This window comes from Cannabis sativa, chromosome 5, assembly GCF_029168945.1.
Source record: "Cannabis sativa cultivar Pink pepper isolate KNU-18-1 chromosome 5, ASM2916894v1, whole genome shotgun sequence".
Lineage (NCBI taxonomy): Eukaryota > Viridiplantae > Streptophyta > Magnoliopsida > Rosales > Cannabaceae > Cannabis > Cannabis sativa.
In genome coordinates, this window is record NC_083605.1 from 15417968 (window position 1) to 15490056 (window position 72089).

The 72089-nt window shown below is 34.5% G+C and overlaps 1 protein-coding gene across 1 annotated transcript; it reads left to right on the forward strand.

Annotated features, from left to right (window-relative positions):
• The first annotated feature begins 23240 nt into the window (after positions 1 to 23240).
• On the forward strand, positions 23241 to 28365 carry LOC115715967 (protein HOTHEAD-like). The gene is made up of 4 exons (XM_030644645.2): positions 23241 to 23926; positions 24411 to 24808; positions 27217 to 27713; positions 28190 to 28365. The coding sequence occupies exons 1-4, from the start codon at positions 23272 to 23274 to the stop codon at positions 28227 to 28229; spliced, it is 1590 nt and encodes a 529-aa protein (XP_030500505.2). The 5' UTR covers positions 23241 to 23271; the 3' UTR covers positions 28230 to 28365.
• The last annotated feature ends 43724 nt before the right edge of the window (positions 28366 to 72089 follow it).

The following is a 72089-nucleotide window of genomic DNA, read 5'->3' on the forward strand; positions in this document are numbered from 1 at the left end:
AAGAGTTAATATACCTATATCCACTGAAAGTAGTTCATCTCGTTCGCAGATGGATGTACATTCAGGGGTGGACATGAGATTTTCGTTGTATTCTTAAAACAATCACTCTAGATTATACCTTTTAGCAAGAAATTTGAAATGTTTGAAAAATTTCATTAATTTCTAGCAATGGTTAAAACTATTAAGGTACGTGGTTAAAGATCTTGCGAACTGATAGGGGTGGAGAAATAGTTAGTAGATATGCAGTTCAAAGATCATTAAATTGATTTTTGAATTATATCCAATCTTACCTCCCCAGAAATTTCGAGTTGCATGTTAATGATTAGTTACTAGTCGTTGCCTAATTCCTTCTATGGTAATACAATTTCAGAATGATGTAATGGTTGTATACTTAATGTAAAACATTACTAGATTCATGGATGACCTAATCAAAAATCTTAAGAAAAGCTAGAACTGTTAACCATGGTTTGTTAGCTATTCTAAGTGATTAGGGGTGGACCATCCCATTGTCAATAGATAAGAAAGTGTTTGTTCAAACAAATACTACTTTTCTAAGAAAATAGCTAAGTCTGAAAAACAAGTAGCAAATAAAGGAGATATTTATTCTTGATTCCAAAAGTGTTCTATCATCTTATATAACATATGATGATCCCACTGCCTCTGTTGTCTTGTCACAACCGAAGAGATCAATACATTTAGTTTTCTTAGACATAATTCACGGTGCCTTGTCGTAGTGGGAGAGTTTCTAGGAACTCACCTTCTTATGACTTGGGAGACACTAGTGATTAAAATCCATTGTGAGTTTAAACAAGTAATGGATTGTCAAGATAAGAAACTAAGAAGAAAGCCAATAGAACTATGGTTTAATCCATTCACATGGAGTAACCTAAAGTTTTCTATTACAAGGACATAAAAGGAAATTTTCGTTTATAAGTCCATTCAATGGACTTAACAAAACTTCCTGTTCCTAGTATTATAGGTTTGAGTTTATCTAAACCTATGGCTTGTGGTATACCTGGTAATTACTTACTCTAATGCAAGCAACTTATTTTAGTAAGATGCTGAAGCATTTTCTTTCTAATGGAAATCTATAGAAGCTTCATAACTTCTTAGGTATAGATTTTATTTATCTAAGGAAAAGTCTTAACTATCCCAGAAAAGATAAAGCCATGAAAGAATTTCTTATATCAACAGTGAGAGGTCTTAGATATGCTTTTGTATGCCTTAGACCAGACACCTGCTGTTGAGTGGGAGTAATGAGTAGGTATCAGATTAATCCAGGAGAAGAACATTGGAAGACAATCAAGTAAATCCTAAGATTAAGAAGAGGAACTATATGTTAGTCTATAAGAGTGTGTTTAAAACTCTTAGACTACACCACATCAGATTTCGAAATTTGCCTATGTGCTAGTAAATATTTCTGATAAGATGGTGGTTACTCTGGGGGTGGAATAGTGATTTTGGAGAAGTGTAAAAACCTATCTGAAGTCTCTAGGTCTACCAGAGAGGGACTGAATGTTAAGGTTGCAGGAAAGGTACTTATTCAGTCTAAGGAAAGTTCTATACATTTTTGGCATCATTCCAAATTGCCTTAAACTACTAGTGTTAATTTCCTGATTAACCAAAAGTAGTTGCCAAAGATATAGAATCCAGTATCCCAAGAGAGTAGACATATAGAGAGGAATTTCACATTATCAATGATTTTGTGATTAAAGGAAGAGTAATAGTGGAGAAAAGGTTGTGGTTAATTCAACCTTTCAGATCCTATTACGAGGAGTTTACTACTACTACACTTGATTTGTATATCAAGGTGTTGAGATTATTTGAAACGCACTTTTTGTTTTATATTAGTGCAAGTGGGAGTTTGTTGGGTTTTATGCCCTAAATAAAACTCATTTCAATATAATCAGATTTACTTATTAATATAGATCAGAAATAACATTTAATGTTGCATGGTTCACATGATTTATTTCATGATTATATGTACATAATGTATAAATTCATCTGAAACCCTTTTCACATACTTGATCCTGTTTATTGTGCCGTCAACACATTGGAAAGTAAACATGACTATGTGAATAAAGTTTCCTAGATTTATCAGACACAGGGTTTTACTGATATGATAATCTACAACAAGAGTTTACTTGTATTTGGAGAAATACTATGTTCTTTCCAGAACATTGGTTAAAGTAAAGCTCAGGTTGGATGCATGGAGTATGCATCGGAAGGGACCGATATTGAACTTTGACTTAGATTTAATTAAACTTACCGTAGAATCTATTCAAGTCAATATCGCCAAGTTGATCCTAGATCAAATGATCTTAATCCTGTTATGATTAGGCTCAATCTTGAAAGGCTATTCGTGTTCTTTGATTTGTTAGTTAAGCCTACTTTTAGGTCAGGGTGATACGTACATTTTGGGAACACGGTAGTGCAATTGAGTGGGAGCGCTAGCATAAACATGGAATCTATAGCTTCTATCTGGCGAATAGTAAGCAAAGGATGATCTTCTTCGAGCTTGACCAAACGAAATAAATGGTGGAGATCTCATTTCACATAAGCTGAAATATCATTTATACGGGGTCAAGTGTTTTAAGGATAAAATACATAGTAGGGTGTTACGGTAATTTAATCCCTTTACTGTGTAGATCATTCATATAGAGGATCATTGATCAAATTAGGATTATAACAATGGATAACTAATGATGTGTCTATATGGTGGAACATATAGAGCATTCTATATACTGAGAGTGCAATTCTAAGTTCTATGTGTGGATTCAACAAAGAATTAATAAGTTAGTGAATTTTAGTAATAAATTCTTGATCTACTTATTGGAAGCTCGGTTATATAGACCCATGGTCCCCCCACTAGTTGAGATAATATTTCTTGTAAGACTCATGTAATTGGTTTTGATTAATCAATTATAATTCTTAAACTAGACTATGTCTATTTGTGAATTTTTCACTAAGTAAGGGCGAAATTGTAAAGAAAGAGTTAATAGGGGCATATTTGTTAATTATGATACTTTGTATGGTTCAATTAATAAATATAATAAATGACAATATTATTTAATAATTATTTATTGTTATTAAATAGTTAGAATTGGCATTTAAATGGTTGAATTAGAAAATTGGCGTTTTTGAGAAAATCAGATGCAGAAAAGATAAAACTGCAAAATTGCAGAAAGTGAGGCCCAAATCCACTTGTATAGGGCCAGCCACTTTTGTAGGAAATTTAAACTGATTTTTTCATTATTTTAATGCCAAATAATTCAAACCTAACCCTAGTGGAATGCTATAAATAGATAGTGAAGGCTTCAGGAAAATTACACTAAAATTTCACACTTAAATTTTCTATTTTTCCTTCAGAGAAAAACTTGAGCCTTTCTCTCTCCCTATCTTTAGCTGCCACTTCTTCTTTCTCTTCCCTCTTGAATTTCGAAATCCTTAGTGTATGAGTAGTGCCCACACACAGCAAGTGATACCTCAATCATAGTGAGGAAGATCGTGAAGAAAGATCATCAGCAAAGGAGTTTCAGCATCAAAGATTCAGAGAAAGAGATCCAGGTTCAGATATTGATAATGCTCTGCTACAGAAAGGAATCAAGGGCTAGATATCTGAACGGAAGGAGTCATTTAATTCCGCTGCACCCAATGTAAGGTTTCCTAAACTTTATATGTGTTTATTTCATCGTTTTAGAAAGTTCATATTTAGGGTGTTAATAAACATACTTGTGAGTAGATCTAAGATCCTGGTAAAATAATTTCCAACAATGTATTGCAGTAAGTATAGAGTTAATGAGCAGAGCCCTACCAACAAATGATAAGTTTCTAGTGCGTTAAGTTCAAATTCGAGCTGTCATTTTTTTAGCAAGAATGTTTCATTCCTAGCTAGAGATCTTCTTGGTGCATATAGGAACACCCAAATATTTGAAGGGTGTGTGTTGTCTAGTAAAGCCTGATGCATCCAGGACCTTGCTAATATCTTGATTAGCCATATTGCTGCAATATGTAGCTGATTTTGCCTTGTTGGGTTGCAAGCCCGGTGTGTTAGAGAAATGTTTAAGGCCTTGGAGCAGTAGAATGATACTTTTATAGTCTCCTTAGCAAAAGTGAAATACATCATCTGCAAAGCTTAAATGGTTGAGCTTCATAGCTTGACATCTTTCATGAAATCTGAAATCTTTTATGCAACCTACTCTATTCATGATTTGGGTCATATATTCAATACCAATGACAAATAGAAGTGGTGAGAGGGGGTCACCTTGTCGTAATCCTCTCTTGGATTCAAAAAAACCATGTAAGGTGCCATTGAATAAGAGATAGAATTTTGGAGTTCGAACACAATTCATCACCAAGGTGGTGAACTTGTTTGAAAACAGTAAACCCCTAAGCACCTCTTCGATAAAGTCCTATTCAATTGTGTCATAAGACTTTTGCAGATCAAGCTTGATCATGCAATTGGCTTTTTTTTACTTTCTCCCATAGTGTCTGACCAAATCTTGGCAGATCATTATGTTATGGGCAATGAGTCTTCCTTTAATAAAACTGCCTTGGTTTTGTGCCACTAAATCAGGAAGTATGCCTTTGAGTCTAGAACATATAACTTTTGTAGCTGCCTTGTAGACCACATTGCAGCAGAAAATTGGTCTAAATCACCTGGTGTATTAAGGCATCTGATTTTGGGGATAATAGTTAGAGCTATAGAATTGATTTCCTTGAGAATTTTCCTTTTGTGAAGGAAGGATCTCATTGCATCACAAAGATCTCCTCCTATTAGATCCCAATTGTCTTGATAAAAATAGCTTGAATAGCCTTCGGGCCCTAGAGCTTTGGAACCGAGTATAGCAAAAATTGCTCTTTTTATTTCATCATTCGTAACAGGTGCTAAAAGGATTGTAGCCTGCTGATCAGTGACAGTTGGCCCATTTTTAATCACACTTGGTATTACCCTCCTCCTATTGTTTATTTTAGTTCCAAGTAGCTATTGGTAGTAGGTGAGAAATATCTCAATGATCATGCAAGGTTTATCAACTCTATTCTCCTGTGAATCCAAAATTGCTTTGATGCTGGAGTGAAACACTGCCGTATTATCATCACCATCATGAATCCAGATAATTTTAACTTTTTGGTGTAGGAATAGTTGGTAAATTTTGTGTGCCCGAGTGAAGGCCTTTCTAGCCTCCAATTTCTCTTTCTATAGGTTCTAATCGAGTGGATCATGACGCAGTTTGTCTTGACAGGTATCCATGGTCTCCTTTGCCTATATTACTGCTGCTTGTAAATCTGAGAATCCATTCTTGTTGATTTCCTTGAAAACACTCTTAAATGCTTTGAGTTTGGATATCACCTAATACATCTTGGTGCCAGAAAAGTTTTGTTTCCATGTGTACTACACCTTTGCTGCATAATCTGGATGTGAAATCCACATTTGAAAGTAACGAAAAGGCTTTTTACCACTCTGTGAGATATTATGAAAGGTAAGGAGTGCTGGGGAGTGGTCAAAAATGCCTTCGTTTAAAAAAAATAGCTTCAGTTCCAGGAAAGGTGTTTATCCATCTGGAATTTGCAAGCACTCTATCTATTTTTGAGTAAACTCTATCTCCATCTTGTTGTTTATTGCACAAAGTGAAGAAATTACCACTAAACTTCACATCTTCTAGTTGGCAGTAGGAGACACAATCCTTGAATTCATGAGAATTGTAATCTTTAACCCTATTGCCAACTCTTTCTTCTTGTTCTAGTATATCAATTAAATCTCTCATTACTGTCCAAGCATCTTGTACAACAATTTCTCTTAGATTCTGCCATAGTTCTTTCCTACCTTTTCATCATTAAAAGTATATACAAATGTGATAAGAAAATTCTTACCATCCGAATTGGAAACTTGTAGATGAATAAGTTGTTGGAAATTATTTTACCAGGATCTTAGATCTACTCACAAGTATGTTGATTAACACCCTAAATATGAACTTTCTAAAACGATGAAATAAACACATATAAAGTTTAGGAAACCTTACATTGGGTGAAGCAAAATTAAATGACTCCTTCCGTTCGGATCTCTAACCCTTGTATCCTTTCTGTCGCAGAGTATTATCAAGATCTGAACCTGGATCTCTTTCTCTGAATCTTTGATGCTGAAACTCCTTTTGCTGATGATCTTTCTTCACGATCTTCCTCACTATGATTGAGGTATTGCTTGCTGTGTGTAAAGCCCGCTTAGATAATTTGGAAATTAGCAGTTGTTTATGTTTAATTATGAAATTATTTATAGCTATTTAAATAATTTATTACTGTTATTTATGGAATTCAGAAATGCATGATTATGTCATCAGTAGTTTTTATATTTTGCATTTCCGGTGTCCGGTATTTTGGAACTCGGCGTTTGGCTCAGTAGAAATCACAACTTAGTATGTTAGTAATTTGGGGACGGGTTTTAGACATTGGGAATGTCGGGAATGGCCGGGAATTTAGAATGTCCCAAAAATACCCCTTTAGTATGATTTATGTGGTTTTAAGGTGGAGGGGCAAAATGGTCTTTTTGCCCCATTAGTATTTTGTCTTTTGTGAATTTATGAAATGGAAAATAAATGTTATTTGTTTATTTTAATGGCTGAAATAAAATGGTTTAAGTGGCTTATTCTTTTATTTTCTCTCATTTCACACTTAGTAAAAAAATTAGAAAAAACTTTGAAAAGAAATTTCTCTGAAGCCTTCTCTCTATTTCGGCTGAGGCTTTTGGGTGCATGAAGCTGATTTTTCTCTATGATTTCCAAGCAACTCTCATCCATTCAAAGCATTCTTCAAGCTAGGTTAGCCTCTCTTGATTTTCCTTCTTTGAAATTATGAAAAAAATGGTGAAAAGTGAGTAAAATGCATGCTTTTGTGGCTGTTATTATTGCTGTGTTTGGTTGTTAATTTCTGAGGTTCAAAGCATGTTTAATTGATGTTATTTGAGTTGTTTGAAGCATGTTAGTTAGGTTGTTCAAAGCTTGAAATTTTCTATGCAAAATGTGTGATTTTGATGAAATATTGTGTAATCTGTTTCTATGAAGTTGCTGGATGTTCTTGTGTGTTTTCTGAAGCTATTTCAAGCTTATTTGAGTAGAATTAACTAGGTTTGGATGCATGTTAGTGGATTTAACCAAGTTTGAGTTTTGGAACTCAAAGCTTGGTCTTTAATGGTGATTTTTGTATATGTGTTTTCTGGGTGGTTTTGAGGCCTTAGATTTGTTCTTTGGGGTGTTTAGAACAGGTCTGGAAAGTTTGGTACCAATTGGGGTTGAATTGGTCGAGTTATGAGAATTTTAGTTGGCTGCCTGCGAGGAACCGGAATTCCAGTTGTGCATCCGGAATTCCGGATGAGGGTTCTGAATTTTCCAGAACCGGAATTCCGGTTGGGGAAAATTCAGGGACCCTAGTTTTCCTCGTTTTTATGTTTTTAGGGGTATTGCCATGCTTTTTATCGATAGGGAAACTTTTAGTTCCAAGTTTTAGTCCCCGGGAAGTGATTTAGCGTGTCACTTATAGCGTTGTGATATTTATGGTTTAGGAGCCAGTAATCCGCCGCCCAGCTTCAGTTCCAGTCAGGTTGACCGGCACACCTGAAATCGGAATCCAGGTAAGATTTGTATAACAGTATGCATATGTAGATTACATGTTTAGCGTGCATGTAGGAAGCCTGCTAGATTACATTAGTTATGTATTTAGGCTTCGAACCATCCAACCCTGTCACGTCGGTACGAGCCGGAGTATGACCAATGCTGGAGTATGACCGGCTCGACCGATCAGCCGACATTTGGTTGGTGGTTCAGTTATTGACCTATCCCGTCGGTACGAGCCGAGTATGACCAGCAGCCGGAGTATGACCGGTTCGACCGATCAGGAGGAAATTTGTCAATAGTACCGTCCCTATGACCGTTCAAAACTCAGTACCATGTTGGACATGGCAAGAGTGGCTCGGCACCATGTTGGACATGGCAGTAGCGGGACCCAGTATCGTGTTGGACACGGCAGTTAGTATTATGTATGATATTATTATGCTTTTCTTACTGAGTCTGTCGACTCACAGTTTATGTTCATGTGTAGGTAAAGGCAAGGCTATAGCTGATGGACCGTGAGCGAGCTTATGAGATTGTACATGTCGGGGCGGTTAGGCCTGGAGCGTACGATCCTCGGGACAGCAAGGCAGATTTTTGTAACTGGTCGTTAGACGACCTTTATTTTATGTAATAGTTAAACAGTTAAAACTTTTGTAAATGATTTTATAATCGGGATCCCGAGTCTTTTGTAATATGGTTTATAAGTTTAATTAAAAAGCAAAATTTTAATTAATCACGTTTTTCCATAAACCTCGTTGATTAGCAACGAGCCGCACAAGACGTTTAAAAATCACGTAATACGCCTAAGGTAGTTAGGGTGTTACAATTTGGTATCGAGCCGCTTGTTGTCTTCCGAAGATCGTCACGACATGTACAATCATCATCAGCAGTTAGCTCGGTTCACGGTTCAGTAAGCCTTTATTGCTTTAGTAGTTTATTTTATTCAGTTATGAAAAAGAAAAGCCTGTTAGGAAGCATGTTAGTAGCCTGATAGTAGAATAGGCGCATGTTTCATTTCTAATTTCCAAATTAAGCGGCATTAGTAAGCTCGCCTTGAATACGACCTGATATGCCAACTCTTGGTTTCGCAGGCGGTTCTAACTAGATGGACGCCAGGCGGACTACCAGAGTCGGTGGCAACTCCGTAGGGTCGAACCAAGGACGGGAGCTCGGTTCCCCCACCGCTAGGGGCCGAGGTAGAGGTCCCCGAGGCGGGGCTCGTGGGCGGGGTGATGAGAACCCGCCACAGTCGCCCAGGCTCCCCCTGCCCGATCGTGGAGCCCCGAATCGGGAGTTACGGTTTGCGGAGATGCAAGCCCGGATCGAAGAAAAGACCTCGAGATTCGTAGGTTGAGACGAGCGGGGTGCTCCCGCAGCCGGTGCCTATAGTTCCAAAGGGCACCGCCCCCTCGCCGCCTGTGCCGAGATAGTAGTGGCGGCCCATAGATTGGAACCATTGTATGAGCGGTTCCGGAAGCAAGCACCTCCGGTTTTCCTGGGAGGTCCGGACGTGATGAAAGCCGAGCAGTGGCTGACGGTGATCACCAAGATTTTAAACTTCATGGGTGTCACCGGTAATGACAGAGTGGTGTGCGCCACGTTTCAGTTCCAGGAGGACGCCCTGGTATGGTGGGACATGGTGTCTCAGATTCATGATGTCACCACCATGACTCAGGAAAGGTTCCGGGAACTCTTCAACGCGAAATATTACAATGAGGCGGTCAGAAGCGCCAAGAGGAAAGAGTTCGTTCACCTGACCCAGCGGGAGAACATGAGCGTCACTGAGTATACTACTCAGTTTGATCGGTTGGCGAGGTTAGCCTCGGGAATTGTGCCGACCGACTTCAGCAAGAAGGAGAAGTATCTGGACGGGTTGAACCCCAAGATCAGGCATGACCTGATGATCACCACAGACGACAGCACCACCTATGCTCGGATGGTGGAGAAGGCACCGCGAGCCGAGGGCGCGGTGGGGTGTATGTCGGGACCGCCGGCACTCCGGTGAGTGGCGGAGCTCCTACCCCTCCTGCATCAGGCTATAGCAGGGGGAGTAGTGGTTCGGCCATTGATCAGAGGAAGAGGGCACCCACTGCTTCCGGCGGCTCGAGTCAGAACAAGAGGTTCCGGGGGAACCGAACCGAGGAGTCGTCCCGGTGGTAATGAGACCCGATTCTCCTACCCCGAGTGCCCTAGCTGCAAAGAGGCACCATCGGGGCGAGTGCAAAGGTCGTGATGCTTTCATTGTGGCATGCCCGGACACTTCAAGAGGGAATGTCCCCGGCTCCGACTCGGAGGCACCGCGAGCTCCGGCGATACCCACTCCGGCCAGGGGTGTTCGCTATCACGCAGCCGATGCGGATGCCAGCCCATCGGTTGTCACAGTCGGCTTTTATTAACAACTCGCTTTATTCGGTCGTTTGATTCTGGGGCTACACATTCTTATGTGGCGGCCAGAGTCTTTAGTAAGTTGGGTAGACCCTTTGATAGATATGAAGCAGGGTTTGGAACCCTGTTACCTGGCGGAGAATTGGTTATCTCCAATAGGTGGATTAGGTCTATGCCGATCAGGATAGATGGTAGAGAGTTAAGCGCTGATCTGATAGAGATGAGCTTAGTCGAATTCGATATTATTTTAGGAATGGATTTCCTATCTAAATATTCGGCGAGCATTGACTGTAAAAGGAAGATGGTGGTCTTCCAACCGGAAAGTGAAGAACTGTTTGTATTTGTGGGTTCAGTTCAGGGATCTCGGATCCCGGTGATCTCGGCTATGTCAGCGAGAGAATTGTTGCACGGCGGGTGCTTAGGGTTTCTGGCCGTGGTGGTGGACACCACTCGGCCAGACACCATTCGGCCAGAGGACATCAGAGTGGTTCGGGAATTTTTGGACGTTTTTCCCGAAGAACTTCCAGGGTTACCACCTCAGCGGGAGATTGATTTCGTGATTGACTTGGCACCAGGGGTGGAACCGGTTTCCAAAGCCCCGTATAGGATGGCTCCAGCTGAACTTAAGGAATTAAAGATTCAGCTCCAAGGGTTGCTTGACATAGGGTTCATTCGGCCCAGTGTGTCACCCTGGGGAGCCCCGGTTTTGTTCGTCAAGAAGAAGGATGGATCTATGAGGATGTGCATCGACTACAGGGAATTGAACAAGCTGACGGTGAAGAATAAATATCCATTACCTAGGATCGATGATTTGTTCGATCAGCTTCAGGGGAAGACGGTCTTTTCTAAGATTGATCTCCGTTCGGGTTATCATCAGTTGAGAATCCGAGAGGAGGACATTCCGAAGACGGCTTTCCGCACTAGGTAAGGACATTACGAGTTTCTGGTTATGTCATTCGGACTAACCAATGCTCCTGCAGCATTCATGGACCTGATGAATAGAGTATTCAAGGATTTCCTCGATATCTGTGTGATTGTGTTTATCGACGACATCCTCGTGTACTCTCAATCAGAAGAGAAGCACGAGTTACATCTTCAGATGGTACTACAACGGCTTCGAGAACATAGACTTTATGCCAAGTTCAAGAAATGCGAGTTCTGGCTATCTCAGGTGTCCTTCCTAGGGCACATTGTGAGTAAAGATGGGATCAAGGTGGATCCCGGGAAGATTGAATCCGTCAGGGATTGGCCGAGACCGAAGACAGTGACAGAGATCAGAAGCTTCTTGGGATTAGCTGGATACTACCGTAGGTTCGTGGAGGGGTTCTCCAAAATCTCAATGCCCCTAATCGAGCTTACAAAGAAGAATCAGCGATTGATCTGGTCAGATAAATGTGAAGCTAGCTTTCAGGAGCTGAAGCAAAGACTGATTACTGCTCCGGTGCTAGCTTTGCCTTCGGACAAGGAGAAGTTCGTAGTCTACTGTGACGCATCCAAACATGGTTTGGGGTGTGTATTGATGCAAGCCGATCGGGTTATCGCTTATGCCTCCCGTCAGTTAAAGGATTATGAACAGCGATACCCGACTCATGATTTAGAATTGGCCGCAGTGGTTTTTGCACTGAAGATTTGGCGGCATTACCTTTACGGGGAGAAGTGTGAGATCTATACCGACCATAAAAGTCTCAAGTATTTCTTTACTCAGAAAGATTTGAACATGAGACAAAGGCGTTGGTTGGAATTAGTGAAGGATTACGATTGCGAGATCCTCTATCATCCCGGAAAAGCCAATGTTGTGGCCGATGCCCTGAGCAGAAAGGGTCCCGGCCAAGTAGCTAGCATGGTTCAGATCTCACCTCAGCTAGCAGAGGATATGGTTAGATCCAGCATTGAGTTTGTGGTAGGTCAGCTTCACAACTTGACGCTGCAATCTGATCTATTAGAAAGGATAAAAGTCGCTCAGATGACAGATCCGGAGTTAGTGAAAATCCGAGATGAGGTATTGGCTGGTCAAGCCAAAGACTTTTCGATGTCAGATAGTGGGATGCTTTTGTATAAAGCCAGGGTTTGTGTTCCGAACAGTGTGGAACTTAGAAATGAGATCTTTGAGGAGGCTCATTCTACTCCATATTCTCTGCATCCCGGCACCACCAAGATGTACCAAGATTTGAAACCGTACTTCTGGTGGAACGGTATGAAGAAGAATTTGGTAGAATTCGTATCGAGATGCCTCACTTGTCAGCAGATCAAGGCTGAACATCAGAGACCAGCAGGGTTGTTGCAGCCTCTAACCCTACCAGAATGGAAATGGGAGGATATTACGATGGATTTTGTGGTCGGGTTACCTAGGACCACGGGTATGTATGATTCCATCTGGGTAGTGGTGGATCGATTTACGAAATCTGCTCATTTTCTGCCGGTTAGAACAACATTTTCAGTGGATCAGTTGGCAGAACTGTACGTCAGAGAGATAGTGAGACTTCACGGGGTACCGAAGTCTATAGTTTCGGATAGGGATCCGAAGTTCACCTCAAAATTTTGGCAAAGTTTGCAACGGGCAATGGGTACGAAGCTAAAATTCAGTACAGCATTCCATCCTCAGACAGATGGTCAGTCCGAAAGGACAATTCAGATATTGGAGGATATGTTTAGAGCCTGTGTTATGGACTTTGAGGGTTCATGGAGTAAATATCTACCGTTGATAGAATTTTCGTACAACAACAGTTATCAGAGTACGATAGGGATGGCTCCCTATGAACTGTTGTACAGTAGGAAATGTAGATCCCCTATCCACTGGGATGAGACAGGGGAGAGGAAATACCTAGGTCCAGAGTCAGTTCAGCGGACCAATGAGGCAATAGAAAAGATAAAAGCTAGAATGCTTGCCTCACAGAGCAGACAGAAGAGTTACGCAGATCCGAAACGCAGAGATATTGAGTTCCAAGTAGGGGAACATGTATTTTTACGGGTATCTCCAATGAAGGGGATTAAACGTTTCGGGAAAAGAGGCAAGTTATGCCCTAGATTTACAGGACCTTTCGAGATTCTCGAGAAGATAGGTCAAGTGGCATATCGGTTAGCATTGCCTCCCGGCCTTATCAAGAAGTGCACAACGTATTCCATGTCTCAATGTTGAGAAAATACGTTTCAGACCCCTCTCATATACTCAGTTATGAGAGTCTTCAGCTTCAGCCAGACATGTCATATGAGGAACAACCAGTGCAGATCCTGGATAGAAAGGATAAAGTCCTTCGGAATAAGACCATAGCATTGGTCAAGGTTCTCTGGAGAAACAGCAAGGTGGAGGAAGCCACCTGGGAGCTAGAGTCAGATATGCGAGCTCAATATCCAGAGTTATTCAGGTTAGATTTCGGGGACGAAATCCTTTTAAGGGGGGAATAGTTGTAAAGCCCGCTTAGTTAATTTGGAAATTAGCAGTTGTTTATGTTTAATTATGAAATTATTTATAGCTATGTAAATAATTTATTACTGTTATTTATGGAATTTAGAAATGCATGATTATGTCATCAGTAGTTTTTATATTTTGCATTTCCGGTGTCCGGTATTTTGGAACTCGGCGTTTGGCTCAGTAGAAATCACAACTTAGTATGTTAGTAATTTGGGGACGGGTTTTAGACATTGGGAATGTCGGGAAAGGCCGGGAATTTAGAATGTCCCAAAAATACCCCTTTAGTATGATTTATGTGGTTTTAAGGTGGAGGGGCAAAATGGTCTTTTTGCCCCATTAGTATTTTGTCTTTTGTGAATTTATGAAATGGAAAATAAATGTTATTTGTTTATTTTAATGGCTGAAATAAAATGGTTTAAGTGGCTTATTCTTTTATTTTCTCTCATTTCACACTTAGTAAAAAAATTAGAAAAAACTTTGAAAAGAAATTTCTCTCAAGCCTTCTCTCTATTTCGGCTGAGGCTTTTGGGTGCATGAAGCTGATTTTTCTCTTTGATTTCCAAGCAACTCTCATCCATTCAAAGCATTCTTCAAGCTAGGTTAGCCTCTCTTGATTTTCCTTCTTTGAAATTATGAAAAAAATGGTGAAAAGTGAGTAAAATGCATGCTTTTGTGGCTGTTATTATTGCTGTGTTTGGTTGTTAATTTCTGAGGTTCAAAGCATGTTTAATTGATGCTATTTGAGTTGTTTGAAGCATGTTAGTTAGGTTGTTCAAAGCTTGAAATTTTCTATGCAAAATGTGTGATTTTGATGAAATATTGTGTAATCTGTTTCTATGAAGTTGCTGGATGTTCTTGTGTGTTTTCTGAAGCTATTTCAAGCTTATTTGAGTAGAATTAACTAGGTTTGGATGCATGTTAGTGGATTTAACCAAGTTTGAGTTTTGGAACTCAAAGCTTGGTCTTTAATGGTGATTTTTGTATATGTGTTTTCTGGGTGGTTTTGAGGCCTTAGATTTGTTCTTTGGGGTGTTTAGAACAGGTCTGGAAAGTTTGGTACCAATTGGGGTTGAATTGGTCGAGTTATGAGAATTTTAGTTGGCTGCCTGCGAGGAACCGGAATTCCGGTTGTGCATCCGGAATTCCGGATGAGGGTTCTGAATTTTCCAGAACCGGAATTCCGGTTGGGGAAAATTCAGGGACCCTAGTTTTCCTCGTTTTTATGTTTTTAGGGGTATTGCCATGCTTTTTATCGATAGGGAAACTTTTAGTTCCAAGTTTTAGTCCCCGAGAAGTGATTTAGCGTGTCACTTATAGCGTTGTGATTTTTATGGTTTAGGAGCCAGTAATCCGCCGCTCAGCTTCAGTTCCAGTCAGGTTGACCGGCACACCTGAAATCGGAATCCAGGTAAGATTAGTATAACAGTATGCATATGTAGATTACATGTTTAGCGTGCATGTAGGAAGCCTGCTAGATTACATTAGTTATGTATTTAGGCTTCGAACCATCCAACCCTGTCACGTCGGTACAGGCTGGAGTATGACCAGCAGTCGGAGTATGACCGGTTCGACCGATCAGGCTGACATTTGGTTGGTGGTTCAGTGCTATTGACCTATCCCGTCGGTACAGGCTGGAGTATGACCAGCAGCCGGAGTATGACCGGTTCGACCGATCAGGAGGATATTTGTCAATAGTACCGTCCCTATGAACGTTCAAAACTCAGTACCATGTTGGACATGGCAGTAGTGGCTCAGTACCATGTTGGACATGGCAGTAGTGGGACTCAGTATCGTGTTGGACACGGCAGTTAGTATTATGTATGATATTATTATGCTTTTCTTACTGAGTCTGTCGACTCATAGTTTATGTTCATGTGTAGGTAAAGGCAAGGCTATAGCTTATGGACCGTGAGCGAGCTTATGAGATTGTACATGTCGGGGCGGTTAGGCCTGGAGCGTACGATCCTCGGGACAGCAAGGCAGATTTTTGTAACTGGTCGTTAGACGACCTTTATTTTATGTAATAGTTAAACAGTTAAAACTTTTGTAAATGATTTTATAATCGGGATCCCGAGTCTTTTGTAATATGGTTTATAAGTTTAATTAAAAAGCAAAATTTTAATTAATCACGTTTTTCCATAAACCTCGTTGATTAGCAACGAGCTGCACAGTACGTTTAAAAATCACGTAATACGCCTAAGGTAGTTAGGGTGTTACACTGTGTGTGGGCACTACTCTAATCACTAAGGGGTTTCGAAACATGAAGGAAGAAGAGAGAGAGAGAGAGAGAGAGAGAGAGAGAGAGAGTGGCGGCCAAAGGTAGAGAGAGAGGCTCAGGTTTTTCTGAATGAAAAGTGTAATTTTCCTGAAGCCTTCACTACCTATTTATAGCATTCCACTAGGGTTAGGTTTGAATTATTTGGCATTAAAATAATGAAAATATCATAGGTAAAACTCCTATAAAAGTGGTCGGCCATGGCTTATTGGATTTGGGCCTCACTTTTTGCAATTTCGCAGTTTTATCACTTTTGTATCTGATTCTCTCAAAAACGCCAATTTTCTAATTCAACCATTTAAATGCCAATTCTTACTATTTAATAACTATAAATAATTATTAAATAATATTGTCATTTATCATATTTATTAATTGAACCATACAAAGTATCATAATTAACAAATATGCCCCTAATAACTCTTTCTTTACAATTTCACCCTTACTTAGTGAAAATTTCACAAATAGACATAGTCTAATTTGAGAATTATAATTGATTAATCAAAACCAATTACATGAGTCTTACAAACAATATTATCTCAACTAGTGCGGGGACCATGGGTCTATATAACCGAGCTTCCAATAAGTAGATCAAGAATTTATTACTAAAATTCACTAACTTATTAATTCTTCGTTGAATCCATGCATAGAACTTAGAATTTCACTCTCAGTATATAGAATGCTCTATATGTTCCACCATATAGACACATCATTAGTTATCCATTGTTATAATCCTAATTTGATCAATGATCCTCTATATGAATGATCTACACTGTAAAGGGATTAGATTACCTTACACCCTACTATGTATTTTATCCTTAAAACACTTGACCCCGTATAAATGATATTTCAACTTATGTGAAATGAGTACTCCACCATTTATGTTCGTTTGGTCAAGCTCGAAGGAGATCATCCTTTGCTTACTATTCGCCAGATAGAAGCTATAGATTCCATGTTTATGTTAGCGCTCCCACTAAATTGCACTACCATGTTCCCAAAATGTACGTATCACCATGACCTAAAAGTAGGCTTAACTAACAAATCAAAGAACACGAATAGCCTTTCAAGATTGAGCCTAATCATAACAGGATTAAGAACACTTGATCTAGGATCAACTAGGCGATATTGACTTGAATAGATTTTACGGTAAGTTTCATTAAATCTAAGTCAAAGTTCAATATCGGTCCCTTCCGATGCATACTCCATGCATCCCACCTGAGCTTTACTTTAACCAATGTTCTGGAAAGAACATAGCATTTCTCCAAATGCAAGTAAACTCTTGTTGTAGATTATCATATTAGTAAAACCCTGTATCTGATAAATCTAGGAAACTTTATTCACATAGCCATGTTTACTTTCCAATGTGATGACAACACAATAAACAGGATCAAGTATGTGAAAAGGGTTTAAGATGAATTTATAAATCAAATAGACAAGCAATTGATAAAGTAAACCAAAACATACACAAATGAATGTAAAATACTTCTGTTTCTTTATTGATGTTAAATAAAATAAATTACATTGAAATGAAGTTTTATTTAGGGCATAAAACCGAACATAAGTTGACTTGTACATTTGAGTATGTTGATGGAAAAGGTGTTAGGATTACATGCTACCACTATTCTTCCTTCTTTGTGCTAAACAATGTTACTAGTGAAACACCATCCATCAAAAATGTTTGAGTACAAGGTTCCAATTTTTGAATCTTGACTCTTGTCTCAAGGAGACCAACAAGACCAACATTCTGAGTATAGATCAATTGCTTGACCAAACTTTGCTTATGTTGATTGTTGACTCCTTAGATATTTTAGCATAGTAGTCTATCCATTTTGTAGAGGAGGATCTCCCCCTCCTCTCGTCTTCACTTCTTCTGCACTAGCATTAACCAACTCTTTCATTTTGTCACTTGTTTCAGTTTTCTGTACACCAAGCTGCTCAGTCAATACTTGAAAAGAGTTTCCTGTTTTGGTGCCATCTTGTTTGGAGTGTCAATGGGTCGGGTCGAATCTGATCCGGCTATGATCCGACCTGATCCAGATCATGTAAGGATCTGCCCTGCCCCGTCCCACTAGATCAGATACTCGCATCGGATCAGATTCTGACCTGACTTATTCAGATTGGATCTGATCCGACCCGACTATTTTTTTTTATGAATTTTAATATTAACTTATAATTTATATCCATTTTAATGTTTTGTTATCATTAAATACAATACTATGTTTGGTATTGACATGTATTAATAGATTGTGTAAAGATCTGGGTTCCGGTCCGGGTTCCGGTCCGGGGCCAGGTCCAGGTTTCAGGTCTTGGTCTGGGTTCGGGTCTTGAGTTTGGGTTCGGGTTCGGGTCGGATCTCGGTCTGAGCCTGGTCCGGGTCAAGGTCCGGGTCCCAGGTCCTTGTCCCGGTCCGGGTCTGCGTCTGAGTTTTGGTCCGGGTCCCGGTCCCGGGTCTGGTCCTGGGTCTGGGTCTGGGTCCTGGGTCCGGGTTTTAGGTCCGGCTCCCAGGTTCCGGTCTGGGTTCGGGTCTCGGGTTTCATGTCCTGGTCCAGCTCTGGGTGTGGGTCTGGGTCCGGGTCCGAGTCTGGGTTCGGGTCCCGGGTCCGAGTTTGGATTTGGGTCTCGGATCCTGGTCTAGGTTGGGGTCTGATTCTGGGTCCGGGTCCGAGTCAAGGTCCTAAGGGATCTGAGTCTTGGATTAAGTTTGTTTTAAATAAATTGAAATCGAGTCAGATCAGATCTGATCCAGAAAAAAATTATGCGGGACGGAGCAGATCTGATCCAAGATCCAATAAGTATCCGAATGTTTTGGATCAGAGGTGATCCGTCGGGTCGGAGCTCCAACCCGCTCCAACTAAATGGATCTTTTTGACATGCCTACTTTATATAGGAAGCCTTAAACCATAGGGTTACAATTCAAATCCCTTAAAAATCGTATAGTTAGTTAGATATTTAAAAAAGACTGAATTTTCCTTGATTCTATATATTATTAAGCTCTTCTGTTGGGCTTTTGGGGCTCAATTAGCAGCCCATCTTTGTTGTCCACGTGCAGGAGTGTCTTGTGGGGCCTGCAGAGCATCCTTGGCCGCCCAGGCCCTTGTGCTGGCCAGCCATGGTGTTGTCCCTGGGCTAGCCGGCCATAGGGTTGGCCAGCTTCTGAGAGGGAGGTGATATGTCACTTGATCTCCATTTGAGTGTTGAGGTCTTTGTTTTCTTGGGTGCTAACTTGGTCCTTCTTTAGTGAGTTGTACTGCCACGTGGCACAAGTTCTATCCACGTAAGCATACCACGTCATGAGGACGAAAATTGGGATAGCAATATCAGAGTAGATTTTTTCTCTGCTTTCACCATTATCAATCCTTCTGTTCTTCGTTGATCGTTGTTCATGTACTCCAACATTCAATCTAGTTGTTTTCTCGCATAAAGTCTCTGTCAAACATGACGATAATAATTTTATCCTCTAGCATCCTCAAGTATACTTTGCAATTCATGGACATCGACTTCGAAACATCATCTCTGAGACCTTCGCTCCCCCTGTCAAGTATCTTAACCAAGAAGATGAAGCTCGAGGTCAGCTAAATCCAAGATTTCTAGAATGGGAGGTTCAAGATTAGCTCCTCTACTCTTGGCTGCTTTCTTCAATGTCTGATGGAATCCTTACTCAAATTGTTAGAGCTAAAACTTCAGCTCAGATCTGGAGGTATACTTCATCGGCGATACATCAAACAACTACAAAACTGTAAGAAAGGATCTCTCACCATTAATGAATACTTATTTAGAATAAAGAATCTTGTTGATCGTCTAGGATCTATTGGTCACAAAATTTCTATAAAAGAACATGTTTCTGCATTTTTTAAAGGATTACCATCAGTTTATAACACTTTTGTTATCTTGGTCAACTCGAGAAATGATCAATACATTGTTGTAGAAACTGAGACCTTACTGTTATCTCAAGGACATCGTATGGAAAATCACAACAAAGAGCTAGATTAAAAAACCACAAGCTTTTTCTATCTTTCCAAACTCTGTAGATAACAGATCTTACTCAGATCGCGCGTGGATCTAACTCCAACACCTATGGTCGTAGAGCATGGAGTCCCTATGTTGTTAATCGTCGATCGAACAATGCTAGTCCCAACTCAACCAATCATTCAACTGGTGGAGGCACCACAAGCTCCTCCATAAATCTCGGAGTCAATATACCTTAGCATGCTGGATCCAAACAAGTCTGTCAATTGTGCTCAAGGACTAGTCGTATTGCATCTCGATGCTACCCAAGATTCAATATGGATTTCCCTAGAGCTGGTGCAACAAATGTCACTTAGTATTCGTCTCAAATTGCTACACCTGACACTGTTTATGATGAGGCCTTGTACCCTGACTTAGGTGCCACTACTCACTGCACCACAAATTCGACAAATTTTACACACAAGCAACCCTATCTTGGATCAGATCAAGTGCACATGGGTGACATTTCTTCTTTGATGGAAAATATATGATACAATTGTATGTTTATTGTTGACTTCCTCTTCCTCTTCTTTTTTCTTTTTAAACAAGATTCATTAATTAAATCAACAATTACAAGGAAATGGCAGGCCACCCTTAGCTTAATGAGCATAAGGGGAGAATCCCAATCTATATAACACTAACTTTATTCACCAAAGTATAAATGACTAATAAATGAGCTACCAAAGCATAAGCACTAACTTTGTTATTAACTTATTCAAATATATATATAATTAACTGTAAGTCTTATAAATTATAATATCTTTTAAAATAAAAATTTAATGTATAATTGTGTATTCTAATTTTATTCACTTTATTTGAATTAACTATTATACAATTTAAAAAGTATGCACTAATCTACTTCCTATTTGTTTTGGTATACAGGATAATTTTTTAGTTTAATTTTTTTATGATCGGGTACGTAGTAGTTATTTAAGACATTTTGCAAAAATTTTAAAATATTCATAAAAGTTAAGCACACCGTAAATAGGGTTCAAACAATCTGTTGTACATTTAATTATTTTATTTTTTATACGTGTGAAATAGATTGTTCGAACATTACGTTTTATATATTGTAAATTATTTTGAATTTCTAAAAATTTTATAAGATGTTTTAAATAGTTATAATGTATACGACCATGAAAATTTTGACTAAAAATCTTTTTTTAGTGCGAAAACAATACGCGATGCATCTCTACACTCAATATTATATACATGTAACAAATTTAAACTAGGGGTGGACATAATTTAATCCAATCCAATTGAATTGAATTAATCCAATTCAATCAAATTACAAAAAAATTGGATATCCAATTAAAATTGGATATTGGATTGGATATTAAAAGTTATATTTTAATTGGATTAGATCGATTATTAGATGTGAATATCAAAATCTAATTAAAAATCGATTCAATCCAATTACATCTAATACATATTAAAAATTATTTATACATAATAAAAAAAATTGATTTGTTGTTTTGTGTGTTTACTTTCATGATATTTTGTTCTATTTTATTAGTTTGTAGTGTTGTTTTAGTTATTTCAAACTTTTAATATAGCATTAAACTTATAAGGATGATACATTTATATAGTATTAAACTTGTAAGGATAGTATCTATAGCTTTTATGTATTTTTTTCTTCATATTTTTAAGATAATATTAAAAATTAGGTGTGAAATTTGACATTCAATTAAAAATCGATCTAATCCAATTACTAATTAGATTTGATTGGGTTGAATTGAATTTTGAGGTCTAATTAAATTAGATCGAATGATAATTTTCCTAATCTTATTACTAGGTAGATTGGATCTGATCAGAAAAAAATTATTGGATTAAATTGGATGTCGGACTCTAATTTCAATTATATTATAGATACATATATTAGTGCACTAATTCTATATTTAATATTTAATGGAATTAACAAAATAGAGCATTTTTAAATTGATATTAGTATAAAGGCTAGACACCCATTTTCTATTTTTTTTCCTTTTCATAAATTAGTAAATTTTTGTACAATTAAATTCAGTACCATTCTTGATAAAAAAAGAAAAAAAAAAATTGAGTATCCTTACCACGTTATTAAAGCACCACTCACGTTCTATTTTTATTAGTTTAAATTCTTGATTCATATTTTTAATCTATTGTATAAAATATTAGCGAATCACTCTATATATTATTTTTTATTTTTACGGTTTGGATTGCTCCGGTGATTATTTGAATTTGAATTACAATTAAAGTTGCTCCATTAATTGTTATGTGAATTTCTATATGAATTTCTATAAAAAAATATATATAAAAAAAATTATTTTAAAGTGTAAAAATAAAATAAATTCTAAAATATTTACAAACATTAAAAACATGATATTTTCTTCTATCCATAAAAAGGAACTCCAGTTACCATAATCATGAATAGACTTTGTTGTATGCACTAATCGATGTTGGCCCCCTATTATGTACTCCTAATTCTGCTTTGGCGGAGATTAAATTACACCAATAATAATATTATCACTTTTTGAGCTCGTTTGGTACGTCGTATAAGGGTCGTATTGTATAAAATAATAAATAATATTATGTTTGGATTAAGCAATGTATTGTATTAATTATTATTATCGACCAAGTTTTTTAATACAATGTATGTTGTATTATTTAATATATAATAAATGGTCCGTATTAGCTTGTATTATAATACTATAAAGAATTTGAAGTCAACACCAATCTCCGACCAGGATCCGGACCCGAACCCGGGACCACCACCCGGATCCCGCCCCGGACCTAGATTCGGACCCCAGACCTAGATGCGGACCCCAGACCCGGACCTCGACCCAGACCACGAACCCCGCACCCGAACCCGGACCTGGACCCAGACCCGGTGTTGGGATCGAGTGCATTAAAAATATATTATAACTTTACACAATCAATTAATACAAGTCAATACCAAATATTGTATTGTATTAAATAATACGAATACAATACAATACGATACAATACATTAAATACGGCGTACCAAACGAGCCATTTAGGTACTTAATGCCTTAACTCTTAATATTTCTGAAAAGAGAAAAGAAAAAAAAATGGACTAGTGTAGTTGGAGAAGTTTTACATTATTTCATAGTCTTGTTTAAAATTTTAATACTGCTGGTTGGTGTGGCGTTCTTTACTATGCCTCGGATGGTGCACAATAAATTATAATTAATGTCGTTGAAACTACATATATTCTTGTAAACCAGTTAAAATTATTGAAGACCTTAATTATTGGTATAAATATGGCACATATATTATATATTAGTACTCATCATTCCAATATAAGACCCAAATTGGAGATAAGTATTAATTAAAGACTACATTTTATCATATATATAAGATTTCGAGATGGGTCTGGGTTTCTGGACATCTTATGGAGCTCTTTTTGCTGGAATTAGTCTCTTCTTTTTTTATTCTTACTGTTACTCAGAGAACGGTGCGATGATACTATTAATTAATTTTGCATAATTATATCCTTCATATTAATTAATTAAAATGTTGACACTGTATTAAGTTATTATAATTAGTACTTAATTATTCCGTTATATCATTATTATATTCTCAATGTGACATCATGATATATGTATACAGATCGATACTACACATTTATGAAAGATGCAACGTCAGCACCGGCAGTTGAACGCTACGACTACATAATCATTGGAGGAGGAACAGCCAGCTGTCCACTAGCGGCGACTCTTTCACAAAACGCCACCGTTTTAGTCCTTGAGAGAGGTGGCTCACCCTATGACAACCCCAGCGTAACCAATATAACCAGTTTTTTGTCCACTCTTTTGGACCTCACTCCAAATTCACCTGCCCAACTCTTCATCTCCGAAGACGGTGTTTACAACCACAGGCCCCGCGTTCTCGGCGGTGGCTCCTCTATAAACGCCGGCTTTTACACTCGCGCCAGCGCCGAGTTCGTGGAGAAGGCAGGGTGGGATAAGACATTGGTGGAGGAGTCGTACGAGTGGGTTGAAAAAAAGGTGGCATTTAAGCCGGTGTTGGGGCCGTGGCAGTCGGCGGTGAGAGATGGTTTGCTTGAAGAGGGAGTTTCTCCGAATAATGGTTTCACGTTTGAGCATTTGCATGGGACTAAGGTTGGTGGCACTATTTTTGATAAACAAGGTCATAGGCATACGGCCGCGAATTTGCTTCAGTATGCTGATCCAAAAAAGATTGTTGTTTATCTTCGTGCAACTGTGCATAAAATTCTATTCAGAAATAAACCAGGTGAGAATTCATTTTTTATTTTTTTTATAGAATAATTAGGATTTTTGATCTCTAAATTTTGACATGTACCAAATCACGTATCACGTCCTCTAATTTTTCTGATCATTTAAAATTTTTTTGAGATTATCGAATTTAAGCACTTTTGTCCAATTTCATTCAATTGTACTAATTTAGTGATATTGTTTATGTACTAATTCATATTTCCCGAACTTTAATATCTATCAAATCATGCCCCTCAAATTTTGACATGTGTCAAATCATGCCCCTGAACTTTCATTCATAGGTTAGACTGTGCTTATTTAAATTGGACAAAAATCCTAAAATACAACAATCTCAATAGTTTAAACGAGATTTTTAACGAACAAAAAAATTGAAAAGGTATGATTTGGTAACTATCAAAGTTCGGAGGTAAAAATCTAGCCCTTTTTATATATATAAGAATAGTTTTAATTTAAATACAATACTATTATTACTAATGTTGCAGGAATGTCCAGACGTGAAGCTTATGGGGTAATTTATAAGGATTGGAATGGAGGTGTGCACAGGGCGTTGTTGATTGATAACTCCAAAAATGAAATAATAGTGTCAGCTGGAGCTCTAGGAAGCCCACAATTATTGATGTTGAGTGGTATAGGGCCAGCTAACCATCTCAAGGCTCACCGTATCCCAGTTGTAATGGACCAGCCCATGGTTGGTCAAGGCATGTCTGATAATTCAATGAATCTTGTGTTTATACCTTCGCCTAATCCAGTAGAAGTCTCCCTTGTTCAAACTGTGGGTATCACAAGCTCTAATAGCTTCATAGAGGCAGCTAGTGGATTGAGCATTTCTCTGTCTTGGGCCAAAATCCTTACAAAGTATTTTCAGCCATTTATAAATCAGGTTCATATTTCTAACCTAATTTATCACAGCAAACTAATGTTTTCCCGTTTTCCTCTATAATCTAATTAAAATATAACTAATAAAAGGATAAACATATTTATAAAAATAACATTTTTCTTTGTGAAAAAAACTCCTTTTTGAGGATAAATATATAGCATTTTAATAAGAAATTTTGAGTAATAATACACCTATATTCAAAAAAAGTATACACTTGTGATAAGAATTCATATCGTGCCCTAACCGGCTAACCGCCCAAGACATATTCCTCATTTGTAATAAGCTTTCATATATTTTAATTTTAAATCAGTTATACAAAACACAATACTCATTACTCATTAGCATTGGTCACTAAACAAATAGCTTATTATTTTTTATAATTATGATTAGATTGAAAAGCTGTTAGAGTTAGTATTTGATGATGGCTGAAATTAAATTATCATATATAAGATTAATATACTATTCTTTTAATTGTAAATTAATTTTGAGATAAAACTTATTCACCTTATTCTAAATTGAATAATTAGCTTTTTTAGTCCCTGTACTTATGACACTATACTATGATGCCCCTCAATTTATAAGTGTAGTTAAAAATACCCCCTAAAATATATCAGTTGGAATAGTATAATCCTTCTATCTAATTTTGTTAAAATTGACTAAAGTTGACTGTTAAATTAATAATGTGGCATTATACATAGATAGTAGTTGAAAAATTATATACCATTAGGAAAATAAATTACAAGTCATAAAAATTACAATCACAGGAAAAAAAAAATGAAAAATAACATCCAAAAAATAGAATATCATTACCTTAATTTTCCAAAAATCCCATGTTCTTTCTAGTGATATCCATCTCTTCAAATACTGTAGAATCCTAATTTTACACCTTTTTCTAATTTGAACTGCTAAAAAACGATTGGAATTATTTTAATAAAATTATTTTTATTAAATTTTTTTAAAAGGTTATGAAATTATTTTTTAATCATCTTTCATTGTCATTTATTATGCCACCTCATAGTCAATTTTCCCTCTAAAAAGAGATGAAATCACTACTCTATCCTTTGTTATAATACCACATCATCAATACAAACAGTATTTTTAAACAAAATAAACAGAAGGACTAAATGTATGCATATAAAATTATACAAGGACTATTTATAACAAACTGAATAGATTAAGGGGCATAATAGTATAGTGTCATAAGTACAGGGGGTAAAAAAGATAATTATTCTTCTAAATTCTAACAAAAGCAGATCTGTAGCTTATGTTTTGAGTACAAATATTGTCTAGCTAAATACTTTCACTAATTTTAAACAATGAGTCATCATTATTTTTGGAAAAAAAAAAATTATTTACACTAAATTCATGATCATTTTAAATTATGGACTATAAAGATGGTGTATATACATTTTTAGCCATGTTTATAAAATTAAAACTCAATAATAGTGTATATAATGTAAAACTTATATTATATTTAGCACAAAAAATTACTTTGTACGTAATAAATTTACATCAATTTTTAGCAGTATATGCTTTGATGAACAGTTACAAAATATGATACAAAATTTAATATTTAGTTAATAATTTTATTAAAATTATAAAAAATTTTAATTTTTTCATAATTTTATTATGTAAAACAATGAATAATATAAATACTAAAGAATTTAATAAAACAATATAAATAACGTAAATGTAAATAAAATATAATACATTTTTTTTTATTGTGATGCAAATTTTGCATTATAGCAAATATTAAATTTGAGGTTTTTAGCTTTCTATCACTTATTTGCATTTCTAATATGATCAAATTTAATAAAAAATTTAGCATGAGTTAAATTTTACACTTCAATAAATATGACTTTTTTATTTATATTTTTCCAACTAATTAATGTAATTAATAATCTTTTTAAAATTTATTTATATGTTTAGAACATTGTTATTAAGCAACAGTGCTCAACACCTTTTATAGATGACACTCTATGATTTATTAACAATATTTTATAAAAGCAATTTTCTTAAGTTATATGAGACCCGCTACTTAATTACACAAATAGCAGTGTGACATTAGAGAAGGTAGGTACTAGACACTAATAGTATTTTTTAGCAATTTTCATATATTTATTAGGATTTTTATACACATTTCTATAAAGAAAAAAAATAAAGTTATTTACCTCAAATGCATTGGAAAATAATTGTAAAATTGGGTTAAGTATAATATTATCTCCTTTTTTAAGCAAAATTTAGCACAATTTTTAATCAATCAATTAGTGATAATGTTACCACTAAATGATTATGATAATAGTTATTAAATTAGAAAAGATACTCTAGATTTAATTGGTTTTTTTTTTTCACATTCTTCGTTAATATAACTTAAAAGTAATGCCCATTTTATTTATTTTTGTGTGATACAGAAAGTGGTTCCCGATAATTTAACAATTAATGGTGGAGTCATACTCCAAAAAATCGACGGTCCACTCTCCACAGGACATCTACAACTAAAGAACACAAACCCAGCAGACAACCCATCAGTGACCTTTAACTACTACAAAGAAGAGCAAGACTTAAATAAGTGTGTTGAGGGTATGAAAACCATTAAAAAGGTTATAATGTCAAAAGCATTTTCCAAGCTTCGGTACGGACAGATACCTGTTCAAGTCTACACTAGCTTAATATCTGTTGTTCCTCTCAATCTGAGGCCCAGGCACATTGGTGATTCTTTCTCTTTGGAACAATTTTGCAAAGACACTGTAATGACCATATGGCATTACCATGGAGGTTGTCAAGTTGGTAAAGTTGTTGATAATGAGTATAAGGTTCTTCGTGTTGATGCTTTGAGGGTTGTTGATGGTTCTACTTTTCTTGCATCTCCTGGAACTAATCCTCAAGCTACTGTTATGATGTTAGGAAGGTAATCAATATAATCTTACTATATATATATATATAGCATTGATATTAGGCACAAGTGCTGCATAGCACTTTCTAACGCAAAAGCTAGAGATACTCTCTAAAAGCTATTATATTAAATTATAAGGGACCCGATACTTAGTTGGATTAAGTAATATTAACACATAAAAAGGTGCTAAACTCCATGTTAGAATTTCTCATATATATATCTGCAGTGTCTTTGAAAAAAAATGTATCTGTGTATTATTGTCATTTAAATAAGAGTATTAACACTATGTCTTTTAAATAGTTAATGATTTATTATAATAGTTATTAAATTAAATTATTTAAAATTTAATATTTAATTTCAGCAATATAACACTTATAGGCACTATTAATTTTTTTTTTTTGTATTTCTCGATTAAAGATACAGTATGTATTAATTTTTTTTTGAAATTAAACTCATAGTATGTATTAATTAAAGCTATATGGTTTGTGCAGGTACATGGGAAGTCGGATTCTGCGAGCCAGAGTTTACTAAATCTTTTTATTTTAATACCCAAGAAATTAATGCATGCATTTTCAGGGTATTTAGTTTTTCATTACTTAAATAAATATCTATATATTTAGTATATTTTTATATATCCAGTAGAATATTTATTTAAGAATACTTTATTAAAAAATAATTTTTAATTTGTTATAAAAAAATTAAGTTCCAATTTGGCTCAATTATAAATAACGATAACTTTTACATTATAATTAGTTATTTTTGAAGTCCAGTATTAACAAAGTATACCTAGATATAAAAATAATTAAATCTTAATAAAATATATACATATATTTTATAAATTTATTTACGTAAAATTAATAATTTTCTTCTAAATATTATATTTACTCAAAAATAATTCTATTATCAAATAATATTAATAATAATATTAATGATTATTTATTTTTATTATTATATTAATATTTTTTGGTATTTTTATTTTTTTTTTGTTGTGCAACTCTATTTAGTTATAATCTCTTAATTAGAATATAATTTTCTTGGTTCCAAGTGTATTCTTGTAAAGAAATTCTACTGTGAAATGTATTTATTTTACAGTTTTTTTTAGTTTAACACAATATTTTAAGAATATAAAAAAATTTAACAGTGTTAATAAAATTAATATTATAAAGATATATAAATATTAGAATTATTTATTTTATATTAGTTTAAATATATGTAAATATTGATATTATTTGTTTTAACTTAATTGAACTTATACTATTTTTACATTAATTTAAACATATAAATATTAATATATTATTTTCATTAAGAATATATTCAATTTTAATATTTTAAACTTTATATTTATTTTCCTCTAACTTTTAAAACTTTAAATTTATTTATTATTATTTATTTATTTATTATTATTTTCATTGAGAATATGTTCAATTTTAATATTTTAAACTTTATATTTATTTTCCTCTAACTTTTAAAACTTTAAATATTAGTTCTTAAATTTAATAAGTAGTTTCTTTAAATTTATAAATTTAAAAAATATACATAATTAAAATAAAAACTAAAAATACGTGCAATGCACATAACAATAACCTAATATATATATATATATATAAATATATATGCTTCAAGAGTAGAACCTTTAATCTTTATCTAAGAATACTATATTTAAACATAATCTCTAACTTATTTAAATATAAATAAATAAATTTGAGCCAATTTTAGACTAATTTAGATTTTTGTCCCTTGAACTTTGACATATACCAAATCATGTGTCATGAACTTTTCTCGCCGTTAAAAATTTCCCTCAAACTATTGAGATTGTTAGATTTAAAGACTTTTATCAAATTTTACTAAAGAAAGTATGTCGTGGATTAAAATTTAGGTGGCGCAATACGGTACATGTTAAAGTTCACGGGAAATGATTTTATAAATATCAAAGTTTGAGAACACGATTTAATCTATGGACAATTTTCTTATTAGCAAAATAAAATAAAATTAGGTAAAAGTTCTTAAATTCAACAATCTCAATAGTTTAGGCGGAATTTTTAACGACTTAAAAAATTCAGAGATTATAATTTGGTACATGTCAAAGTTAAGGAGCAAAATTCTTAATTAGCTATTATAAAAATTAACTTATAAAATATAATCTGCTATATATTTTCTAAGTTTTGTATTAAGAAATTATAGTATAATTATATCTTAATAAACAATATATGTAATTTATAAATTTATGTACGTAGAATTAATAATTTTATTCTTAATTAGTTATAAATTATAATACTTGTATAAATATTATATTTATTTTAGAATAATTTAATTATAATATACTGTTAATTGTTTAACATCATTATAGTTATGGTATGTTTAGTATATGTTATTAGAATATTTTATTTATGGAAATTATTTTCTAATTAAGGAAATGATTTTCTATTTAAGGAAATAAATAAATAATTGATTTTCTGATAAATGAATATTTTATATTCATTGAATCTGGACAAAATCAATTATGTAATATTCTATATATGGTCAGATTTCTATATTCATTACCTGATTTGATTTCCTGAATTAATTGTCAAAATATTCTGACAATTAATGTAGCGCAGATACTGATGGACTATCTCAGCTATAAATATAGGGTCTCGGTCCCCAAGCTCCTCACTCATTCTGATTTCATTCAGCAAATTCCATTTAAAGAGAGTTGAGAGAGGGAGGAAGCCCGAACTCCAATACTGAAGCTATCGCAGGGATTGAAGCTCAAAGATCAATGACTGGAGGTATATCGATCTTTCATTGCATATGTTTACGATATCATAAAGTTTATTTTCCGCATTTCATATTGTATATATATGCTATATTTCATATACTATATTATAGTTTAACAGTTGGTATCAGAGCAAATTTATATATATATATATTTTTATACGTATATACACTGTTCATATATATATAATTATTTTGTTTCGTTGGTATATATATATACTCATATTCATACAATCCCATTTATATATATATTTTCATACGTATATACATATATACATTTTTGTTCCTACGGTTCATATATATACAATATAGTTTATACGTACGATATATATATTTTTCATTTTCAGTATATTTACATATATGTATATATGTTTATATATATGTATATATGTTTCATTTTCATAATATTCATTTTTATTTATGTAATATATACATGCATATATATATAACATAAAGTTATCGGTGTAAAGTTTATTTTTTCCGTTTTTCATCTTTTTTTTCTTCGGTGTTTATTTCGAATTCTATCTACATTACTATATTCGACCCGATTAACTTAAAGATGGAAAAAAAATTTCAGTTAAACTTTTTCGGACCCGATTAACTTCGTGATATTAAAGTTTATATTTTTTTCGTGTTTTCGTGCATAAAATCTATGTGGATGTCTTTATTATTTGATTTAGAACATTTTAGATTTGAAAACACGCAATTTGGTCGTCGGAATTGTTTATTCCGATCGGGTTTGGGTCGGGTCCGTCGGACCCGCGTGGCTGAAAATCGGGTCAAAAAACCCAGTCTAGCTAAAGAAGACGATGCAAAACAACATGTCGTTTTGTGGAAAACGACGTGTCGTTTTGTGGAAAACGACGTGTCGTTTTGCGAAAACGACCTGTCGTTTGAATGGTACATTGCAGCTGTCGTTTATAGTAAACGACATGTCGTTTTTCAGACTGTGAAAAAACGACATGTCGTTTTTCGTCTTGTGAGCAGCCCTTCGGGAGAGTAAACGACGTGTAATTTTTCCCTCTGTGGAAAAACGACGTGTCGTTTTGCATGCATATTCAGTCATCTACAGAATGGAAAAAACGACGTGTCGTTTTGCTTTTTGCAAAAACGACATGTCGTTTGGCAGGGAAAAATTTCGAATTTTTTATTTATTTGGAATATTAATTATTTTCCTATCTTTGTGTTAATTTAGTCAATAAATTGCATTTAGTTAATTTTCTATTTTTGTTTAATACATATATATAGTATAAATTGAAAATGGAAATTATTGTTTAATTTGGTAATTTATTACATGATTTATTTAGGCATGTAAAAATTATGCTAATTTGTGCATTTAATTATATATTACCAAATTTATGCAATTTATTGTCTAAATTAATTTTGAAAAATCTGCCATTAATTTCATATAAAGGAATTAGCATTTAATTAATAATCATACATTAATTGTATTATTTTGTATTTATTTGACAAATTTATGTTTAATGCAATTAATTTAGATTTGTATGATTTAAATGCTATACATAAATTCCTTTTATAGTGCTAGATATATTTAGAAATATTCAAACATTAAGATAGGTTGAATATTTTATTTAGCAATTAAGTTTCATAAAATTTCATAAAATATTCATAAAACTTTATAAAATGAATAAAAAATGAATAAAACGTAAGTAATTTTGTGGTTTGACATAAGAAAACATGAACTTGGGACAAATGCTCATATCTAGAACGGTTTTTAATGATCTTCGGACGACCACACTAGGAGCACTAATCTCAGTGATTGTCTATTATGTTAATAACGAAATTACTTTTAGGTAGAGCCCAATACCTAATGTCTAAGTGAAAATATAACTTTATATAATTAGGGAGTAGCCACAGCATCCTTATTTGTATAAAATTATATATTAATTAAAATTCACCTTAATGGACATAACTTGTAATTAATTATATATGTATAATAATTTTACCCCACAGGGATTTTATTATATTTGTATAATTAATAAGGATAATATGTTAAATTAAATTCTCTTAATTTACCCCACAGGGAGTTATGAGGATTTGATTTAATAGTGTTATCACATATTTTAATTAAAGATAGATTTCATTCCTCCATTAATCTAATTTAAATACTTCACTAAATCTATCATAAAGTTCATCTAATTTTATTAGATTTAAAATTTAGTCCACAGGCAATTTTAGATTTAATAAAATTTTCATCTTCATCATGTTTCTACATTGGTAAAACATGAATTCATTAAAGCCTCAATTCTTTTAACATCTAAATTTTTGTAATCCTATTCTTGCAGCTATTTCATCTACCTCTAAATACGCTGAAATCAGAAGTGAAATCCCTGAGCTTAGGAGTGACAACTTCAAAATCTGGAAGGAACGAGTTCTTCTCCACCTAGCTTGCACTGACATGGACTATGCAATAAGGAAAGACGAACCAGCTGCTATCACTGATACTAGCACTGCTGCTGAGATTGCACTGCGTGAAAAGTGGGAGCAATCTACTCGTCTTTGCATCATGTTCATTATGTCCAGAATTCCTATGGGAATGCGTGGATCGGTGGAGCCACCTGAGAAGGTGAAAGATTTTATCAAAGTGATGGATGAGAAATTTGACACTTCAGATAAATCTTTGTTCATCAACCTCATCCAAGAGTTGTCGTCCACAAAACTCATCGGTGTTAAAGGAGTTCGAGAACACATTTCTAAAATGAGGGACATCACTGCTCATTTGAAGAAACTCGACGTTATCATTCCTGATACCTTCCTGGTTCATTACATCCTTCACAATCTTCCTCCACAGTATAGGCCTTTCAAAATTTCCTACAACACACATAAAGAAAAATGGACTATCAATGAATTGATGACCATGTGTGTTCAAGAGGAAGCCAGGCTCCTACAGAAGCAAGGAGAAAGTGTTCACCTGACCACTCAACCTAAAAAACACAAGTCATTCAAGAAGAACAAAGGGAAAAAGCCTGTGGCTCCCAAGGCTGCCATAAAGAAAGATTCCATCAAATGTTTCTTTTATAAACAAAAGGGACATGCGAAAAAGGAGTGAAGCCAGTTCAAGAAATGGATGGATGACAAAGGTAATCCAATTTCCTTTGTATGTTATGAATCTAATATGGATAATGTTAATCTTAACACATGGTGGAAATATTCCGGTTCAACAATTCACATAACAAATTCCTTGCAGGATATTCAAAATCTAAGGAAGCCAGCGGCAAGTGAGCAAAGCATCTTATCTGGAAAAAAGATGGGCTCACATGTGGAAGCTATTGGAACATGCAATTTAGTTTTAAGTAATGGTTTTATTTTAAAGTTAGAAAAGACCTTTTATGTACCAAGTTTCTCTAGAAACTTGATTTCAGTTTCAAGACTTATACCCTTTGGTTTTTCCTTTACATTTTCAGACAAATATTTCAATTTATATTATAAATCTGAATGTCTTGGAAATAAATAAATGGCTGATTTTACCTTAATATCTATAAACTGTAACACGTGAAAATTTTTCCTGATACAACAGAATGAGTGAGAAGCTCGGGGACCAAGACCCTATATTTATAGGTGAGATACTCCATCAGTATCTGCGCCACATTAATTGTCAGAATATTTTGACAATTAATTCAGGAAATCAAATCAGGTAATGAATATAGAAATCTGACCATATATAGAATATTACATAATTGATTTTGTCCAGATTCAATGAATATAAAATATTCATTTATCAGAAAATCAATTATTTATTTATTTCCTTAAATAGAAAATCATTTCTATAATTAAAATATTCTAGTATTCTCCCACTTGGTCAGCATCTAAACTAAAACATTCAAACCCAATGTTCCTCATTATATAATAAACATACGAATCATAGCGACATGTCCTCATTATGAATCGAGTATTATCTTCCATGTATTACAATACATTTACTATATAACAATGTACTTTATGTGGCAATATTCTTAAGCGAATAAACCCTAAACCTTATGTTTATTCTGGTCCTCTTACGATAATTTTCTCAGACGAAATTAAGGTGCACATAAATATGAGAAAATATCGAAATTATAGTTTCATCGAACAATTTTTGGTTGTACAAATAAAAAACTGCATATGGGTTAACTGAATCCCATATTTACTTTATGATCCTTGAGTTTGTGTTGCGGCATGCCTTTAGTCAAGGATATATGCGATCACCTAATTCAGTTTGCGTGATTAATGACCACTTATCATGCCTTTTTATGGCTAAATACTTAATGTCGATATGCTAGCTTTGACTAGTACTCTTATAGTTATTAGCCATAAATATTGTAGCTGAATTTATCGCAAAATTTTCTTAATGGCCTAATGAAACTGTAATTCTGAACTCTAGGCCTACTATGAAACTCTATAATACATCATACGAGATGTATCCTCAAAAAATAAATGAATCTGACTTCTATAGTGGAAATAACAATCAAGATTCTCTACAATATAACTTACTGGTAATCTTAAGGTCGTAATAAAATATTGATTTACCTGAATCAATACAACCAGTGAAGTACGTTAGAATCTAATTGGTTAACTATATTTTCAGATGGTCAATTCATCTTAACAAAATATGTATGAATATAATTTCAGTATCTTAAAGACACCTCATCACTTCGTATGAAGAATAAAGTGGTCTTAACTTTATTTATTCTGATACTACTTAACGATCCTAAAACAAATGTAATGCAAAGTCTTATTCAGACTCATAGGCATACATTACTTAAAGATAAAAGTTATATCAGATGAATAATACATAATTTTATTTAATCAGAGATGTTGTGGCTACTCTCTAATTAATTAAAATTATATATGTTATTTATATGCATTATCTCAAAATAATAATTTGAGATATGAATTATTTCAACTTATATAGAAAACTTTTATCATCATTTGCAAGTAACATATTGTCTACGTATAAAACAAATATTACTCCCACTAACCTTCTGGTATATAATTATTTCCATAATTTTCTTTTGAAACCTAAAGGAAATGATGATTTAATACCAATTTGTGAGGTGTTGGTTTTAATCTACAGGTAGACACCTTAAGCTTGCATATGTTCACCACTATTAGAGGAGAAATTTTATGGCAGTCTGTATACCTTCTCCTCTAGTTCACTGTTTGGAATTGATTAATAAATTGAAACGAGCAACAAATGCCAAGGTCTATAATAGAATCATTTATAAAAATAAGTGAGAATGTAAATCTCTTTTGTTATTGATTTTTATTTCAAAATGAACTTCTTAGCAATGAATATTCTTTTATATCTTTATGTTTCTCAATGTTGCCTAATGAATATTATTGGTGAAAAAACCTATGCTTAATTAATGTTCTCCACCCCATTGGCAACTTTACTAAAGATAAACTTTATTGCTATTTAAGATATTCATCTCTTCATTCATGGCATATTGTACTACAACTTCAATTCTTTATCATTCTATAATTTAATTTGTGTCTCAAATTAATATTGTAGTTGAACTTTTATTGTACAAAATGTAATCACTAGAAAACATTGATCTTATTGTTCTAATAAGTCATCTTCAGGATGGACCAACAAACTCTTAAAAAAGCAAATGGTTAAATATGCATGTTATTTTAGAAATTATAAGCAATTACTAAATAACATAAATTATTAGAATTTTATCAATGACTTGTAGATTATTAATGATTAGTTATGAATTCTCAATAACCATTAACCTTAAGGGTTGTTGGGAATCATAATTAATCTAACACTTGAGGTGGAAGTTTGAGAAAATGTGAATGATCTTTCTCAGAAACTAGGTTCCTAGATAGATTACTCTCACTAATCAAGTCAATTCTTAATTCCACAGTTCTAGTGTTGTGAGATGGATAATAAAATATGTAACCCTTAAACCTTATAGCTTTTCAAATGAAATATGCTCATTTATGGTTTTGGGCCTAGATCTTTTCTTTGACAATTGTACTCTAACTATATATGGGTATTTATAAAATGTGTATATGTTATCAAATCGGTTTTCAACCTTATCACAACTCAAAATATGTTTGAGAAACAACTTTGGTTAGAACACGATTCGATATGTACACCCCATTGAAGAGTATAAATAGACAAAGATTTAGGAAGGTTTGGAGTTTGCTATGTAGGCTCCACCCCATGTCCAAAAAATGCTTAGTTTCTTAAATCTGTCACACACTATAATTTGGGTGTACCAAGCATATGTATCGGGCAATGAACCCATGCTTTTAAAGAAACTTTGCAAATGGAGTGGGAGTTTATCCATACTCACGAATTTTTTTAATGTAGTATGCTCCATTTTATATTTGATCTCACTATCTTAACATGCAAAAAGCACTATTTCTGTACTTAAGATTTAAATGTCTTTGAAACATATAAATCTATACTTTTGTAGAAATATAATTTATGTGAGTAATGATTAAAAATGAGATGCAAAATTTGAGTCTATGTCTTCAAAATTAACTGACTTGTATGATTTCTAATATGATAGAATTCTAATATGCCCGATTTTCACTTGTTGGAATACATATTCTTAATGAAATTCACACAAGTTCTAAATAAAGTTAGTAAAATCAAGTGTAATGAATATCCCCACCATTTACTAACATTTATTTTATTTATGGAGATATATATCTTCCATAATCTTTGGTGCTATAATGTAGAAGAATTCTTATTGATAACACATTTCTTATTGTCAGATTGAACTTGCATATCTTTATGAGTGACATCATTTTGTAGTAAAGACCTTTAAATGTGTCTAAATCAAGTTTCAAAAGAATCTTGGAACATAAAGGTCTTTGCTAATTTTAAAACAAAGCCACTACTCTATTGCTTGTTCGTTAAACTTCTAAATGTGAGAACTTATCTTGTCTGTGGATAAGATTTGCTCACAGTTACTGACTTTCTTAGGTTTATTTGTAAACCTTGCAAGAAATTATGAATGTGGAATAACAATCTAAAATAATCCACTATGTGTTAATAATCACAACAACTATATTAGAATGAATTCATACACAATAAATTAAAATTTATTGGTGATAATAAAGTGTGGTTGAATTTTCTTAATTATACAGTAAAAACTGTATATTCTAGACGAAGTTATCAGAATAAATTTTTGAAATTTTTACTTATATCGTAAAATTTTATGAATAGAGATGTAATAAAATTACATATATAATTTTGAGGATTAAATGAATCATGTTTTTACCAATGAATAAACATGCTTAAATATGAAATCTTATTAAACAAAAATTGCCTGTGGGCTAAATTTTTAATTTAATAAGATTAGATTTAGATATAGATTATGATAGATTTACACAATTTATGAAAAACTTAAAATTTAATATTTCTATCTCAATGAAAGGTATGAAACACTTAATTATTTATAAATGTTTCAAAATTTTATACTTTATGATAAAATTATTAAATTAAATCTACATAATTCCCTGTGGGATAAATTAAGAGAATTTAATTTAACATATTAATTATGTAAATATAATAAAATCCCTGTAGGGTAAGATTATTATGTTCACATAATTCATGTCCATTATGTGACCTTGATCCACTTAATGTATATAATTTTATATAATTAAGGATACTGTGGCTACTCCCTAATTATTTAAAATTATGTGGTTCACTAGACACCAAAGTATAAACTGAAGATTAAAATTTTACTAAATCTAAAATTGCCTGTGGGCTAAATTTTAAATTTAATAAAATTAGATGAACCTTATGATAGATTTAATTAAACAATTAGTTTAGGAAAATGAAGGTTTATTATCTATCTTTAATTAAATTTATGATAACACTATTAAATTAAATCCCCATAACTCCTTGTGGGGTAAATTAAGAGAATTTAATTTAACATATTATCCTTATTAATTATACAAATATAATAAAATCCCTGTGGGGTAAAATTATTATACATATATAATTAATTACAAGTTATGTCCATTAAGGTGAATTTTAATTAATATATAATTTTATACAAATAAGGATGTTGTGGCTACTCCCTAATTATATAAAGTTATATTTTCACTTTGACATTAGGTATTGGGCTCTACCTAAAAGTAATTTCGTTATTAACATAATAGACAATCACTGAGATTAGTGCTCCTAGTGTGGTCGTCCGAAGATCATTAAAAACCGTTCTAGATATGAGCATTTGTCCCAAGTTCATGTTTTCTTATGTCAAACCACAAAATTACTTACATTTTATTCATATTTTATTCATTTTAGGAAGTTTTATGAATATTTTATGAATAATTTTATGAAGTTTTATGAAAATTAATGTGCTATATAAAATATTCAACTTATCTTAATGTTTGAATATTTCTAAATATATCTAGCACTATAAAAGGAATTTATGTATAACATTTAAATCATACAAATTAAAATTAATTGTATTAAAAATAAGTTTGCGAAATAAATACAAATTAATACAATTATTGTATGATAATAAATTAAATGCTTAATTCCATAATATATAATTAATTATGCATTTATGACCATATAATATATTAAATATTTACACTAATAATTAATTTGTATAAATAAGGTAAATATACAAATTAGTGCAATTAATTATATGATATGAATTAAATGCAAAATTAAAGAATATACTTGATGGCAGATTTTTCAAATTTTATTAATTTAAAAAATAAATTACATAATTTGGTAATAAATAATTAAATGCACAATTATACTAATTGCACAATTATTACATGCCTAAATAAATCATGTAATTAATTACCAAATTAAAACAAATTTCCATTTTCAGTTTATACTAAATAACATATTAATTCTAAATATATATATTAAATTAAAATTGGAAATTGAATGAATGTAATTTATTGACTAAATTAACAAAATAGGAAAATAATTAATATTTCTAAATAAATAAAAAATATTAAAAAAAAAATTCGAATTTTTTCCTTTTTTTTTTAAAAAAAAAAATACACTGCCATAAACGACATGTCGTTTTTGCAAAAAGCAAAACGACACGTCGTTTTTTCCAATCCTGAAGGGCTGAACAAAGGAGTAAAAACGACACGTCGTTTAACGTTCTGAAGGGTTGCTAATGCATGTAGAAAATGACACGTCGTTTTCCACAAGGGAAAAACGACACGTCGTTTTCTCAATCTGAAGGGCTGCCCACAACGAAGAAAAACGACATGTCGTTTCGGCAAACAACAGCAGCAATTTAGCTGAAAAAAGACGTGTCGTTTTTCCACTATGGAAAACGACACGTCGTTCGGGGCGTCTTCCTCAGCCAAACTGGGTCGTTTTGACCCATTTTTCTGCAACTCGGGTCCAAAGGAACCGACCCAAACCCGATCTTAATTTCGTTTCAGACGACCAAAAGACCCCAAATCAATTCCAAATGGATCTAAATGCAAAAATTAAGTCATTCATATAGATTTCATGCATCAAAAACACGTAAAACAAAGACTTTAAAATCACCAAAAAATTTCGGGTCCGAAAAGCTTTTTCTTGAAAATTTTGAGATTTCTTTGTTTTTTCAGAATGAGTTTTCATGCTTAGAACAATCTATATTAATATAAGAATGTAGTTATATGAATGTAGTTTTCATGCAAATGATGATAAAAGTTTTCTATATGAGGTGAAATAATTCATATCTCAAATTATTATTGTGAGATAATGAATATAAATAACATGTATAATTTTAATTAATTAGAGAGTAGCCACAGCATCTCTGATTAAATAAAATTATGTATTATTCATGTGATATAACTTTTATCTTTAAGTGTGATAAATTCAACTCAAACCAACATCTGAAAAATGTTTTGGAATGAGAATAAATTAAGAACATTCATTTGCTTCTATTTTAGAAGCCTAATGTATGCCTAAGAGTCTGAATAAGACTTTACATTACATTTGTTTCAGGATCGTTAAGTAATTTCAGAATAACTAAAGTTAAGACCACTTTATTCATCATACAAAATGATGAGGTGTCTTTAAGATACTAAAAATTATATTCATATATATTTTGTTAAGATGAATTGACCATCTAGAAATATAGTTAACCAATTAGATTCTAACGTACTTCACTTGTTGGATTGATTCACGTAAATCAATATTTTATTACGTCCTTAAGATTACCAGTAAGTTATATTGTAGAGAATCTTCATTGTTATTTCCACTAGAGAAGTCAGATTCATTTATTGTTTTGAGGATGCATCTCGTATGATGTATTATAGAGTTTCATAGTAGGCCTAGAGTTCAGAATTACAGTTTCATTAGGCCATTAAGAAAATTTTGCGATAAATTCAGCTACAATATTTATGACTAAATAACTATAAGAGTACTGGTCGAAACTAACATATCGACATTAAGAATTTAGTCATTAAAAGGCATGATAAATGGTCATTAATCACGCAAACTGAATTAGGTGATCGCATATATCCTTGACTAAAGGCATGCCGCAACACAAACTCAAGGATCATAAAGTGAATATGGGATTCAGTTAACCCATATGCAGTTTTTTATTTGTACAACCAAAAATTATTCAATGAAACTATAATTTCGATATTTTCTCATATTTATGTGCACCTTAATTTCGTCTGAGAAAATTATCGTAAGAGGACCAGAATAAACATAAGGCTTAGGGTTTATTCGCTTAAGAATATTGCCACATAAAGTACATTGTTATATAATAAATGTTTTGTAATACATGGAAGATAATATTCGACTCATAATGAGGACATGTCGCTATGATTCGTATGTTTATTATATAATGAGGAACGTTGGATTTGAATGTTTTAGTTTAAATACTGACCAAGTGGGAGAATATAAGAATATTTCTATATTGGGAAATATATTTCTATTTAAGGAAATAAATTTCTATTTAAGGAAATAGATAAATAATTGATTTTGTGATAAATGAATATTTTATATTCATTGAAACTGTTAGACATTTATATGTATAAACTGTAACATATATGATTATGTACAGTGTTGCATAATATTTAAGACATTTATTATGCAATATTTAACAGTTGGAACATGCAATTTAGTTTTAAGTAATGTGTTTTCATGCAATTATGTATGTTTCAGTTTTCATTATATTAAGATATTTACCTTAATTTACAAAATAATACCACAAATAATATTATGCATGTTCACGCTGGCACTAAAAGATGTGTTATGAAAGAGGATTCCTGTACATTGTGGCATCGGAGATTGGGACATATCTCCATTGATAGAATCAAAAGGTTGGTAAAAGATGGGGTACTCAATACCTTAGATTTTACTGACTTTGATACTTGTGTGGATTGCATTAAGGGAAAGCAAACCTCTAAGTCTGTCAAAACTGGTGTCCATAGGAGTTCTGAAATATTAGAAATCATACATACTGATATATGTAGTCCAGATATGGACTCACATGGTCATAAATACTTCATCTCATTCATAGATGATTACTCACGCTACATGTATATCTACTTACTTCATAATAAAAGTGAAGCATTAGATGTCTTTAAGATATTTAAAGCTGAAGTAGAGAAACAATGCAACAAGCAAATTAAGATAATGAGATCAGATAGAGGAGGTGAGTATTATGGTAGATACACAGAAGATGGACAAGCACCTGGTGCATTTGCAAAGTTTCTTGAAGAAAATGGGATTGTTGCCCATTACACCTTGCCCGGTACACCCGAGCAAAATGGTGTTGCAGAAAGAAAAAACTGAACATTAATGGACATGGTGCGGAGTATGCTTAGTAGCAACTCTAACCTTCCTAAATCCTTGTGGACTGAAGCATTAAAGACATTCGTGTACATATTAAACCGAGTTCCAACAAAGGCAGTCTCAAAAACCCCTTTTGAATTATGGAAAGGTTGGAAACCAAGTTTGAATCATGTACACATTTGGGGATGTCCATTTGAAGTCAGAATATATAATCCGCAAGAGAAGAAATTGGACCCAAGGACCATAAGCGGATTCTTTATAGGATAAGCTGAAAAGTCTAAAGGTTACAAGTTTTATTGTCCATCTCATAGCACAAGAATTGTGGAATCAAGGAATGCAAAATTTCTTGAGAATGCCTTGATCAGTGGGAGTGATCAATCAAAGGACTTAGGTCCTGAGAAAGATCCTTCAGAACCTTCCACTTCAAAAGCAAGATTGATAATGGTTAACACTCCTGTAGTTCAAACGAATGTTGAACAACCATTACCAATCACTGAAGATCCTCAAGTTGGTAATGATAATCCAGTAGATCAAGATGTTCAAGAGTTGCTTGCACCTGTTGAACAACCTGCTGAGCCAGCTGCTGCTCCCCAAGAGCCTGTTGGTGAAGTCTTAAGAAGATCTACTAGACCTGTCAAACCAAAGATTTACAAAGACTATGTTGTGTATTTATTAGAATCTGATATTGGAATTGGAAATGATCCAGAAACGTTTTTACAAGCTATGAACAGTAGAGAATCAAAATTGTGGTACAATGCTATGGATGATAAAATGAATTCTATGAGGTGCAACAGAGTCTGGGAACTTGTAAAGTTGCCTAATGGGGCGAGAGCCATTGGTTGTAAATGGGTCTATAAAACTAAGAAAGACTCATTAGGAAACACTGAGAGGTACAAAGCGAGACTTGTTGCTAAAGGATTCACTCAAGAAGAAGGAATTGACTATACGGAGACTTTTTCTCCTGTATCAAAGAAAGATTCCCTCAGAGTCATCTTGGCATTAGTTGCTCATTTTGATTTAGAGATGGAGCAGATAGATGTAAAACCTGCTTTTCTGAATGGTGATCTAGAGGAGGAGGTATACATGAAACAACCAGAAGGATTCTCCTCTAGTGAAGGTCAGGATTTGGTATGCAAGCTTAAGAAGTCCATCTATGGATTAAAACAAGCATCTCGTCAATGGTATTTAAAGTTTCATGATGTCATCTCTTCCTTTAGATTTGAAGAGAATGTCATGGATCAATGCATATACCTGAAGGAAAGTGGGGGTAAGATCTGTTTTCTTGTTTTATATGTGGACGATATTCTTCTTGCATCCAATGATAAAGGGTTGCTACGTGAAGTGAAACAATTTCTTTCAAAGAATTTTGAGATGAAAGACATGGGTGAAGCATCCTATGTCATAGGCATTAAGATTCATAGAGATAGATACCGAGGTATCTTAGGTTTATCTCAAGAAGCCTACATCAACAGAGTTTTAGAAAGATTTCATATTAAAGATTGTTCACCGACCGTTGCTCCAATTGTGAAGGGTGATAAATTGAATTTGAGCCAGTGTCCAAAGAATGATTTTGAAAGAGAACAAATGAAGAAAATTCCTTATGCTTCTGTTGTCGGAAGCCTAATGTATGCTCAGGTGTGCACAAGACCCGACATTGCTTATTCTGTCGGAATGTTAGGAAGATTTTAGAGTAACCCGGGGATAGACCACTGGAAAGCTGCAAAGAAAGTAATGAGGTATCTTCAGGGTACTAAGGATTACAAACTGATGTTCAAACGAAATGACAATCTAGAAGTAGTTGGCGACTCAGACTCAGATTTCGCTGCTTGTACTGATTCACGTAAATCTACATCTGGTTATGTGTTTATGTTTGCTGGTGGAGCTGTGTCTTGGAGGAGTAACAAACAAACTTTGACTGCTACTTCTACTATGGAGGCTGAGTTCGTTTCTTGTTTTGAGGCTACATCACATGGTGTATGGCTAAAGAGTTTCATTTCAGGCCTAAGAGTGGTTGATTCCATTGCAAGGCCGCTAAAGATGTTCTGTGACAATTCAGCTGCTGTTTTCATGGCTAAGAACAACAAAAGTGGAAGTCGAAGCAAGCACATCGACATTAAGTACTTAGCTATTAGAGAACGTGTTAAAGAAAATAAAGTGGTCATTCAATACATTAGCACTGAATTGATGATTGCCGATCCTATGACAAAAGGCTTGCCACCTCATAAATTCAAGGATCATGTGGAGAACATGGGACTTGGTTCCCTTATGTAATTTGTACAAATAAAGTTATTATTAATGAAACTCTTATTTTGATTTTTCTCATATTTATGTGCATCTTAATTTTACATTTGAGAAAAATTTCAAAGGACCTGAATAAACATAAGGTTTAGGGTTTATTCACTTAAGTACATTGCCACATAAAGTACATTGTTATATAGTAAATGTATTGTAATACATGGAAGATAATACTTGACTCATAATGAGGACATGTCGCTATGATTCGTATGTCTATTATATAATGAGGAACATTGGGTTTGAATATTTTAGTTGAAATGCTGACCAAGTGGGAGAATATTAGAATATTATATTTATGGAAAAGGAAATGATTTTCTATTTAAGGAAATAAATAAATAATTAATTTTCTGATAAATGAATATTTTATATTCATTGAATCTGGACAAAATCAATTATGTAATATTCTATATATGGTCAGATTTCGATATTCATTACCTGATTTGATTTCCTGAATTAATTGTCAAAATATTCTGACAATTAATGTGGCGCAGATACTAATGGAGTATCTCACCTATAAATATAGGGTCTCGGTCCCCGAGCTCCTCACTCATTCTGATTTCATTCAGCAAATTCCATTTAAAGAGAGTTGAGAGAGCGAGGAAGCCCGAACTCTAATACTGAAGCTATCGCAGGGATTGAAGCTCAAAGATCAATGGCTGGAGGTATATCGATCTTTCATTGCATATGTTTACGATATCATAAAGTTTATTTTCTGCATTTCATATCGTATATATATGCTATATTTCATATACTATATTATAGTCTAACATATGTAATATAAATTAATGGTAAAGTAGTCATTCTCTTAAACTAGAAGAGAAAGAACAAGAATAAATAATGGATAAAAGAAATGAAATATTTCACGCGATCACCAATTAATATTTTAGGAATGACATTATTAACGGTATGACTTTTATTTATTTTTATTTTATTATAATATTAAATATATAATGCAATTAAGTCTTTTAAATTATGTATTACAAAATAAATACCATATATTATAGTTCAACTGAAAAAGATAATTTAGTCAATTTATGTATTCCGATTATGTTTCTTGATAAAGTAAACATGATAAGTCATTATGATTCTATTTCGAAAAAGAAAATTAGTAAACGACATATGACAAATATTGATTATGATTATTTTTTATTTATCCCGTTACATTTTTCCATTAAGTTATTTCGATTTTGAGTACTGTGTGGTAAACGTGTCATTATATTTGATGTTTTTTGGTATTTTTTTTTTCTTATATACCTATATTTAGTTATAACAACTTAATTAGAATTCTATTTGCTTTGTTCCAAGTGTATATTATTATATAGAGGCTCTACTATATATACAAATGAAAATGATCATGGATATGTGATGTGATACACATGAGCTTTATTTTATAGTTTCTATTTTCTTAATTTTTCTAATTATTTAATTTTTTTATTATACAATTCTTCGACTCATAGCAAGTTTTTTCGTAAAAAAATTCCACATGGTTTAAAAAACCATTCACTACAAGAATAAGCTCTTTTGTCGGTGCATTTAATGAAATGCGCAAGTAAAAGTAGTGTACTTTTACTGGAGAACTTAAAACACTTCGCCCGTAAAAAGGTATTATTCCACCAGGTTAACCTTATGTCGACAAGTTAACTTTCCAGTAAACAATATCTTTATCTCGCTCGCAAAAGATGGTCAACCAACCGCCAAAAGGTGGTAACTTCTGGTAGTTAAATTTTAATTTTACTAGCGAAGGTAAGTGTGCTGGAAAAAGTGAATTAATTTCAGTTTTCCTAGCAAATAAATGCATCGGCAAATGTGGTAAAAATTTTGGCAGTTTATTTCTCGCGCAGTGAAAATGTGCGCAAAAAAGTAGGTAAAATTAGGTAAAAACTTTTACCGGTACACTTAGTTACGTCGGCAAAAGTTTCTGCAATTAATGAAACCCTATGTTTCATTTTAGGGTTTATTGTGATACTTTTGTCAATGCACTTAAGTTGAGGCTGAAAAATGGAACCCCGAACCCCTACCCATTTTTTCTCTTTCTCTTTCTCTTTCTTCTTCTCTCCGCGATTCACCACTGCCCACTACTATTTTTACCACCCTCACAACTATTTTCACCACCATAATCACATTCAATCATCATCTCTTTCTCTCTCTCATCCATTTCATCTGTTTTTTTGCAAAATAAAAAAAACATTGAACAACCGCACCTCCAACGACAAAGTAACACCACACCTCCATCGACTACTGCATGCCCGAGCCTCTAATTTTAGCGTCGCATTTCTCACTTTCAGTTAAGATAATCTCTAATATTTATTTTAATTTTTATTTGTTTATATATTTGGGTTTTGTTTTGTTTATATAGAGTTGGGTTTAAATTTGTGTATAGTGATTTTGGTTTATTTTTGTGTATACTTAGAATTTATATTTGTATGTATTTGTGTATATACGAATGTCACTAAAAAAAATGTCACTTTTAGTGATAACTTTTTAGTCACAATGAAAAAAAATTGTGACTAAATGTGACTTTTAGTCACAACAAAAAAAGTGATTTGTGACTAAACATAGTATTTAGATACAAATTGTCGCTAATTTAATTTTAGTCACAACAAGTATTGTCACAACAAATTGTAATTTTTGTAACTAATACTTTTCGCTCGGACTTTTTAGTCACAGTGTGGGAATAATAATTTATAATTTGTAATAATCTTTTTTACTTTTAGTCATAAATTTTATTGTGACTAAAAGTGAGATATTTTGTAGTGTATATATGTATTTTTGTGTATATATATGTGTATAAAAATATATATGTTTACATATGTATATATGTGTATGTATATATATATGTATACATATAGATAGACTTAGAATGGAGTATTGCCAGTGTCAATTATGTGACTAGTCATGCACAATAAATGTAATATATATATATATATATATATATATTGCACCAATAAATATAGTACAATCTAAAAAAGTGACACATGTTAATTTCATTTTTTATTTTATTTGACACCTATTATTTTAAGCTAACAAAAATAACATAAAGGACGATACTAATTTAATATAATCGGTTAAGTTGGCACACATATTTAATAATATATTTTGGTAATTTTATATGTGCTAGGTAGAGATACAAGTATAATTTCACATTAAATTTTCATGCATAAGTAATCTATCACGTTTCTGAGAGAATATATACCACACATGAATGATATAGATGTTGCTGGTTAAATATAGACTATGCATGAAAAATATTAGTTTACCAGAATTTTCTTTAGGAGTATGAGTAATATGGTGATTTATTTATTTTGTTTTTGAAAGAAGAGTAATATATATTTTTTTGATAAATAAGTGTATTCATTGCTCCAAAACTTATTTTTTTACAACCTAAAAGCACCTTAAAAGGCCTTAATTTTATCTATACAACATTATTTACAGTAACTGGAACCAATCTCTATCTTTTTGCTTTACTTTTTTGGCATTACAAACATTATTCTATTTTTAACAACCCATTTAATTTGCTGTACAATCTCAGCAATCTGCTACCTATTTGAATTCCAGTACAATTCATTTCTAGTCCTCCAAATCGAATAAACAAGAGCTGCAACGGTAGCCATTTTAACATTGTTCTGAAACTTGGAATTCTTTGCCTTCCTAATCCATTTTAGGATTCCTTGCAGAGAATTAGTATTCACTTGCCAATTCAACCAAGCTTTCAGTTGATTCAAGCAGTCAAGAGCAGTTTCACACTTGAAGAACAGGTGCTCCACAGTCTCATTGTCTTTGCTGCAGAATATGCATTCATGGGAGTCTATGATCTTGTATTTGAAAAGTCTTCCCCGAGTCTTCAACCTGTTTTAAACAGCAAGCCAAGTCAAGAAACTATGCTTAGGTCAATTTAGTCTGCATTAGACCTCATTACACAAAGCAACCCTGTCATTTTCATTGCTAAACTAGCAATATCTCATATTAATCTTATATTCAGTAACAGAGAACATAGTTGGCTGTTGGACTTGTCGAATTTTATCTTTAATCTCCACCATTTTTCTCGAATACCATTTGCTGTTTATGGGAGCTTTATACTCCCACCAATCACGGTGCTTGATGTACACACAATGCACCCACTTAACCCACAAGTTATCTTTTTTATTGGCCACTGCCCACACATGTTTAGCCATTGCTGCAATGTTCCATGGAGCAATATTCATAAGTCCAAGGCCACCAGCTTTTTTTGGATTACAAATCTTCTCCCAAGAAATGCTTCAAGCCCCTGTCATCTTATCCTTACCTGTCCATAAAAAACTTCTACAAATTAAATAGCTTTAATTTCCTTTATGATTTTTTTGGTAGAATCATCATTTGGCCCCAATAAATGTGGATGGTAAGTAGAACCGAGTTTACAAGCACCAACCTGCCTGCAAAAGAGAGGTTCCTAGTGCCCCAAATCTTGATTTTAGCAGTCATTTTAAGGGCTAGACTGCTACAATCAGAAGCATCAAGTCTCCTAGCAATATGGCACCCCAATGTATTTGAATAGATCTTTTTGTCTATTGAAACCAGACATATCTAACACCCTCTGAATTTCTCTTTCCTCCATTCCAGAGCAATACAAAGCAGATTTTACTTTGTTAGATTCCAGACCAGATGTAAGAGAGAAGAGCTTAAGGCCTTGCATTAAATGGTAAACACTCTTAAAATCACTTTTGCAAAATAGCAAGACATCATCTGCAAAGTTGAGATGATTTAGTCTCATATCAGAACATCTCTCATGAAATGCAAACTCCTTTTTTCCCCACTTTAATCATAATTCGACTTAGGTATTCCATACCTAAAACAAAGAGTAAAGGAGACATTGGGTCGCCTTGTGTCAAGCCTATTTGAGCCTAAAAAAAAACCATGCAAAGATCCATTGAACGTCAATGAATATCTAAACAAAAGTCAGAACCAAATTAGTAAACTTCCATGGGAATTTTAGTGCAATCAACATCTCTTCAAAGAAATCCCAATTCAAGGTATCATAAGCCTTTTGTAGATCAATCTTGATCATGCAATTAGGCTTTAAAACATTCCTTCCATAATTCCTAATCAAATCCTAACATATCATGATGTTATGTGCAATATACCTCCCCCTCAATGAATCCTCCCTAATTTAGAGCTACTAGATCAGGAAGAATGCTTTTAAGCCTAGAGCAAATCAGCTTGGTAGCCACTTTATAAAGCACATTACAACAAGATATAAGCCTAAAATTACTCACTTTGTTGGGGCATTCGATTTTAGGAATTAAGGTTATAACTGTAGAATTGATTTCCTTTAACAAGTTACCTGATTGAAGGAATGATGAGATAGCTTCACAAACATACCTGCCAATAAGATCCCAATTTTCCTGAAAGAAGAAGTTACCATCTGGTCTAGGGCTTTTGATTGTAGAGATGCTAAACATAGCATTTTTAATTTCATCTTCTATAAATTCTTGCATTAGGGTTGCAACCTGAATATCTAACAAAACTGGGCCCTCTGCAACAACCTCCGCAATAGCCACTTTTCCATCCCTCCAAACCTCCAAATGGTCAAAAAGACCATTAATTGTATTTTTCTTCTTCCTACCCGACGCTTTGTGATGGAAGTATTTGGTATTTTGATCTCCACATTTTAGCCAAAGAGCCCGACTTCGCTGGCGCCAATACGTTTCATCTTTTTCCAAAAATACATTTAATCTTTTTTCCTGTTGCTTAATTTCAAGCCAATTTTCAGGTTATTGAGCAGTAGAAAGGTGATTCAACATCTTTTTCGCCTTACTCAACTCCTCATTTAATTGCTTTTTCTTCCTTATATTCCATCTTTTCAATTCGCCACCACACTTAATTGACTTTCTTTTAAACCCACTGGCTAAATTTATCTCCCCCTTAGTTCCCCAATTACGATTAATAATCGCCTTGCATTCATCCTCCTCACACCAAGCTTCCTCAAAGTGAAACCGACTTCTTCTACCCTCTTTGACACAACTCCCTACTTGATCACTAATAGGTTAATTCACGACCAAAGCTCGATGGTATGATTCCCACCAATCTAAAACCCTCACATTTTCCCCTCAAATAGTTTTAACCACTCCTCATTGCTCAACCCCCGATCTAGTCTCATTAAAATCCCCAAAACACAGCCACGGTCCTCTATTCTCACCCGCAATATTTTTTAGAAGTTCCCAAGAAAACTTCCTTTATTGTTTATCCGGATTCCCATAGAAACACGTTAAATACCACGGAACCAATCCCATCCACTACTACAAAAATGGGTTTTTCCGACGTTTTTAAATAGTCGTTTAGAGTATTCCCGTCAGTTTCTATGACCGTCGCCTATACGACCGTCGTAAAACTGGCATAATAGGCGACGGTTCAAAACCGTCGCTAATGTGGGTTTCCCGACGGTTTAAAATCGTCGCCTATAACTAGCCTATAACTGGGTATAGGCGACGGTTTATAACCGTGCCTTATACTATAGGCGACGGTTCAAAACCGTCGCTAATGTGGGTTTCCCGACGGTTTAAAACTGTCGCCTATACTTGTTATAGGCGACAGTTTTAAACCGTCGGGAATGTAAAAAAAAAAAAGAAAAAAATACAATATGGCAGAAAAATCAGTATTTTCCCCATTATTTTCCTCCATTAGCTTTATAAGTTTACCTAAATTAAAATAAAATAACTAATTAATTTTGTTACAATAACAACTAACTTCAAAACACATTAAATTTATACAATAAAAATAAATATATAATAAATAAAAAAGTATATAAATAAATAACTGTATTTATACCGAGCTTGGAGAGAGCGAAAGAGAGAGAGGGAGACGGACGAGAGGTGGTGGTTGTCCGACGTATGAGACGAAGATGAGAGGGACACTGACGGGAGGTGGTGGTGGTCTGACGTATGCGATGAAGAGTAGAGGGAGACCGATGAGAGGAGGGGTGGGTGGAGATCGATGGACGAGAGAGACAAGAAGAAATGGAGATTGAGAGAGGGAGGAAGATAGTGGGAGAGGAGGGCGATGGTGCAGAGGCGTGGTTAGGGTTTTCGAGAGTTAAGATTTTTGTTTTAGGGTGTTAGAAATGGAGAAGAAATAGGTGAGAAGATATAGGTGGGCATGTGGGAAATAGAAAAAAAGTAGGTGGGCACGTGTAGAAAATGTGGCAATAAGTAGGTGATGATTTTTCAATAGACCCTTATCGGCGACGGTTTTATAAAGGTCCATTAAAAGATTGCATTTTATGAAAAAAAACGTCGCCTATTTTGTTTACTACAATTTTAAACTGTCGGGAATACTAAATTTTTCCCGACGGTTTTAAATAGTTACTTAATTTTTTTAGCGACAGTCCCCGAAAAAAATAGTTTTTAGGACCGTCGCGAATTTTGATATTTGTAGTAGTGATCCCAGTAAGCACAGATGCAAAATGTCCAGGCAAACTAGAATGAGCAACAAACCCCCACTCAACCCCACCCGATCCACCATCCAGAATTTTGTAAATTGTAACTCTGCACATAATATCTCAGCTTGATGCCGTACTAACTTACTCTCCATCAAAAAATTATACTCGGGTTAAATTCCCGAACATGGAATTGTAGTGCACACAATGTCCAAGGGTTCCCGATTCTTTGGACATTCCAACTTAGCAGATACATTATGCTCGGCGGTTCTTATCCACAGGGCTCGCCGTTTCAGTAGTGAACACATGAGGAGATAAATCAAAAGTAGAAGAAATACCAACCTCAACATTAATACTATTATCGAAGACATCAGTGCAATTCAAAAGGCCACCGTGACTTCCCACATCGTTTGTCTCGTGAGTCTCCAACGTCAATTATTTCCTTCCCCTTTCCAAAAGCACGTGCCTTATTTTTGAAAGAGACTTGTCAGCGTTGATTGATGCCAAAAGAATGTGATGACCTCACACCCGTGCCCTGCACAAAAAAGCCACCCACAACAGCCGCATTAAGCTCCCGAATCACCTCCTTCCCCTTTTGTTCCAATCTCACACCCCCATATTCATTGTGCTCCCTTAACTGTGAACTACCACCTGAGCTCCACATTTCCTCTTCTTCAGATCAACATATCCATCCAACCTATCACTTCTGTCCGTCCCTACTTCTCTATTACTTTGAGTCGACCCCCACAAAGAAGAAGACCCAAGGAAAGTATTATGTAAATGATTAGTATTAGAAAGCCCAACCCCAATACTACTCGGCCCCACTCCCTCCTTCTCAGCAATATTTGATCCATCATTTAGCCGGCCCAGTTCAGAAATAGTAGAATTAACTTTGGGCTCAATAGTAAGCCCATTCCGTGCCACCTCACCCACAACACCAACCCCACCACTCCGATTTAAACTCCCCATATTCCCATCTCCTTCGTCCTTCTAGTAACTGCCCTCTACTTGTTCCACGATCATCGGCGTATCACAACCTCCGACAACCTCTATCGAAGTTGAAATCAGAGTTTCTACCACACCCGATCGTCGTTCACCCGTCTCCAGAGCATCAGCCTTGCAACCCCTCTGCCCATTCTCAGTTTCCAATTCCGCAGCATGATTCAATCTTGCTTGTCGCATATGAAATGCTCTAAATCCATTCGGTATTGGGTCATCGTCCTTTAGCCAAGCACCATATTTTGGAACAACAGTCCCATCAACATCCGTTTCAGTCGCTTCCTCCTTCTCGCAGTCAGTATGTTCATGTCCCCATATGCCACATTTGAAGCACAGCAGCGACAACTTCTCAAATTTGAGCTGAATCCAAGCTTTATTGCCATTAGATGGAATGAATCTCCCCACAAAAATACTTTGATAAAGTGGAAATCCAATGCGAACCCTCACATAATTATTCAGGAAAGCTTGTTTGGTATTCGTCCATTTAATATCTGATACCACCCCCGCCAACGAACTAATCCGTCTAACATTCTTGATTGTGAATACATTTAATGGAAACCCCCTTACCTTTACCCAAGAAAAAACTGTATCAAGCTTTGCATCTTGCCAATTCCCCATACGTGGCCACTCTTCTAGAATTAGAAACCCCCCATTGAAGAGCCACGACTGTTTTTCCAGTACCCATTGGGCGTTCTGTGTCGATTGGAACGAAAGTCCAGTCAGATATGCATCCGTAGACCCTTCGAGCACCTTCACCTTTCAGTTTAAAACATTCTTCCAAATTCTTATCCCTCTTTTAGCCACAATCCTACCCATTAATGATCTCTTTTACCAAAATCAGTTGATGCGCGCATCTTCATTCACCTCCCAATATCCTCTTGCTCCACCACAAGTCTGTTAGTTAAATTAACCAAATCTTCAACACATTAGAATTATCAATTCCGGCCATTATTCCGATTAGTATTAAGATTCCAATCCCCATCATCAAGATATAGTCCTATAAAAACACAGTTGCAGGACCCTTAAGACCATTTTATCGCTCTCTATTCAAAATACTGTAATCTTTTTTAACATTATTTCTAATATATTTATACAAAAACTTGAATGGGTTTTGATGAAAAAAAAAAAGATAATAAAAAATTTATTACTTCAAAAAAAAAATTGTAGCTATTCAATAAAAATATTCACGAAAAGGAAAAATAATTAATTGCACTTATAGACAAAAATAACTTGACCAAATTAAAAACTCATACTCCTCATTTAAAGATAGTGTATACTAACTTACAAAATATTTAGAATATATAATAGAATTCACAAAAAGACAAAATAATTAACTGCACTAATTGACATAATAATTTGAGTAAATTCACTCAAACTCAAATTCAAATTAATTGCTCTTATTTTGTTTCAGGTTCTGTTTTTTAAAATTATGAATTAACTCCTGAATTACGTAATAATATTGTATGGTTGATTCTTTTACTATTTTTTTTTTTTAAAAAAAAAACTCAAACTCAATCTTTTAAAGATAGTATAGATTCATTGTGGTGAAAAGATAATTTCATTTGGTTCTTATTCTCTCTCTTTGACCAACTTTATTTATAGCTTCATTTATACCTGTTTCTTCATTTCTTTAAATACTCTTCTTTTATAGTTGAGAATCATTTATCATTCTGTCTAAAGGCTGAAGTCTTGTCTCTTTATTGATCAATTGAAAACATAATTTGAACTTTTATTTTTATTATTATATTTTTTTATACTTGTACAACTTAATTAGTACTAATATAGTACTAATGCCACAAACTAATAATACACAAATTGAATACCACAACCAAAAAAGATAATATATATATGTATATATACATATATATATATTTAGCGATATACAATGTGGCGTAACTACTCAAACAATGACATTGAGCTTAACAATCAAAAGCCCTAACAACCCAAACCATGTCTGATTGGTCATACTTTAAAGTTTGAACTCATCACTATATATTTAACATGAAACACCAAGTGTTACAAGAGAGAAAAGAAAAAAATGCATTAGAACAAGTGATGACACAATGGCGTTATATTGGTTACTGTGACTATGAGAAAGAAAAAAGAAGGAAAGCGAGAGATAGAAAGAAAGGTATAAGCAACCTAAAAGTCAGGGATAATATTAGGCATCTATGATTCTCAACTTTTCCACTGATTTTGTTGAATGAAAAAGTATAAATTGAGGGGAATCCGATTTCTGAGAGATCATTTTCAAGACCAGGGCATAGAGACATGATGAATAATCAATCCCATAATTGCTCCCAAAACGCCAGCTTTGAATATTGGATATTCGTATAAATGGTTAGCATATCCTGCCTATCTATGTTTTTGAATTAAGAATTAAACGCCCTATATAAGGGTTGGTAATAAGTCATTGGAGAAGCAACCAAGCAAGTGCACAAGAAATAAGAAAAACCTTGTTTCAGACTTTGAGTAAGCAAATCCAGCCATAGGGCATGCCTTCTTTGGCAAGCATCAATATTAATGTTTTGATTCTAATATATGGGTATACTTTCCAATATTAGCTGTCATTAATTCATGTATCTATGTATATATGGATGCCTTGCCAAGAGGAGTTGCCCTGTAGCTGTTTTGGCTTAATATATTCCATACAGCCAATTTAAAAAATTCTATTATGTATTCACCACATGCATAGACTCTCCTTATGGTAAGTGAGCTAATACATACATATAAATATATTATACATGACTATTCAATGCTTACATTTTTATTGTAACCATATAGTTACATTTACGTAAATATTCATTTTTTAGAATTAATTAATTATAATTAATTATTTTCTTAAAATAATTAATTATAATTAACTATTTTCTTAAAATAATTAATTAAATCTTTAACAAAACCTCTTTTAGCAATTAATATTTATAAATATATTTTTTTAATTTATATTTAAATCCTTACTCTAATTATTTTAACAATTAAGTCATTTAATTATAATATTTACAATAAAATTTATTTTTTTATAAAAATTAAACTTCTTTCTACACAAATTAAAATTCTCTTTTTATAATAAATTTTTAAATAATTAATTATTTTTAAATGATATTTAATTATTTTGTTACAATTAGATGAACTAAGTATGAGGCCTCAAGCTAGTCAATCGATAACAAGTGTAGCAATTTTTTTTCTAAAAAGTTCTTCAACTTATTTCACTTTTTACTTTTTAAATATTTAAATAAAAAAATTAAATAATTAAGTGTAATAATTTAAAATTAAGATTACAAGTATAATAAAATTTAAACTATAAAATTATTGTGTATAATTTTAAATTATAAAAATTTTTGATATAAAATTTTAATTAATTTAAGTGCAAAAAAATAAATTGCTTAAAAATCCTTATATAGTAATAAACTACAAAAAATTAATGATAATTATAATTAATTTAATTTTAAAATATTATTAATATTAATTAAAGTTTTATAAGGAAATAAATTATTAGGTTACTTTCAGGTTACAAGTTATTTATTATTTATTTTTATTTTATTTCCAAATTAATCACAACCATTTAATAGTAATCCAATGCCTTAAAAAAATGTAACCATGATGGTTACAATAAAAATGTAACCATTGAAACCTCTTCCTTATACATATATATATAAATATTTTCGAGCTTCTTACATAAAAATTTATTTCTTTTACGTTTCCTTTACATTTTTATAAATGGGATATTAGTGGCTAAACCACTTGAATTTTAAATTTTTTCACTTAACCACAAAAATCGATTTTTTGGGTAAAACTACCTAAACTCTGATTTTGTTTTGCTCTGTACTCCTCCGTCCAAAAATCACACTTAAGTGCCAAAGTGGACTGACCACGTGTACACATTTGTACACGTAGCAAATTTTTAGTAACCCACGTAATATTAATTTTAAAACATAAATATAAATATTTTTAAAATTAAAAACAATTAATTTTAAAAATATTTTCTTTTTGGGATATTGGCGGCTAAACCAGCTGAACTTAAATTTTTTAACAATTGACCACAAAAATCGAAAACAATTTTATAAATATATTTTTTTACTTTCTTTTTTCTTCTTTCTTTCTTAAACTTTCTGAAACCCTAATCTCTTAGCCCTCCCTCCTAGGCCCTCTCTCTCTCTCTCTCTCTCTCTCTCTCTCTCTCTCTCTCTCTCTCTCTCTCTCTCTCTCTCTCTTCGTGGTGGTTGCCGGAAGGGGTTCGAACTAAACGAAAAAAATAGATGAGGGTCTGAGAAAGATCAAAGGAGAGAGAGAAGAGGGCAGATTGGGGTTGGGATTGTTTTTGGTCATGGGGTTTAGTTCTGTGTCCCATCTAACATGGGGTGGTCGGAGAAGGCCGACATTGTGCACCGTGAGAGAGAGTGTGTGAGAGGGGAGTCGCAGAAGGTTGGGTCATGGGGTATAGGCGACTAGGTGCTAGGGTTTTTTCAGTTAAGAAGAATAAGAAAAGAAAAAGGAAAAGTGTTAAAAACAAAATGGGAGTTTAGGTAGTTTTTCCCTCAAAAAATCAATTTTTGTGGTTAAGATTTAAAAGTTTAAAGTTCGGGTGGTTTAGCGCCAATATTTCAAAAAGAAAATATTTTTAAAATTATATATTTTTTTTTAATTTTTTAAAATTAATATTACGTGGACTACAAAAATTTACCACGTTTACAAGTGTATACATGTGGGAAGTCCATTGTGGCACCTAACTTTGATTTTCGGACTGAAGGGTACAGAGAAAAACGAAATGAGTGTGTAGGTAGTTTTGCCCCCAAAAAATTGATTTTTGTGGTTAAGTGTTAAAAAATTTAATATGTAGGTGATTTAGCCCCCAATCCCTTTACAAATTAATTTTTTCAAAAAATAATGTTTTAATTTTTAAAATTATAAAAATATTGTCTCAATTAAAAAATATCAACCAAAAAATAACTTAAAATGAAAAACAAATAAAAAATAATTAAAAATGAAAATGCAGTAAATTTACACAAAACTCTGTTTATTTGAAAAATAACTTTAATACAATAAAACTTGAAAAACATATATCGGTTATCTTTCCTAAATTTTATTTTTACGGATTTCGAACACCGTGAAAACCCACCACCAAATACGAAGTTGGTACATCCTTGACTCTTCTCTAAGGTTACAAAAATATTTTAGTTAGCTTTATTATAATAAAAGGCCAACCCCGAATTTTAGTAGGTCATAGAAAAAAATATTTTGGTCCCTTATACAGAAAAAATGTAGTATTTTTCCAAATAAGTAAAAAATGTTTAATCTTAAAAGAATTTTTTTTGGAGCATCTGAGCTAGGTGGGCCCAAGGAAAAGGCCTAGCCCGCCTATGTCTAGGACGGGACCTGCTATATAACAGAGTCCAATATATAATCTAATTCTTTAATGCACTGGGCTTAACCAAAACTTTTATTGAAAGTTTCATATATAGTTTCTTGCCATGGTCTATGAATCTTTCTTTCTCTGGGACTTATTTGTTGGTTATGGTTATAAGTTTTGTCTTATGAAAAGCTAGTTATTAATCTAGAAATGAGTTACAAGAAGCTTGGTGACCATCCGAATAGCTTGTTCAGAAAGTTTTGGCCAATCCGGATGGTTCTTCTACCTAGCTAGTCATCTGTAAGGATCTTCTTTCTAGATAGCTTGTCATCAATCTGGAACATTCTTCGAGATAGCTTGTAGTCAGTCCAGAACGTTCATCTAGAAAGCCTAAACCTATCTAGATTGACTCATCCAGATAGTTGGTATAGAAAGCGCAGTATTGGGGTTGACGTGGAATATATTGTTAAAGCTTACTTGGAGACTTTAAAGAAGTATTAATTAGCAATGATACAAGCGGAGTTAATTTTAGTAACAATACAAACCTATACATAGTTATCACCTTTGTAATCCATAGTGTATTAGATCATTGACAGCTTGAGAGGAATCTTGTTGTGTAATGTTAGAGAGAGAGAGAGAGTCAAAAGCTGTGTAGGGAACATTTGTCTTGTAATCTCTGTGAAAATTTGAAAGATTCTTATAACTTTGTAAGAAAATATCAACATAGACATATATGGCGACGATAGTTTCAACTGAGATGTAGAGCATTTGACATGGCTAGAACTTGTTAAATCACTACTACAAAAAGGATTTGGTGCATCGATCAATGCGTCTGGTCAAAGTCATTAACCGACGCAAAATTAAAAGTCCTTTTTATATCGTTCTTCACCAACACAAATTATTATGAATTGCGTCAGTTGTATCTCTGACACTAAAATGAAAATTAACATTTAAAATTGATTCAAATAAGAAATTATAAATATGAATTTAGCGTCAGTTAGCATTTGATGCAAAATTTATTACATTCTATTTCTTACCGATACTAAAGTGGTTACCTTTGATTACTAACTGATACTAAAGGCGTATTATTTTATAAAATCCCAATTTGAAATTAGGTTTACACATGAGTTCTCTCCATTTCGAACCAGATCCATGTGCCATTCTCTATTTCGATCCAGACTCATTGTAATTTCTCTCCGTTCGTCGTCCACCACCTCCACCTGAAAAACCCCTAGGTTTCTCTATCATATCTTAATCATGGATGACGACCCTTGGTTCTTCCCTTTCTCTTGTTTAATCTCATGGTGTGATGACCCTCCGCCTGAAAAAATCTTAATCTTTTTAACTTCTATTTAGAGCACCACACCACCTCCGAGAAATCCTCCTATTTTCATCCTTCCATCAATTAGTCAGGTATAATTTTTTATATATATTATTAGAAATATTTTATGAGGATTTAGATTTACTAACATGTATGTTTGATTATAAATCTGTAATTTAACATCCAAAATATGAATTATCTAAAAACATGGAATTAAACACATAAAGTTATAGAAAACGTTACATTGATAGCAGCAAAAAAAATGACTCCTTCCGTTCAGATCTTTAACCCTTAATGGCCTTTCTGTTGCAGAGTATGATAAAGATATGAATCTAGTTTCTCCTTCAGGTGAGAAAACACTCCACAATCTTCTACACTATCTTGAGTATCGACTTGAATTGTGTGAGCAATAACTCATACACTACGGGGTTCAAAAATATTGAGAAGAGGAAAATGAAGAGGAATTCAAAAATAGAGATAGCTGTGTTTATTTTCTGATTGTTTGACAAAAACAGCCAATTAGGTTATGAAAATAAAACCTACAACATTCTATTTATATGATAGCTATTAGGGTTAGGTTTTTAATTAAATAGAATAAAAAAAAAAGATAAAGTGGCTTTGTTGAAAGGGGAATTTTTAAAAATACCATTCTTTTATATTTTATTTATAACTTTACGTCCTAAAATTTTTAATTAGAAAAATAAGCTTGTAAAGTTTTAAAATTTCAAAATACACTTTGCTCAGCTTAACGTAAAAAATAACAAAAAAGTAATGAGAAATCGATATCACGATAACTATAAATAAACTATAAAAAAAAAAATTAATCAGAAACACAGTCTCATGACAACTATAATACAACTATAAATAAATTACAAAATAATTTAAAAATATATTTATTATTTTTACTGAAGAGATATTTTTGTAAATAAAATTTTAAAGAGTAAAAATTAAAAATTTTAATGTTGATAGATTTTTGTAATATTTTTCAAACTTTTGGTCAATTATGATTTTCTAAAATACCCTTTTTTATGTTTCATTACAAATTTAAGGACTAAAATTTTTAATTACCAAAATATACTTGTAAAGTTTTAAAATTACAAAAATACATTTTTCTCAGCAAAAAGTAAAAAACAACTGAAAAATAACGAGAGATCAACCTCACGATAAATATAAATCAACTATAAATATATTACAAAATAACTAAAAATAATTAGAAAAGCAACCTTATAACAACTATAAATAAACTACAAAATAACAAAAAGAAAATAGTTTATTATTTTTACTGTAGAGATACTGTCATAAATAAAAATGTTCAAAAGAGCAAAAAAAAATTTCGTGTTGATGTATTTTTGTAATTTTTTTTTTTTGAAAATTTTTGTCTATTATATAAATTTTTATAAAAAGTATTATTATTTAAAATTTATTTTGTAATAATTTTTTTAATAAAAATAAAATATTAAAGTTTCTAAATATAATTAAGCAAATGTCTTAGCATATGTTTTTAGACTATAATATAATATGAAAATAAACCATATATTGTAAAGCAAAAATAACTGCAGACATATCGAAACCGTATATGCGATGAAATGATCGAAATACCTCTGGCCATTGATGTTTGAACTTCAATCCCTACAATAGCTTCGGTAAGCAAATTTGGGCTTCCTCGCTCGCTCAACTATCGTTAGATGGAATTTTGCTTTTTGTACAATATGAGTGAAGAGCTCAGGGACCGAGACCTTATATTTATAGGTGAGATACTCCATCAGTATTTGCATCATATTAATTGTTAGAATATTAAAATATTTGGTATTAATACAAAATTGATTCCCATATATAGTTGTGGTCAACTTCCTAATTACTGAAACAAATCCACACGTGATATTATATATATGGTCAGATTTTCATATTCATTACCCGATTTCATTTCTCATATTCTCACAATTAATTGGGAAATCAAATCGGGTAATGAATATCAAAATTTGACCATATATATAATATCACGTGTGAATTGGTTTCAGTAATTAGAAAGTTGACCACAGCTATATATAGGAATCAATTTTGTATTAATACCAAATATTTTATATATTTATTCTTTCTAAAATTAGGGGATTTTAATGGTGTACTTTCTAGAATTAACTATTTATATTTATTAGGTCAGATTCTAAGTTGTCTATATATTCCCTCTCTTTGAGATAATAAAACACAAAAAAATATTAAAAGTTCACATGGATCAGAGCAAGGTTCTGCTGCCTAGCTCTCGAAGTTTTTCTCCTCCTGTTCTCTGTGTCCATCTCAATTTTTTTGGACTACCATAGCTACAGAAAAAGACAACTCCATATCAGAGGTAACCTCCAAGACCTCCTCACCAGATCAGCCCCTCACTACTCCAACTCTCTCTCACAGCGATGAAGCTATCTCCTTGTTACTAGTCACAAATTTAATGGATGCATAATTACCTTCAATGGTCTCAATCTTTGGTTATGTATATTAGTGGAAAAGGTAAGGAGGAGTATCTCACAGGTGAAATTTTTGCTCCAAAACAAGATGATCCTACATTCTAAGCTTGGAGATCTTATAATCACATGATTAAAGCATGGCTGATCAGTTCTTGAACAATGATATAGGAGAAAATTTTCTCTTATATGCCACAACAAAGGAATTATGGGATGCTTTCAAAGATTCTTCTGAAAATACCTTAGAACTTTTTGCAATTGAAGCTGCATTGTTCGATCTCCGCCAAGATGATACCTCAGTCACGCAATCGTAAAAATTGCTTAACTTGAATTTGGAAATTAGCAGATAATTAGGGTTTAATTATGAAACTTTCATGTTAGTTATGAATATTCGTTTTACGGATATATATTTGAATTCAGAATACATTTTATATGTTATATATAAAATTCAGAATACAATGTTGGAACATGGTGTTTGGCTATTAGAATCACATCTCAGTATTTTTAGGATAGTGGGGCAATATAGTTAGACATTTAGAATATCGGGAATAGTTGAGATTTAAGAATTTACCAAAATACCGCTATGGGATTTTATGACTTTTGGCTAGGTGGTGGGCAAAATGGTCATTTTGCCTATTTGTATTTTGTCTTTTAGTGAAGGTTAATTTAGTTTTATAATCTGATTTTATGGATGATATTAATTAAATAAAACATATGTTTATCTCATTTTTATTTCAAAGAAGCAAAATTAGAAAAAAGAAGAAACTCTCTCTTTCTCTCTCTCTCTCTCTCTCTCTCTCTCTCTCTCTCTCTCTCTCTCTCTCTCTCTCTCTCCAAATCCCTAGGGCAGCTAGGGTTCTAGTTTTCTTCTTCAATCTTAGTGATTTCCAGCAAGTACTAAGTAGATTCAAGTTCAAGGTGAGTTCCTAGTACTTCCCTTGTTGGTTTATTAAGTTTAAAGTTATGAAATTATGCATGATTTGTGAAGTTTGCATGTAGTTGTTGTTGATGTTTGATTTGTGTTTCTGATGTTAAATTATGGTTAGAAATGTTTTGTTAAGCTAATTTGAGTGGCTGTTGTGTTGATTGAGCAAACTTTGAGTTTTAGAACTCAAGCTTGACTCTCTAATGGTGATTTTTTATTTTGAGCAAGCTATGTCATTCTGTTGCATGGGAAATATCCATTGGGGGTATAATATGCTGGTCTAGAAGGTTTGGTAAGCTTTGGAGTTGTTTTGGTTAGGGTTTCAATTTTTTTTGTTTTTTTTTGGTGTAAACCGGTCAACCGATTTTACAGGCCCTGTAAAACCGGTTAACCGGATAAGTGCTGGGTTCCTCGGATTTTTTCGTGTTGTCGATTCGTGTTAGTTTTAGAGCTTTGGTTGGTTAATTGCCTCTTAGTTTAGGGTATTGCCATGTTAACTTTCAGTAGGTAAATTTTTGGTTTAAAACCTAAGTCCCTAGTTTTGATTTAGCGTGTCACTTATCCTTGTTATGATCGATGTGATTTAGGGGGCTATAATTCTTCGAGCAGTTGTTCCACCCAGGTCGGCCGGCACACCTAAATTAAGAAACAAGGAAAGATTAGTGTAATATTATGCATATGTATTTACATGTTTAGCATACATGTTGTTTATGCCTGTTAGAGTACATTGATAGCAGTAATAGTATTGTATTGATTACTGATAAATGTATGTTGGCTAAAATACTGATCGATGATGTCATATCAATATGGCTAGAGTATGACTCACATATTGAGTATAGGTTGACTTTATTGTCGATAGTATTGTCGTATGAAAGTTCTAAAATTAGTATCGTGTGGGACACAGGGATAGGGTTATGGTTGGGTGTATGAGCGCCTAATTATAACCCGAGATGTTATTATGTTTTATGTTATGCTTTTCTTACTGAGTCTATTGACTCACAATTGCTATTTTCATGTGTAGGTAAGGGCAAAGCTAAAGCTGAGCAGCCGTGAGAACGAGTAGATCGAGATTGTACAAGTATGTTATTAACATCCTAAACATGAACTTCTAAAACGATATGAAATAAACACATATAAAGTTTCAGGAACGTTACAGTGGTTGCAGTGGAATATAATGTCTCCTTCCACTCAGATCTCTAACCCTTGTATCCTTTCTGTAGCAGTGTATCACCAAGATCTGAGTCTGAATCTCCTTCTCTTGAAACTGGATTATTCACAACCTTACACACTATGATTGAGTACCACTTGATGTGTATGGGCATTCACTCTTTTCACTATAGGCTTCGGTTTTGAAGAGAGGAAGAGATAGAGAAGGTTTCGAATAGAGTAGGTGAAGGAGGCTCAAATTTTCAATGAAGGAATGAGATGCATCATCTTTTCCCTTTAGCCATCACTACCTATTTATAGGAAATCACTTCGGGTTAGGTTAGATTTAATTAGCATTAAAATAATAAAAAAAACAAAGTGGCACAACCCTTCCCAAGTGGCCGGCCATGGATTGTGGGCCCCACTTTGTAATTTTGCCATTTTTCTCATTTTTCATCTTATTTTCTCAAAAATGCCATTTTTCCAATTTAACCACTTAAATGCCAAATCTAATTATTTAATAACTAAAATTATTTATTAAATAATATTGCCATTTAATATATTTATTAATTAGACTTAACAATATCTCTTAAGTAACAAATAAATCCTAGAATCTCTTTTCTTCAAAATTAAGCCCTAGGTTAGTGAAAATTCATAAAATAGATAGTCTTGTTTTAGAATTATAAATTGATTAATTAAAATCAATTAACTGAGTCTTACAAGTAGTATTGTTTCAACTAGTATGGGGACCATGGGCCTATATATCTGAGCTTCCAATAAGCAGATCTAGAATTTACAAAGTAAATTCACTAACTTATTAATTCCTCATTACATCCACCATAGAACTTGGAATTGCACTCTCAGTTATATAGAACGCTCTGTATGTTCCACGATATAGATACGTTATTAGTTATCCACTGTGATAATCCCGATAATTAATGATCCTCTATAGATGATCTACATTGTATAGGGATTAATTTACCGTTACACCCTTCAATGTATTTTATCCTTAAAACACTTAGCCACCTATAAATGATATTTCAGTGAACTAACATAATCACTGAAATGAGTTGTAACACCCTAACTATCTTAGGCGTATTACGTGATTTTTAAACGCACTGTGCAGCTCGTTGCTAATCAACGAGGTTTATGGAAAAACGTGATTAATTAAAATTTTGCTTTTTAATTAAACTTATAACCATATTATAAAAGTCTCGGGATCCCGATTTATAAAATCATTTACAAACGTTTTAACTGTTTAACTTTTACATCAAAATGAAAGTCGTCTAACGACAGTTACAAAAATCTCAGCCGTGCTGTCCCGAGGATCGTACGCTCCAGGCCTAACCGCCCCGACATGTACAATCTCATAAGCTCGCTCACGGTCCATCAGCTACAGCCTTGCCTTTACCTACACATGAACATAAACTGTGAGTCGACAGACTCAGCAAGAAAAGCATAATAATATCATACATAATACTAACTGCCGTGTCCAACACGATACTGAGTCCCGCTACTGCGATGTCCAACATGGTACTGAGCTACTACTGCCATGTCCAACATGGTACTGAGTTTTGAACGTTCAGGGGACGGTACTATTGACAAGTATCCTCCTGATCGGTCGAACCGGTCATACTCCGGCTGCTGGTCATACTCCAGCCTGTACCGACGGGATAGGTCAATAGCACTGAACCACCAACCAAGTGTCAGCCTTATCGGTCGAACCGGTCATACTCCGGCTGCTGGTCATACTCCAGCCTGTACCGACGTGACAGGGTTGGATGGTTCGAAGCCTAAATACATAACTAATGTAATCTAGCAGGCTTCCTACATGCACGCTAAACATGTATTCTACATATACATACTGTTATACTAATCTTACCTGGATTCCGATTTCGGGTGTGTAGGTCAACCCGACCGGAACTGAAGCTGAACGGCGGATTACTGGCTCCTAAACCATAAAAATCACAACGCTATAAGTGACACGCTAAATCACTTCCCGGGGACTAAAACTAGGAACTAAAAGTTTCCCTATCGATAAAAAGCATGGCAATACCCATAAAAACCCAAAAACGAGGAAAACTAGGGTTCGGAAAAATTCCCCAACCGGTAGACCGGTTGCCCAACCGGAATTCCGGTTCTGGGAATTTCTGAACCCCCATCCGGAATTCCTGATGCACAACCGGAATTCCGGTTCCTCGCAGGCAGCCAACTAAAAATCCCATAACTCGACCAATTCAACCCCAATTGGTCCCAAACTTTCCAGACCTGTTCTAAACTATCCCTAGAACAAATCCAAGGCATCAAATTCACCCAGAAAACACATATACAAAATTCACCATTAAAGACCAAGCTTTGAGTTCCAAAACTCAAACTTGGTTAAATCCACTAACATGCATCCAAACCTATTTAATTCTACTCAAATAAGCATGAATAAGCTTCTGGAAACATACAAGAACAACAGCAACAACATAGTAACAGATTACATACTATTTCATCAAAATCACACATTTTGCATAGAAAATTTACAAGCTTGAACAACCTAACTAATCGTGCTTCAAACAACTCAATTAACATCAATTAATCATGCTTTGAACCTCAGAAAATAACAACTAAACACAGCCATAAAAACAGCCACAAAAACATGCATGCATCATCACTTTTACACATTTTTTTTTTCCAAGAAATTAAAGAGGGAAAGACAAGAACCAACCTAGCTTGCAATGGACCTAAGAGATGATGAATAACCAGCCAAAATCAAAGGAGAAACACCCCCTCCTTGCTGCTCAAAGCTTGGCCGAAAGAGAGAGAGAGAGTTGGTGTGTGTGAGTTTTTAAATTTCTTTCTAATTTTGACTAAGTGTGGAATTAAAAGGGAAAAGGAGTTTTATCAAGCATTTAACATATTATTTCAGCCAAGTAACAATAGAATAAACATTTATTTTTCACAATTAATAAACACATAAGACAAAACTCTAATGGGCAAAAAGACCATTTTGCCCCTCCACCATAAAATCACATAAATCATACTAAAGGGGTATTTTTGGGACATTCTAAATTCCCGGCCATTCCCGACATTCCCAATGTCTAAAACCCGTCCCCAAAATACTAACATACTAAGTTGTGATTTCTACTGAGCCAAATGCCGAGTTCCAAAATACCGGACACCGGAAATGCGAAACATAAAAGCTACTGATGACATAATTATGCATTTCTGAATTCCGTAAATAACAGTAATAAATTATTTAAATAGCTATAAATAATTTCATAATTAAACATAAACAGCTGCTAATTTCCAAATTAACTAAGCGGGCTTTACAACTATTCCCCCCTTAAAAGGATTTCGTCCCCGAAATCTAACCTGAATAACTCTGGATATTGAGCTCGCATATCTGACTCTAGCTCCCAGGTGGCTTCTTCCACCTTACTGTTTCTCCAGAGAACCTTGACCAATGCTATGGTCTTATTCCGAAGGACTTTATCCTTTCTATCCAGGATCTGCACTGGCTGTTCCTCATATGACATGTCTGGCTGAAGCTGAAGACTCTCATAACTGAGTATATGAGAGGGGTCTGAAACGTATTTTCTCAACATTGAGACATGGAATACGTTGTGCACTGCTGATAAGGCTGGAGGCAATGCTAACCGATATGCCACTTGACCTATCTTCTCGAGAATCTCGAAAGGTCCAGTAAATCTAGGGCATAACTTGCCTCTTTTCCCGAAACGTTTAATCCCCTTCATCGGAGATACTCGCAAAAACACATGGTCCCCTACTCGGAACTCAACATCTCTACGTTTCGGATCTGCGTAACTCTTCTGTCTGCTCTGTGAGGCAAGCATTCTAGCTTTTATCTTTTCTATTGCCTCATTGGTCCGCTGAACTGACTCTGGACCTAGGTATTTCCTCTCCCCTGTCTCATCCCAGTGGATAGGGGATCTACACTTTCTATCGTACAACAGTTCATAGGGTGCCATCCCTATCGTACTCTGATAACTGTTGTTGTACGAAAATTCTATCAACGGCAGATACTTACTCCATGAGCCTTCGAAGTCCATAACACAGGCTCTCAACATATCCTCCAATATCTGAATTGTCCTTTCGGACTGACCATCTGTCTGAGGATGGAATGCTGTACTGAATTTTAGCTTCGTACCCATTGCTCGTTGCAAACTTTGCCAAAATTTGGAGGTGAATTTCGGATCCCTGTCCGAAACTATAGACTTCGGTACCCCGTGAAGTCTCACTATTTCCCTGACGTACAGTTCTGCCAACTGATCCACTGAAAATGTTGTTACGGCCGAGAGAAAATGAGCAGATTTCGTAAATCGGTCCACCACTACCCAGATGGAATCATGCAAACCCGTGGTCCTAGGTAACCCGACCACAAAATCCATCGTAATATCCTCCCATTTCCATTCTGGTAGAGTTAGAGGCTGCAACAACCCTGCTGGTCTCTGATGTTCAGCCTTGATCTGCTGACAAGTGAGGCATCTCGATACGAATTCTACCAAATTCTTCTTCATACCGCTCCACCAGAAGTACGGTTTCAAATCTTGGTACATCTTAGTGGTGCCGGGATGCAGAGAATACGGGGTAGAATGAGCCTTCTCAAAGATCTCATTTCTCAGTTCCACACTGTTCGGAACACAAACCCTGGCTTTATACAAAAGCATCCCACTGTCTGACACTGAAAAGTCTTTGGCTTGACCAGCCAATACCTCATCTCAGATCTTCACTAACTCCGGATCTGTCATCTGAGCGACCTTTATTCTTTCCAACAGATCAGACTGCAGCGTCAAGTTGTGAAGCTGACCTACCACAAACTCGATGTCGGATCTAACCATATCCTCAGCTAGCTGGGGTGAGATCTGAACCACGCTAGCTACTTGCCCGGGACCCTTTCTGCTCAGGGCATCGGCCACTACATTGGCTTTTCCTGGATGATAAAGGATCTCGCAATCGTAGTCCTTCACTAATTCCAACCAACGCCTTTGTCTCATGTTCAAATCTTTCTGAGTAAAGAAATACTTGAGACTCTTATGGTCGGTATAGATCTCACACTTCTCTCCATACAGGTAATGCCGCCAAATCTTCAGTGCAAAAACCACTGCGGCTAATTCTAAATCATGAGTCGGGTATCGCTGTTCATAATCCTTTAACTGACGGGAGGCATAAGCGATAACCCGATCGGCTTGCATCAATACGCACCCCAAGCCCTGTTTGGATGCGTCACAGTAGACTACGAACTTTTCCTTGTCCGAAGGCAAAGCTAGTACCGGAGCAGTAATCAACCTCTGTTTCAGCTCCTGAAAACTAGCTTCGCATTTATCTGACCAGATAAATCGCTGATTCTTCTTTGTAAGCTCGGTTAGGGGCATTGAAATTTTGGAGAACCCCTCCACGAACCTACGGTAGTACCCAGCTAATCCCAAGAAGCTTCTGATCTCTGTCACTGTCTTCGGTCTCGGCCAATCCCTGACGGATTCAATCTTCCCGGGATCCACCTTGATCTCGTCTTTACTCACAATGTCTCCTAGGAAGGACACCTAAGACAACCAGAACTCACATTTCTTGAACTTGGCGTAGAGCTTATGTTCTCGAAGTCGTTGCAGTACCATCTGAAGATGTAACTCATGCTCCTCTTCTGACTGAGAGTACACGAGGATGTCGTCGATAAACACAATCACACAGATATCGAGGAAATCCTTGAATACTCTATTCATCAGGTCCATGAATGCTGCAGGAGCATTGGTTAGTCCGAATGACATAACCAGAAACTCGTAGTGTCCATACCTAGTGCGGAAAGCCGTCTTTGGAATGTCCTCCTCTCGGATTCTCAACTGATGATAACCCGAACGGAGATCAATCTTGGAAAAGACCGTCTTCCCCTGAAGCTGATCGAACAAGTCATCGATCCTAGGTAATGGATATTTATTCTTCACCGTCAGCTTGTTCAATTCCCTGTAGTCGATGCACATCCTCATAGATCCATCCTTCTTCTTGACGAACAAAACCGGGGCTCCCCAGGGTGACACACTGGGCCGAATGAACCCTATGTCAAGCAACCCTTGGAGCTGAATCTTTAATTCCTTAAGTTCAGCTGGAGCCATCCTATACGGGGCTTTGGAAACCGGATCCACCCCTGGTGCCAAGTCAATCACGAAGTCAATCTCCCGCTGAGGTGGTAACCCTGGAAGTTCTTTGGGAAAAACGTCCAAAAATTCCCGAACCACTCTGATGTCGTCTGGCCGAATGGTGTCTGGCCGAGTGGTGTCCACCACCACGGCCAGAAACCCTAAGCACCCGTCGTGCAATAATTCTCTCGCTGACATAGCCGAGATCACCGGGATCCGAGATCCCTGAACCGAACCCACAAACACGAACGGTTCTTCACTTTCCGGTTGGAAGACCACCATCTTCCTCTTACAGTCAATGCTCGCCGAATATTTAGATAGGAAATCCATTCCTAAAATAATATCAAATTCGACTAAGCTCATCTCTATCAGATCAGCGCTTAACTCCCTACCATCTATCCTGATCGGTATAGACCTAATCCACCTATTGGAGATAACCAATTCTCCGCCAGGTAACAGGGTTCCAAACCCTGATTCATATCTATCAAAGGGTCTACCCAACTTACTAAAGACTCTGGCCGCCACATAAGAATGTGTAGCCCCAGAATCAAACAGCACTGAATAAAGCGAGTTGTTAATAAAAAGCTGACCTGTAACAACTGATGGGCTGGCATCTGCCTCAGCCTGCGTGATAGCGAATACCCTAGCTGGAGTGGGTATCGCTGGAGCTCTCGGTGCCTCTGGTCGGAGCTGGGGACATTCCCTCTTGAAGTGTCCGGGCATGCCACAATGAAAGCATCCCTGACCTTTGCACTCACCCCGATGGTGCCTCTTGCAGCTAGGGCACTCGGGATAGGAGAATCGGGTCTCAGTACCACCAGGACGACTCCCTCTGTTCTGGTTCCCCCGGAACCTCTTGTTCTGACTCGAGCCGCCGGAAGCAGTGGGTGCCCTCTTCCTCTGATCAATGGCCAAACCACTACTCCCCCTGCTATAGCCTGATGCAGGAGGGGTAGGAGCTCCGCCACTAACCGGAGTACTGGCTGGATCTGACATACACCCCACTGCGCCCTCAGCTCGCAGTGCCTTCTCCACCATCTGAGCATAGGTGGTGCTGTCGTCCGTGGTGATCATCAGGTCATGCCTGATCTTGGGATTCAACCCGTCCAAGTACTTCTCCTTCTTGCTGAAATCGGTCGGCACAATTCCCGAGGCTAACCTCGCCAACCGGTCAAACTGAGTAGTATACTCAGTGACGCTCATGTTCTCCCGCTGGGTCAGGTGAACGAACTCTTTCCTCTTGGCGCTTCTAACCGCCTCATTATAATACTTTGCGTTGAAGAGTTCCTGAAACCTTTCCCAGGTCATGGTGGTGACATCGTGAATCTGAGACACCATGTCCCACCATACCAGGGCGTCCTCCTGAAACTGAAACGTGGCGCACACCACTCTGTCATTACCAGTGACACCCATGAAGTTTAGGATTCTGGTAATCACCGTTAGCCACTGCTCGGCTTTCATCACGTCCGGACCTCCCAGGAATACCGGAGGTGCTTGCTTCCGGAACCGCTCATATAAAGGTTCCAATCTGTGGGCCGCCACCACTATCTCGGCCTGGGCAGCAGGGGCAGGTGCCACTGGAACTATAGGCACTGGAACTGCAGGAGCACCCTGCTGTCTCAACCTCTGAATCTCGAGGTCTTGCTCTTCGATCCGGGCTTGCATCTCCGCAAACCGTAACTCCCAGTTTGGGGCTCCCTGATCGGCTGGGGGAGCCTGGGCAGCCTGTGGCGGGTTCTCATCACCCCGGCCACGAGCCCTGCCTCGGGGACCTCTACCTCGGCCCCTAGCAGGTGGGGGAAACTGAGCTCCCTGTCCTTGATTCGACCCCACGGAGTTGCCCTGACTCCTGGTAGTCCG

Excerpts from the sequence above, each read along its gene's own strand:
- LOC115715967 (XM_030644645.2), top strand. The coding sequence starts at position 23,272 with ATGTATACAGATCGATACTACACATTTATGAAAGATGCAACGTCAGCA. Across the intron at positions 24,809-27,216 it reads TTCAGCCATTTATAAATCAG|AAAGTGGTTCCCGATAATTT; the intron begins GTTCATATTTCT and ends TGTGTGATACAG. Across the intron at positions 27,714-28,189 it reads ACTGTTATGATGTTAGGAAG|GTACATGGGAAGTCGGATTC; the intron begins GTAATCAATATA and ends TGGTTTGTGCAG.